At 44.3% G+C, this 71389-nt stretch overlaps 4 protein-coding genes and 1 long non-coding RNA gene across 8 annotated transcripts; 1 reads left to right on the forward strand and 4 right to left on the reverse strand.

Moving 5' to 3' along the window:
- Positions 1–2697: 2697 nt before the first annotated feature.
- On the reverse strand, positions 2698–13657 carry LOC124696716. 4 transcript variants are annotated; one of them, XM_047229409.1, is made up of 16 exons: positions 13504–13657; positions 13258–13409; positions 13085–13175; positions 10869–11326; positions 10701–10778; positions 9865–10019; positions 8827–8890; positions 7941–8008; positions 7359–7614; positions 6777–6920; positions 6564–6670; positions 6420–6473; positions 6269–6352; positions 3854–4017; positions 3301–3447; positions 2698–3157 (listed from the first exon to the last, which is right to left on the reverse strand). In XM_047229409.1, the coding sequence occupies exons 4-15, from the start codon at positions 11203–11205 to the stop codon at positions 3303–3305; spliced, it is 1656 nt and encodes a 551-aa protein (XP_047085365.1). In that variant the 5' UTR covers positions 11206–11326; positions 13085–13175; positions 13258–13409; positions 13504–13657; the 3' UTR covers positions 2698–3157; positions 3301–3302. The 4 variants fall into 4 exon arrangements, with proteins under 4 accessions (XP_047085365.1, XP_047085360.1, XP_047085376.1 ...); XM_047229404.1 differs by having other exon boundaries at positions 13085–13179; XM_047229420.1 differs by lacking the exon at positions 13504–13657 and having other exon boundaries at positions 13085–13178; positions 13258–13334.
- Positions 13658–21921: 8264 nt separating this feature from the next.
- Positions 21922–23942, reverse strand: LOC124683991. The gene is made up of 2 exons (XR_006996873.1): positions 23900–23942; positions 21922–22225 (listed from the first exon to the last, which is right to left on the reverse strand). It is a non-coding gene; the product is annotated as an uncharacterized LOC124683991 (long non-coding RNA).
- Positions 23943–23946: 4 nt separating this feature from the next.
- On the reverse strand, positions 23947–24269 carry LOC124660629. The gene is made up of 2 exons (XM_047198464.1): positions 24159–24269; positions 23947–24060 (listed from the first exon to the last, which is right to left on the reverse strand). The coding sequence occupies exons 1-2, from the start codon at positions 24267–24269 to the stop codon at positions 23947–23949; spliced, it is 225 nt and encodes a 74-aa protein (XP_047054420.1).
- Positions 24270–28813: 4544 nt separating this feature from the next.
- Positions 28814–30226, forward strand: LOC124683992 (aspartic proteinase nepenthesin-1-like). Its single transcript, XM_047218404.1, has one exon. It carries the CDS (start codon positions 28814–28816, stop codon positions 30224–30226), a length of 1413 nt encoding a protein of 470 aa, XP_047074360.1.
- A 3866-nt stretch (positions 30227–34092) lies between these two features.
- On the reverse strand, positions 34093–37150 carry LOC124696747 (protein N-terminal asparagine amidohydrolase-like). The gene is made up of 8 exons (XM_047229430.1): positions 36989–37150; positions 36478–36542; positions 36243–36336; positions 36116–36154; positions 35832–36017; positions 35341–35519; positions 34513–34632; positions 34093–34310 (listed from the first exon to the last, which is right to left on the reverse strand). Exons 1-8 carry the CDS (start codon positions 37127–37129, stop codon positions 34202–34204), a joined length of 933 nt encoding a protein of 310 aa, XP_047085386.1. The 5' UTR covers positions 37130–37150; the 3' UTR covers positions 34093–34201.
- Positions 37151–71389: the final 34239 nt, after the last annotated feature.

The raw sequence follows: 71389 nt of genomic DNA on the forward strand, positions 1-71389 counted from the left end.
ATGCTGGAGGATACATGCACACTGGGACTCTTACGGGGGAAGTACTTTGTATCTAGGCAAAATTGACTACAAAGCGCGGCACAATTTTGGCGTTCACTTTCCAATCATGCTTTGATTCAAGGACAAAACACGCTGGACCCATATCTACTGCATTATCCACGTCTCTCCAAGTTGCTGGATATCCATCTCCATTTCTAGTCGTCTCTTCAAAAGTCCAAGTGTCCAATGAAAGCATCTAGCGTCAGCCATAGTGTCCAAAAAAGAACTTTTGGGTGGTGGTGTTTTGTTGTTGGCTTAATACAGTTGTCTCCACCCAATTGCCAAGCAGAAAGTTAGGCTAGACAAAATTGTACAAGCGATTCCCTTTTTTGGCAGTTTCAGAAGTCAGATACAGAGGTTGCTGAAAATTAGTTGTCTATATTGATAAAGTATACTTTTCCTGATGGTTGCTGAGCATTTCAGGAGCAATTGTTTACTTACAACAGTATATTTTATTATGACAGCTACATGCATTTCCACCGTATTTAAAAAATTGCACATGAAATACCTTGTTATGTGTTCATATCCACATCTCTTGTTTTGATGGTTCTTCTGTTGGCTTCTGAGTAAAAAATATATGTGAAACTACGAAAGAGCCGGTGTGAACATGTTATCAACAATCGAATAAGTCTCAGCAATAGATTTATAAAAGAAGCAAGCAGGAAACTTTGCTTCTGAATATGGAATTATGAGATAAATAGGTGTAGAAACTAGTTGGAACACTTTAATCCCTCATTTGCGCAAGATGTATGTAAACTAAAAAGGAAGTAGAAAAATCATTGGTCAGTAGCACGATGACATTCGAAAGCTATCTGATTAATTAGTTGGAAACTACTAAGTGGACTATTGAGGACCACAAGTTGCTGCCCTCTCAGGCTGTACCAACGGCCAACAACAGCATGGTGTCACTAATCAACTCTGTTATCGAAAGAGATACGCTGATAAACAATAACTACAGCTGATGGGTACTCTACATCTTATTACTAACGTTCTCTGTATCGGTTGGATCCAGGTCCATCAATGAGAAATTTCTCCAGAGAACAACGTTTCTTTAACCCTAGTGGCTACGGCTCTCGAGCTGTGATGTCATTGATGGGACATCAGCAAGGCACATGTGGTGTGTGCTATGTAACAATGATAGAAGCTACTCGCAAAAAAAAATGGTAGAAGCTAGGATAAATTGCAAATTTGGATGAATATACACACTTCAGATTCATTTGCAGTGGATTTCATATTTTCTTTTTCCTATGGATTCCTTGGTACTACATTTCATATGAAATTTTTCGTTGGTACCAACCTCTCGGAAATATTCCTATGGTTTGCCTATAAGCAATCAACCATGACTTCGATCATATAGGATTCAAGAATCCATGACATGATGATCATTTCATTTTATACTCATGGGTTCTGAAAATCTTATTGAGTGAAAAAGTCATCCTAAACAATTGTTGCAGATGACCCAATACTTTGTTAAATTCATCAAAGCAAGGGATACTAACAGAACCAGAAATAAGCAGCAACGGAAAAGGGGACAAGGAAGCTAATAAACTACTAGTAGTATTAGCATTTAGCAAAGCAGAATATAGAACCATGAGTTGGTACTAAACATGCCTACTTTTCCAAGGGAAGGGGAAAACATCGCAATGGTGAGTTGGGCTGATGATGCCAATCAACTTATTAGACGCAAGTGTCAACTCCTAATTAAAGATGCAGGTACGAGAAGTACCGATCCAGGTCCAGGATAGCAAGTTGCCGGCACCCGGACGGCGACAGGCTGATGCAACACTTGTCAAGTTGTTCGATGATTGATCGATCCTTCCTCTTGCGTTCCTCCCCAGGAGCAGGCAGCTGCGGACGTAGGTAGGTGCAGGCCACCATTTTCCAAACCGCTCTCCGACTTGACTTCCCGGTCGTGCGATACTTCTGGTTTGGTTTTGGGAGTAGCGGCAGCAACGGCGGCGATTGTTTTGCACCTTCCGGTCTCTCTCTCTCTGTCAGGGGGCCACTTGCCCCAGGAAAACGAAACAAATCACCAATTGCCCAGTTGGTGACTGCAAGGATCAGCGTGGCAAGGTGACAGGATACCTAACGGGACAAGGCGTGCACAGGCTCATCGGCGACGTGAATGCCTGTGAATGGTGCCTTGTGCACACGTCTCTCGATCATACCAGGCACGATATTATTAATGTGCGATAGCAGAAGACAACGTGTTGTCTAGTAGAAGGTGCGGACCTCTCAGTTTTTCGGTCATGCTTTGGAGCAGCACGAAGTCTAGAAACCTCAGGATCAACATCACTCAACACCGAAATGAAAAGGGAAACACCACATTCATTGCAACTCCAGCACACCACTCCAAAGAAGAAATCAGCGCTCCTTGTTATCGAAGAAACACTACTTGTCGTCGGAAGGGAACTTTCCCTTTTATGTGACTGAACAAGATAGATTGGACCACGGCTAAAAGTTCAACTCTGAGAGAACACGAGCGTCTAGGTCGCAATAGCTGAATATGACATCGCGTGCATACACCAGTTCTGCAGATAGCCTAGCTAGCTTATGGAACAGAACTTTGATTCGAAAAGTATCTTTTCACAATCAAGTAAATGGAGTGTTCTCTCTGATAGCAGCCTCAACAAAAAGATCTTGTAGCCCGTACAACAGTGCACAATCAAGTACTGTATATGGTTTCCGCAAAACAATGTAATTACAGGGAAGATATCCCAGGTACATGTAACCAACCGCAAGGGTGTAAATACCTAATTGGGCACCCCCAAAAAATCAGTCCATCCGTAGAGCAGGTACAAATTCGATGTCGCGGTGACACTGGATGCGCTAATGGTTCGTATGGTATAGTATCTTGCACTACCGGTGCCGCCTCACTTAAATCAAGTGCAAATGCAGCAGTTGCTGGTCTGTTCTCTGTTGATGAGCTATATACATCACAGACTATTTGTGTAACCCAAGTTTCCCCTCACTCAATGTGTTCTTTATCCTTTTATAGGTATTTTACACGTACGGGCCTGGGTCCAGGTGTGCATGCTGAACTACATATAATACTCACCAGAGGTCCACAGATACAAACCTGCTACTGATTTTCAAATAACAGCAGCCACTTGTGAATCTGAAATGAAGACAGGAGGAGGGTTAGATATTCAGATTAGTGGCTTGAATACAGTTGGGAAAATAACGGACATTATTGCATTAGTAAAAAAAAACCTAGTGACTTCAAAAATACTCTGGTAGCAGTGGTTAAACATTGCGTACCTTCAAGAGTTGAACAGATTTCCAACTAACACAGATCTATCGTTTCTTCCATGAGTAGCTCGTCTACGTTGTGGAGGTGCATAAACTGTTATTGGGAGGACCCAGTCCCCCTTCTCCCTTTTCTCAACAAGAAGTGGATGCTCATACCTGCCAAAGAGAGACAAGAATTGCCAACTCAAAGCTAGCGACCGGAATATTCACACTTAACCAATACCATACAACGCTTCTAACATACTTGCTAAACATTACGAAAGTAACAATATCTCTGAAGGAACTGGTTAACGGTTATAAACATAAGTTGTGCATAGCTTGTGTGTAGTCAATGTTTTAAAACTTTGACCCCTAATACGTCTAAAAATACATGGATTGAGCATCCATGAATAATATTTTGTATTTCTCTTGCAAGTCTTATATGTTATATATCTTCTTACTACTTGTAGGCATATTATCAAAATAATGTATCGGAGACTGAAACATCTTGTGGTGAACACATCTACATCGAAAGAGTAATAGTAAACACAAATCGACTCCAATAAATCATCATGTTACATACCTAGATGGGTCCATTCCTGCAGGGGTTGTGAAGAACTCAAATCTAAGGGACCACTGTACAGAGACCTTTGAAGTAGCAAATGACATTGGTCCGTCAATAGGAACGGAAAAGAGAAAGCTCGTCTGATGAAGATCTGCAACAACTTCATGATGTTCACTGTGTACCTGTTCACAGAGTCAACGTTGGATCACAAAATAAAACAGGTATTGGTGTTCTACAGATAGAAGTCAATATTCAAATAGACCAAGCTACTTGAATAATAAGCTAGTAAGACTCATGACATCTGATATTGTTGGGATATGTTTATTATTGCCATCACCATAAAGTAAAATAAAAAGAGTTCTTATTAAATTATGTCTTGATCATTAGGGCATGAATTATCATGTGAATGTTTGACGTCATTAGCCCATTTTCCTTTTATATTTTCTCAATATTAAAAAACAAAGTGATGGCTGTGAAAAGTGCCACTACAAAGTCGATAAATTAGGAAAGGTATCATCAGGCTACATGTTCCACTAATCGTGGACAATAATACCATTCCTTCTTCCTTTTACTAACTCTCTTTCATCCATGGCAGGTTATGCTTTCACACCTACCAATGGGCACATCCAACCTCAGGCAGCTCCTGGTGGCATTTGGTTCAGAGAGCACCAAACATCAGCACCCACACCGAGGAGGTTGAGCCTTGAATGCTGGCTGGCGGGCCTGCGAGCACAACAGCCTGCTCCAAAAAGCCACCTGAGCAGACGAGTGATAATTACCAGGAAGCCTAGGTCCCCTTCGCTAACCCGTAGTTGGGCTGAGGTGGTCGGCCGCTCGTCGTTGAGTGTGGTGGTGCCGCATAGGTCCCCTTCTCGGTGTTGCAAAGATTTTAACACCAACATCAGTTTGGACTCTGCTTTGCATTCCCAGTTTGCCTTGCTGCACACAGAGCTTGTTCAGCTTGTCAATGCCCGCGTCGAAGATGTGGCTCGTCCTTTGCGTGATGAGATGACTAAATTGAAGCTTTTACTGGCGCGTGTTACCGAGTCTGTGGGGCATGCAGACTTGTTTGCTTCATGTGAGTCCTCTAGGCATGAGTCCTCTGAGCAGGAGTCGCCTGTGGTTGTTGATGATGATGTAGTCGCTGCGGTGGCGTCAAAGGCTGGTGATGAAGCCATTGATGACACGGCCCATGTGGAGACAGATATGGTTGGGGAGGAATGCTTCTTTGGTTGTTTCTCCCCTCGGGCCTCCACGTCGCCCCAACCTGATGTGCTAGTTGGCTCTAAGTGCGAGGACATCGATGTGATCATGCCTGTGATCCAGATCATGCCCGACCTGCAGGAGCTGTGTGAGGGCCTCTCCCCTCCTCTATCGATGGTTCACTTGCAGGTGGACTCGCTTGTGACTTCGGAGGTGGCTTCCACACCACCACCGGTGGAGGCAAGCCGTTGTGGCGATAAGGTCATCGAGTCAAGCGCTTTGGCACCTAACTCTGATGCGCTCTTTGCTAGGGAGCTTGGTGACCTTCTTGCCAGGTTGGAGGCGGCTAGCCCCGGATCTAGCAAGGAGATTGCTCGCCTCCTAGAGGATAAGTCTTCGAGTGGCAAAATCCAGAAGGTGATAGAGTACCTCAGAAGCAGAAGCAGGAAAAGTGGCGCCACAAGAAAGGAGGCCGCAGTTGGTTGATGGATGTATTTTCTCTGTAATTTTTATGGTTGTAGGAGTTGCTTGGGTTGGGAGTAGTCTGTTGTGTTGTAGGTGTTGCTGGTGTTTGTGGTTGTTGGTGGTGTCGTTGTAACGGTCTTTCCGTCCAGTTTCCCGGTAATTAACTGGGCAATTCTCTTCTTAATTAATGGATTGGGGCAAAGCTTTTGCCCCCCTTTCAAAAAAAAAATTACCAGGAAGATAGCGGATGTTCATGTCTAGTGGTGGGGATGTAAAAGGATGACCACATCTGCAAGCTCCTGCCCAGTAAATAATCAATTCATGGAGGTGGCAGCTCAATTACATCGCAGATATGGTGCGATTCATGCTGCGTCCAACTTTGGATTCAAGGTGAAGATGGCAACTTCACCCTGTCCATGCGTTTAACAACTTTGTGTCTGAAGAGGATGATGGTAGCAGACCAGCTCCAGCTACAATGAACCGCATGAGGGTAACCCCTTTTGCCCACATCGGCCAACACCACAATAAAAGATGAGGGTGTTTGCATCCAAAACATGTGAAATAAGAAGGATGGCAGCATTTTTGAATACAGTGATTTTGCAGTGCAATCTATTGAAGGCGGAACTTCATAGTACCATTTATCAAGATAAGGTACTTCGGAATGGCACACATCAAAATTAATTCCAGCAAATAACACCAGGTACAATGTACTAATCAGACTCCATGCACAAATGGCAGATACCCCTGTAGTTGCAGAAAGGATACCTTGGTTATTGTGGGTGAGACCCTTCTTGAAGGATGTATTACACGAGGATTAATTGTCTCTGATGTTTCCAAGGTTACAGATACCTGTGAAGCACCATAACTAGTTAATCCCAATTCAATACATAATAATTCATGAAGCTTGGTATTTTACCTCTAGGCATCTACGTATTCCAGTTCCATGGAAAAAAGTAAGTGCTCCACCAATCTGCAACCAGTAAACTCAGAAAATTAACTTCATCAACAATAAAACAGTAAACCAGTAACAAGCATAATATAATAAGGCTAATTAGAATACCATATCACCAAAGTAATAAGTTGAGTCAGAATTCTTCGGTGAGAAACGAAGCAAGACTTGATCATCTATTCGTATATTGTATGATCTTCCTCTCATAAAGCCTTCTGCTGCAAAACATTGGAATGGCAACTAAGCATTGGAAACCGACTTTGGTCACACAGCATATAAATTTACAACAGGAGAAGTGATAAACTAAAAGGCATGGTGGCTTACATCCAGACGGTTCAACATGTTTTGGTGTGAGAGGGAGTCCAACATCATCTTTTGGTCTATCGGAATCTAAAGAAAACCTTTGACCGTTTGGTGGAGGGTGATCTAAATGCAGATGATCTAGCTTCCTTAGAGGTGACACCATTCCTGTTTGTACCAATTACTTCATTAAACACCCACAGTGAAAGTATAAGGCCATCTGATATAATAATATATTTAACATAAGACATTTACACATGCTCATAAAATTTGTTCATACAGAACCCTGACTCTTTTATGGAAAAGACAAATAGGTAGCATTCTCATGGAAACTGGACTAATATAACACTTGTTATTTCATTGTGAAATGGAAGGAGAATAAATCTGGTTAAAAAACATGAGATACCTCAAAAAAAAAGTTTTATTTGAAAAGGTGAGGATCACTAGAAAAGTCCTTGTTAAACGAAAAGTAAAAAAAAAAAGTAGACACAAGGAAGAAGATAAATCCTATAGAACGAAAGATGACAGCATTTTGAAGGTGGTATTTCCTTGTGAGTATTGCAGCTCTCGCACAACCCCACAATAACTATAAGGTTCACTCTTTACCTCCACCATGATCGTCTGAAATCTCGGACACTGACAATCGAGGAATGGCACTATATGATGGGAAAGTGGAGCCCTCTCCCTGAGAATACAATGCTTCATTGGTGGAGAGACGTGATGACAGCGAGTGTGTGGATGTTGAGTTCCTGAGGGGGAATTCCGTATTTGATTTGGAAGGGTTGTATGAGGAAACCGATGAAACTTCATCTTTTGAACTATCATATCCTTCTTCTAGATCAGTATTATCATTTGCTCTGATCTGCAATAAGAGGATATAGGTCCGCATGGGTTCAATCAGCAATCATGGATATCACTGATTAACATGATTTAGTCAATAAATTGCTGGCTACACATAGATGAAAAATATCAAATGTTGGAGAACAGTTCAGTTCCTACTAACATTTTCATCAGTTGATAAAACTACCAAATACAGATCTGCTGAGTACTGATACAGATGACTATGGACAAATCATACAAGACATCCCCATAGAAACAAACTCATACAAGAAACGTGTAAGAAACAGATAAAACATAATTAAGTGTCATGAATCTGAGAAATGGGTTAGAAGCTAAATAAGGACTAACCCATTCCGAATCTTCATCTTTTTCCCTCCAAAATATGCTCAGTTGCTCAACTGAGAGTGGGAAACTCCCTGAGATATGCAAACAGTTTAGCATTGCTGATGATAACATGGTAAATACTTTAGTATTACTAGATTTGTGTCTGCAGCAATCCTTTGTTGTTTTGAATCTCCATGTTAATTGAGGAGTGTGTTGTCAGTCTCCAGTAGTTATTTAAAAAGCCTGTCGTGTATGTAGATTTTCATGAAAAATAGAAAGCTACAAGTATTTTCGTAAAAGAGGCAACCACTCGAATTCATCCACCTAGAGGGACCCCGGTGGAACTGGAATTGACTTAAAGAGTGTCCGTGTTGCACAAAATCACTTGTGTGCCACTAAGGACAAGGTGTTATGACATCATTTTTCACACAAAGCACAAAAAAGTCGTACCAACAGAACAAAGATGTGATGCTGTATGAAAACTTTGAAAGGATCATTATGGCTAACAATCACAGCAAGAACTCTGAGGAGTGGATGTAGCAATACAGACTATATGATTCATTAATGCATAGAGAAGACGGTGTGTATGCAAAAAAGGGCTTCATCATTGAGAATATGATGGTAGTTACGTATACCCGTAATTATTTTCAACCTTGGCAAAAAAAAATAGATAGCACCCCTGCAGATTTAATGTATTGCTTTTAGTTTGATAGAAAAATATGCACCAGATATTACATCAAGGATCAAGCGAAGTCCGTAACTCTAGAGAATAAGCACGCATGCTTCAGTGAATGAGTCATAATACTTAATAGAAAAATAGTTTAATCAACAACATACTTTTGAAAATCAGCAGAGAAGTAACACAGAGTGGTTTAAGTGCAGCGCAAATTATTGCATTCACATTACTGACCTTCTTCATCAAGTAAGTTGCTGCTTTTCTGGGAAACACATATCTGTAAAGGGACTCGAGCTTCCTACAGAAACAAAACCAATTTTAAGCCATCCTTCTGAGATGTGACTTAATTATTATGCTTGAGACTTGGATAATTGCATGACAGACTGGGTATGAAGTAGAACATGATGCTAGCAAATAAGAAAAATGTATCAAGTTGCATTTTTCAGTACAGTAAGAACTTTTAACAAACTCTGCTCAAGGCTAGCTTAAGAAGCATGGAAAAACATTAACGATCAGGCTCTCTTTAAGAAGATGCAAAAACTAACATTAGCCATAGCGTTTCTTGTGAGATAGAGAAACAGATGGAACATATAATGCTCAAACATACAGAAGCCTGATGCTGCCTCCCATTACAATATAACGGAGGCGCACATACATGATGAACCAAAATAAAAGAAATTATCATCGCATTCTTCTGGTCCTACAGGCCAGGTTGAGCTAGAAGCCTAGAACTAAGATCAGTCAATGTCTTTCTGTCGTACGTTGGGTCTACAGGTTCTCATGCGCTAAATCCCCAGGCATAAAACGTTATTGTGAAGAATGTTTTTGAAACTTAAGCAAGATCATTTAGTTAGACCTGTATGTCTTAACACTTCAGTAAACTTGACTTAAAGAGTATCCATTGGATAGAAGGTTGTATGGATAATTGGTCAAGGATTGAGCAGCCACGCCCCGTTTTGCACGGTATTTACTTGGTTTTCATATCTTCTGCTAAAATCAAATATCTATATCTAAACAATGCCTTTTGTTCTAAGTACATTTCCTTTCTCGGATAGTTAGAACATTAGATCCAAAATGATCCCACTAGACTTGTACTAAACATGCACTAGAAGTACTTCACAAATCACTGGCTAGAGCACTAAGTTTGGAGAATAATAAAAATTACCAATGAAAGTATGGATCGTTACCATATCAAAAAGTTAAAATATTTCGGTACAGAATATCTGAACTTCAGGAGTTCAATTTTATGTCAACTGAAAGAAGAAAACTCACCAACTGAATGGCACTATTTACATGGCCTTTAGTTTGATCTCCATTACTCTCAATCAATCTCCCAGACAATGTACTCCTAACATAATAAATATACCGAATACTGATTCCCCTATATGATGGTGGTAAAATCTTCGGGAGCTCAAGACGTACAATATCTGCAGAAGGTTTATTTTTCAGCTGAGTTACAATTTCTAAAAAAAGATTGTAAATCCTACGCGAGGGAGTTTAGTTAAGCTAGCAGGTTAACAGGAGACAATTTTCCGCTATCCGCTGAAGATCCTAGGCCAAACAGGAACCAACGATCATAAAGTGTCGGAGAAACATGCATGTGTGATGTGCCGTATCCCTAAATCCTCATAGTCATTACCCAGCTATAGCCAATACTGTATTCTTGTTTGACTTCACATGCAGAATCATGGATGCTTAAAGTTTGACTTTAAGGTAATGCGAAAAACAAAGACATGTATAGATCGATAACTATTACTCCCTCCGATCCATAATAAGTGTCGGGGTTTTAGTTCAAATTAGCTCAAATTTGAACTAGGCACCAGACACTTATTATGGATCGGAGGGACTGAGGGAGTAGTTAAAATCAAATACAAGGAAAGCATAGAATGCAGGTAAAGCATAGAATACTAGGCACCAGACACTTATTATGGATCGGAGGGACTAAAGGAAATTCCATTTACTGTATTACACCAGCATTTGTACACTACTAGGCAATAATGCAGGTAAAGCATATGAACAATATTTATGTTTCAAGCAATCTAGGAATGGACATCACATAAGTGCGGTATTAGACCTCCATTAATCCTCCAAAACAAGAGACAACTTACATGTTTTTGTTTGCCCCGAAGCAATTATTACTTTAGAGACTAATGATGGCGCCGAACAATCCAAAAACAAATATTCACCTATGTTACCAAACACAACACCATTGGATTATCAGACATAAAATAAAAGATGCATGGATCAATTATTCACATATTATAGCTAGACTGTACCTCTCCTTTGCTTAGACCCTGGTAAGGGCTTTGGAACAGAGAACCATTGACTATCCAACTTCTCAATTCCTTTAAGTTCAAATGATAGCCCATCTACCAAGAGAGATGGGATATCTTCGCCCGACACCGTTCCCGCATCATCGTTTAAACTGGTGGGGCTACAGATTTCTATAGTCGCGGTAACTGAATCACCAGGTCTGTACACCTCCTTATCTGTCTGGAGTTTAAACTTCGGAGACAGCTGCTGTTTGGCAGCAGCGTCAACCTTACTATCCTCGAACCACCCAACACTTTTGAAAAAGGAGAGCCCTTGCGGAAGTGGAAGTCTGAGTGACATATCACCAGACCAGGTAACCTTGTTCAATTCAACAAATTTCAACCGGCCGATCGAGAATGAATAGGCCCACGAGATACATCGTCTTCTAAAGCTGTGGCTGATAACCAATGATACAGTCCACCTGCAGGTTCATCATGATTAAAATTATGGTTAATATCATCAAACTGCAACGGTAACTCAGCCGGGAGGATTTTCTCCAAGTCAAATAATTTCTAAACAAATCTAAATTCTCTCCATAAACAGGAGAACTGTGATTTTCCCCAGAATTAACAAAGCCTTTGCAAAAATTTCCAGGTAGAGAAACTTCTGTTTGTTTAACCTGCGAGCCGATTATCAATTGTAAATTTGCCCTACAGGTATTTCTGGCACTAACTAATACACTTGATGTTCAAACGGAAACCAGGACAAACCATAATACCCTTTAGTTGCCTAGGAGCTGCCTTGGGTTCAAATTATGCTGCATATATCATGTTTGTGATGATCCTGAATGACAATGCCTTTGAACATAAAGGTGATCAGCTCAATCAACTCAAAGCACCATGCCAATCTGAAATCTACCACACATCAGGGCAGCTCGGATCTGGGAGCAGCCCCGATGGTCAGGTCGACAGAGATGCTGGATCCAGTGGCAGCTCGCGGACTCCTCCGTGGCAAGGGCTGCGGGAGACGGTTGAAGGAGGAGAACGTCGGGCGCTCGGGTGAGGGCAAAATTACCAGCAATGGACGCATTTACACTAAGAAGTCGTTTGGAAGCCACGCTTTCCTTTCATTTGTAGCATTTTGAAATGAATACATGTATTCATTTCATTTACATTGTAATTCCAGAAATGGACACTTGTTTGGTTGCCACAGGAATTGCAAATGACAGTAGAATACAATATTGAATTTGTAAATGGCTTCCATGGACTAAAATAAAAACGCATGCATCACATGATTGCAACAAGTATTTGTCATAATTTTTGACCTTAAAACAGTCTACAAAATACTGAAACATAGATCATAATCCACATATCATCCAAGTTCCAAAGTTCTAGTCCATAAAACATAAATGCATCAACTTAATAAATACAAGTTCCAGAGTTTAAATAAGTTAGTAAATAAGTTGCAAATGGTAGACTGCTACATCACAAAGGAGAATCTCAATCATGTGCTTAAGTTAAATAAGTTAAATATATTTTCTAAGAAACAATCAATCAGCCTACCACCACTAGGCAAGCAAACAAGAATTCATGAAGGATCGAGCAAGAAAAAAGAAAGAAGCAATATATTATCATACATTTATAGCCCAGGATTAGCATTCATAGTTAGATGTATAGGTAAGATGAGTCGGGACTGTGCCTAATTTAAATGCATGAATAACATCCGATAGGCAGGCACCACATAAAACAACCAATATTCAGAAAAATGTCCTCCCATTGGTGCTATGAATAATGTCTGTCTTGTACGGTTGTCTGACTTTTTGGCACTATATTAATTGACCATCTAGTGTTGCAACACTGTATTATTCAACTACAGGGTGCATAGTCGAGGGCTAAGTGAGTCATTATTTTAGAACCATGGAGCAGACACACAATTCACCAACCATCAGATAAACAACATTACAATCAAGTTTCATCAGACACACAATTCAGTAACCTGTATTTATTTTCCAGGAACCAAGTATAGGAGTCTGAAACGAGCATTACAATCAAGTTTGATCGGCTGCTATTAACTAATGGAATCTAGTCAGTCTACGTCTGCATTCACCAATGGACGGGAAGAAACTAGCAAAAGAAAATCTGAACTCACTTGGATATCAAGGTCGTCACATTCAGAAATGCACCAAACCTGATGGACAATTTACCTGCCCACACAAGGGCTGTTTCAAAAATAAACCTACCTAATGCACCGGGTGCCTATGCACCACAACTGAGGGAGACAAGGAGCTAGAGTTGGGCAGCTGCCTCGGTTGAAGCTGAAGGTTGTTGTGGCTGCCTGTTTAAAAGAAAAGATTAAATAGGAGAAGAAACGAAGAGATTGGGAGAGAAGAGATCAGGCAGAAGGGGAGGTTACCTGGAGGTCGACGGGGAGCCGGAGGGATCGCGGCAGCACGAGCTTCCAAGGCGAGTTGGCGTCCGTCTAGATCTTGATCTGGAGACGCAGGGACACTAGATGGCGGCGGATGGGATCAGGGAGGGAGGTGGCGATGTAGAGGGAGGAGGATCCTGCGAGGTGGATGGAGGGAGAATTGGGTTGGATTGGTCGCAGCGAAGACGAGAAGAGAGCAGATCAAATCTGAGGAGGAAAGGGAGGGCTTACCAATGGAGAAGATGAGTCCGGCTGGACCTCGGATCCCCACTCCGCGCCAACCCAGCAGAGGGGACGACGGAGGTGGCGGCGTGCCTCGGTGGAGTGAGGCAAGGTGCGACGGTGGCGCCGGCGAAAATCTGGGCCTCGCCGCGCCGGTTTGGGATTTGGGAGAAAGATGGACGACGGCAGCGGTCACAAGCCTGGATCTCAGCCGGATAGTTTTTACTACTTTGGGGACCCTCGACCTCGAGTGTGAAAGTCCAAAAACGCAGGTGGTGGTGGTGGGATCTCAATCCGACGGCTCCTTCTTTTCTTCAACCTCCATCCACCCTCCTCCAACAACTATAAGAGCATCTCGAGTCGTCTCTCTCAAAGCTGCCCACAAAGCTTTTTGGGACGCGCCGGACATATAACCAGCCCCAGCCCCAGCCGCACGCCCTAAAGTTCGCTCAGAGTGGCCCAATATGGTGTCCGACTCCCTGAGGTCATCCTGTTCCACAGGGGACGCTGCGGGCGTCCCGGACAGAGCGAAAAGCGAGGCGGGGAGTGGCGAGCCCGACGCGTGACACATGAAACGAAGCGCAACTGTCGCCTACCTCTCTACGAAAGTAAATGGCGCGCAGCGGTGGTGCAGTTTCCACATAGGCGCAACGACACGTCTCGTCGCGCTTAGCTCTCCGTGTCGGCGTTAATGCGCGCCACCGCTCTGCTGCCTCCCTCCGGCGTATAAAAAGGGGTGCTCGTGTATCGCCCCTCACATAAACCCTAGCACCGCAATCCCCTACCCTAACCTCCACCATCTCAAGGATTCGAGGTCGTGGGCCGCTCCATGGCTGGTCGAGGTCGAGGTCAAGGTCGCAGGCTTGGCCGCCACGACTGCGACCGCGCTAGAGCAGCAATGTCTACAAGGTTCGTCGTCGCCTGCGCCTTCGTTGTCTTCCGAGGAGTGGAAGTTCGAGCTCATCATCGTCCTCAATGGCTACCCACTTGGCATCCAGAGGCTACCGGACAAGTTTGGTGATTTCGTCGCCAGCAACGAGCCGGTTGACATGGGCATACCCTTCGGGTACCCATTATTGGTATACCTGGATCGGCTCGGCCCAATATGGAGAAGGCCCAACAAGGCAACCCGAAGAAGTAGTCGACTAGGACTCTTGTAAAACCCTAGGCTGGTTGCATATATAAAGCTAGCCAGGACACCCGAAATAAGGAGGACAACGGATAGACAATATAGAGACAACATAGCTCCGCCTACGGCGGCACCCTGTAAACACATCTATGATCATATACTGGATTGCTAGCGAGCACGTAGGGATCCTCCACCGAGGGGACCCGAAGCTGGGTACGTCGTGTGCCTAACCTCGCTCCCGGAATCTCCATCGTCGCTCTCTCCCGAAACCCTAGTCTACAATACGTAGGCATTGCCGAGGTGTTCCCTCGTCAATTGGCGCCGTCTGTGGGAATTGCGACGACTGGATTTTGTCATCCGGGCGGGATCCATCAAGTTCATCATCACATCCGAACAGAAAATCATCAAGTTCGTCATCAACTACTACATCTGCTCGCCGGTCGAAATTTTTCGCGTACGAGGGCACAACGATCGGGTCAAGCGTGACTCGCGGGTCGTGGCCAGATCCAGGGATCTCTCATCGTCTTCGATTGCAAAAACGCATCTGGCTATTCATCGGCGGCACGTCCAGAAATTCCCGCGATCGTGGATAGATCAGTTGCGAGCTCGACCACATGAAGAACAAAGGAAGTTATCACATGTATCTGGAGGCGTGCAGCTCAACCACGTGCAACACCCGGCCACATGCAGCTCGCCCGATCAAATCAATCTAGTACGCTTAATGTGGAGCAAAGAAAAGAAACATCAGCAGGCTGTGCGTGGACGTGAATTTTCAAGCCAAGGACAAAAGTTATCTTGTACAGACAACGGTTTGGCAGGATCCCAATTTCAGACATACTGATCAACCTTTGCTCCTTACATGGGATAAAATTAGACGGGCAACCATCTCAGTTTCAGAGTGAAAATTACAAGTTCATTGACAATGACTACCCGACACAAAAATCAAGAGGTGCTATATTTCCAGTTAACTATTTTTTGCAAATATATTTCAACCAAATATTTTGTCGGCTCGTGCTGTTATTTGTCCGCAGATTTTGCGCTCCAGTACAACTTCAGATCGGAACAAGCTTCGATTATTTCGCCGCGTGCAGTCGCATGCTCCGGGGCTCGCCTGCCGTTAAATCCGACAAACGCGCATTCACCTCACCGGGGGGCTCGCCCGCCGCGAACTCGAACAATTTCTCCTCCACGTTGGTTAAATCCATCGTGTCAAATATTTTCGGCTAAACGCCGCATGGCTCTGCTACACCGGCTACATCCGCTTCGTCGACTTTGTCTGCCGGAAGACTTACTTCCACATTGATTCCGCCACATCTAATAACAAAGCTAAGTGTTCTTCTTCCAAGAGTTGGTTATTTATTTACTTCTACCACACCCGACACTCGGGGAGGCGTCATTACATCGTTACCGCAAATACACCAATGGATTTATTTTCTCCGGCTCTGGATATATCTTCTTCGGCTCCGTGGATTTATTTTCTTCGGCTTAATGGATTTATCTTCTTCGGGTTATCATTGGTTTCCTCTAAATATAATACTACCCGCCGGATTTCTGGGTCAGTGGATTTATAATCGATGATTATTACTGGATTTATTTCTTCGGGTCAGTGTATTAATTCGGATTCATCTATATGGTTATTACTGGTTTACTCTTATACAATATTACCCGATGCGTTTCCGGGTCAATGGATTCATTTTTCTATGGTTATTACTGGAACTATTTTCTTCGGCTCAATGGATTCATCCTCTATGATATCAACGGATTCATCTTCTATGGTTATTAATGGATTTTTCGGGTCAATGGATTCATCCTCTATGCTATCGACGGATTCATCTTCAATATATGATTCATATTTGATGGTGTATGAATTCATCTCAAGTACTTCATCTCGGACTTCATCTTCATTATTTCATCCTTAATGGCCTTCTTTCGGCGACACGGATAATACTCGGGGGGATCGACAACGACTTTGCCCCGAGTAACAATTGTGACACCGCGTCTAAGCAACAATCATGACATCACCCTAGCAGTGCTCGGGGGCTCAGCTATCTCTTCATCAACAATTTGGTGGTATCTATTTTTGCTATTTGGTGGTTTCTACTTTGGCTAGATTTCTTATCTACACTCGAAGACTTCATCATGCATCGACTTCGTCGTGTCCAAAAAGCTAAGTGCTCTTTTATTTTGCACAAAGTTGATTATCGTTTATTTTCGTCGCACCCGACAGTTGGGGGCTGCGTGGCATATATTCACTTTACATATCATCGAATCTGAGCATCTGACATCGTATGCGAAAAAGAGATTCAAGGGAAAGATAGAAAAAGTTTGTTTATTTGTGCAGGAGAAAGCAAAATTCAAAGTATATAAGAGAGAACCCGACGAAATTGTTTACAGGGAGAACTCGACGAAATATCTTCAAGGAGGTCCCGAAGAATTATCTTCAAGGAGGTCCCGAAGAATTATCTTCAAGGAGGTCCCGAAGAATTATCTTTAAAGAGGACCCGAAGAATTGTCCTCAGGGAGGACCAGAAGAATTGTCCTCAGGGAGAACCCGAAAAATTATCCTCAGGGAGAACCCGAAAAATTGTCCTCAGGGAGGACCCGAAGAATTGTCCTCAAAGAGGACCCGAAGAAATTTTCCTGAAGGAGGAACTCGACGATATTTTCATCAACGAGGAACAAAAAAAAGGTGGACAAATCTTCGGGTCCATTGACTCGTCATATTGTTCCGAGCAAGAGCATCGGTGATGTACCCGACAATATAGAAGAACCAATATATTCGGCTGTCTCATCAAGCCCCGAGAGAAAAATAGAAGAACCCGCAAAATGGGTCATTGCATCAGCCGAACAAGGCACTTGACAAAATATTCTCAGAGCGCCAAAGTCGCGAATAATCTCTGAATGCCGCAAAACTCTGCGAAGGTAAGACCCCGGGATCCGTCCTGTGTGGCGTGGCATCGCCAAAGACTGCGCTCTGCTATTTTTTTCCACATCAACAGATGTGAAGAAATATCCCAGCGGACGCGCTGTGGACCCGATAAAACATGACTGGGACTCGACAGAATGGTAAGACCTTAAGCGGCACTCGTCGAGTTAACACCAGTATCCCGGGATCATGTCCAGGGACGTGATCTTGAAGTAGGTTTTTGCGGATTGCCACTAGAGCAGTTAACTAGTACCTGATCCGTCAGATGAACTAGCCCAAATTACCATTATCCCTGCACAATATAGATATGGATGTCAAATAAAAATAGCAACAGCCTGGAGTCGATAAAAAGAGGGGCTGCGCCCAGAAATATAGTCAAGTTCTTTATCGAGTAGTACAACTTGAGCCTATGCCTAGGTGCAAGCACCTGCCCATAGGCTCGGGGGCTACTCTTATCGAGAGTATTGTTCACCCTCCCGATAAGATACAAGAAAGAGGAAAAATTCTGGTGTCGATTAAAAGCAAGTTGAGCCTACACCCAAGTGCAAACACTTGGCTGTAGCCTCGGGGGCTACTCCCATCGGGAGCGCTGGTCGCGCACCCGATAGAAAGATAACTTCGACAGCATCTACGACAATTAAGGTTTGTAGACTCAACTCGATTCTACGACTCGAGTGGAGCCTACTCCCATCGGGAGCACATGGATTTCATCAACTCTTCCAGAAATATAGTTAAGTTCTTCATCGAGTAGTACAACTTGAGTCTATGCCTAAGTGCAAGCACTTACCCATAGACTCGGGGGCTACTCCCATCGGGAGCGCTGCCGCGCACCCGATAATTTCAAGAATCGTCGACATCATCTACGCTACACATGATCTACGACATGGACCTCGCCTTGTATTTCTTCAACTTTGGAGATGGTTATGCTTGGAGTTTCTACGCAAGTCTTCGACTTCCCTATAAACTCGGGGGCTACTGACATGGGCATACCCTTCGGGTACCCATTATTAGTATACCTGGATCGGCTCGGTCCAATATGGAGAAGGCCCAACAAGGCAACCCGAAGAAGTAGTCGACTAGGACTCTTGTAAAACCCTAGGCTGGTTGCATATATAAAGCTAGCCAGGACACCCGAAATAAGGAGGACAACGGATAGACAATATAGAGACAACATAGCTCCGCCTACGGCGGCACCCTGTAAACACATCTATGATCATATACTGGATTGCTAGCAGCACGTAGGGATCCTCCACCGAGGGGACCCGAAGCTGGGTACGTCGTGTGCCTAACCTCGCTCCCGGAATCTCCATCGTCGCTCTCTCCCGAAACCCTAGTCTACAATACGTAGGCATTGCCGAGGTGTTCCCTCGTCACCGGTCACGCTACAGCTGCGGGAGGCTCGCTCCGGCTTTTGGCGGTGGCCGGTGGATGTGCTCTTCGACGGGAGCGGCAAGATGTAGCTCCATACCGGCTGGGAGAATTTTGTGCGCTCCCACGACCTCCAAGCCGGTTGCGTTCTCACCTTCTGCTACGAAGGCGATGACGAGATGAGCGTGAAGGTGTTCGATGACACGTCCTGCCGCCGGCACTACCACATCTACGATGAAAAGGCCGATGATTATTGAACATGGCGAGTGTTCTTTCTTTATAGCGAAGATGGTCGCCGGCTAATTGAAGCCAGTAGTGTAGGTTTCTGTGTGTTCTTCCAGAGCATCGAAGAACAACAGAGCACTCTCTAGCTGGATTTTCTGAGAGGGTTCTTTCTTCGCAGCGAAGAAGGTGAAACCGACCTACCTACACTATTTTGGTATCCTAATTTTACAATATTTTAATCATGTTCTAAACTATGTATTAGTTTGTATAATGTTCCTCCCGTCTATTTAAATGAAAATGCAACAAAAACAAAAAAAAATATTTTAATGTAAAAAAAGTTTGGGGGCGCGAGGAGAGACGCGCCCCAAACGTGGCACGAAGTGAAGGCAAACGTTCAATGCGACGTCGTTTGGGGGAGCTTGGAAGGACGCGACCTCTAATATCTTGTTTCTCCAGCCTCTATAATGTGTTTGCATGCTCTCTTGCATTTTTTATGGTCTCTGCGCATGCAAAGTCAGACCCGCCCCTATATGTTTTAGTTATCTCCATATTTCATTTATTTCATCATACAAGCTCTATTTTACATATGAAGATTGAATTTAAAAAATTGTATCATCCGTCAAGAAACCAAACGAAATATCATCACAAATGTTATTGACCATATAGCATAAGCAATAAGGATAATTCGAAAAGAATCACAAACGATTCATGACCATATCATAGCGTCCAAAAGCATATAAATAAATAAGAACCAACCTAAAGTTGGATGGTTAGGAGGGTGGTTGTACCCCGAGCCCACCACAGTTCAAAACTCAGGTTTAACATATGTGTGTCTCACAAAGGCGGAGTATTCATTCAGTGGGAGGCGACGTTCCCGTCGACAGCGAGACGTCTGTGGTGACTTCGTCAATTTCAAGATCCAATCCGCTAACTCAGTTTTCCAAGGTGCTCATAGGGATAGGGTGTGCGTGTGTGCGTTCATAGGGGTGAGAGTATGCGCGTGTATGTGAGCATCTACGTGTGTTTCTAAAAAAAATAACAAACAAAAAAGATAAAGATAAAGATAGTCCATCAAAATGCTCCCACAAGCGTCACACACAATCACCGGAGTCTCTTGCACCTTATATCCTTGTTAGCCTCCGACTTCATCTAGTCGGCCTTTTGCCTCAACCTCGTCTCCTCGAGCACAAGTTTAAGCTCCTCCAAGGCGGTATTGTGGGACTCCATTGCGTCAATATGGGGCCCATACTCCTTTGCTTATTCAACCTCTTCATTGCCTTGTATTTGTTACAGCCTCCATGATGGTCTAGATCACCATCTTGGGTGTAGTCATGAACTTCGAACCCATCAAGGGAGAGGTTTATGCCCTCGACCAGAGGTGTTTATAAAATTTGCATGTGAACTCGTCGAATCTACACTATCCAATGCACAAACAAATACGATATAATCGGATCCAAAACATTGATAATATATTTTCCCAGTGTGACCATCAAAACAAAACAAACAAATCTCCTGAAAATTGTTGATAATATATTATTTGCCCAATGGGACAATCAAAACAAAACAAAATAATCTCCTGAAAATTGTTGATAATATATTATTTGCCCAGTGCGACAATCAAATCAAAACAAAAAAATCTCCTGAAAATTACCTTGCACATGTAGTACGCGCCAGCGACGACGGACTCATCCGGAGGAGGCGCCAGCGAAGGCACATGGAAGGGAGGAGGACATGGCCATCCAGTGTCTTCTTCTTCTTCGGGCCGACATCTTTGCTCCTCCGTGAGCAGCCAAGGATGCAGGTTGTGGCGGCCTTGACAACAAAGATAGGAGAAAACTGGGGGAAGACTTACGTAGGATCACCCTTTAGATAGGATCTATGAGAATAATTTTTTTGAAGCATAAAACCTGTTCAAAATATTATGAAAAAAAATGACAAGGCACATGTATGTTACATATGCAAGACCAAAAAATTGCAGCTTCAAATTCGACATATACTTAGAGAACCAAAAAAGACAAATTTAGGTGTGAATAGTGTGAACTAGATTTCAATCAGATATGTCACTATTCATAGTCAGATTTGTCTTTTTTGTTTCTTCAAGTGTAGATCAAATTTTGAGCTGAATTTTTTTGGAGTTGTAGATACAATCCATAGGTATGTTGTATATTATTTTCAGATTTATTCACATGATAAAAACATGTTTTATGTGAGTTGATCCTATGATCTCACCTAATAGATAGATCCTATACAAGTCTCCCCCGAGAAAACTGCAGGAGGAAATTGCAAATGGCTTCAGCGTGGGTCGCCATCAAACGCCTACATATTTTCAAGGTTGAGCACTTATTTTGAAGGCCCAACCCGGCTGTTTTGAACACGCTTCTGCACAAAAAACTTAGAGAGGCCAGAGTAGGGCTTCTGCTAACGCCATTTGTTTTTGGCCCCATCGGCATCTAAAATCGGCAAAATTATGGAGGATGGGGCACCATAGGGTATTTGCTAGAGTTGCTGTAACGAGCTATCTCCCTTGCCCACGCCACTACTAGGCCGCCTCACTGCTCCCACAAACACCACCACCAGTCCTATGGCCACCACAGGAATCCCCCTAACCATGCCACACTCCGACCATCTTCTAATGCGACGAGAAATCAGACCTCCAACTCTTAACTCCCGCATTGGAAACTGATTCTTTTGTGGAACTATGGGCAGGCAATGGCATGAAAAATAAAGGATGCATTCTCTTCGTAACACCAGTATTACAATTTATAGCGACAAATGAACCATTGGTAACCTTACTAGAGGCAAATGTGGATTTCTTCCTGTTCAGAGCGTCCGGAGCAGAGGTGAAATTTGTCACGGAAGACTACTTATACAATTAAACGTTCTACTTTCATACAGCTGGTCTGAATCTTACAGTAAAGACTTGCAGTTTACCATAAGTCTCAGCTGATGCTACCCTCATTCTTTACAAAAAGGAAGATGTACTTTTTCATGTTCATCTTTATAACCAAAGCATAGATGCGGGAAGTACATGGCAGATACTTCTAGGGAAACAGTGTGGATGATGTGTGCCGCTGGATCATGTTCTGCAAACAGACAACTGAATACGAGTCAGTTAAAATCCAGCTGAATGTACTTGGGCGATGTGAGAGCAAATATACAGGATCAATAGTCAGTTCAACATGGAAAATACTTCCAGAACTCTTGTTCAAAAAGAGGAATAAACTCCCACAAAGTTCAGGATGGCACATCTCCAACATGCGAGATTATATTCTGAACATAAGCAGCATGAATAGTAGGAGTATACTATACTGGTGTAAATGTTCAGGATGCATGAAAAGGCTATCAGGTGGAGTTTGGGAATATTGCTGAAATAGAAAGAGTCATGTAAAATCTTGTGGTATTCCTCTTGAGTTCTTTTAGTGTCAGTCGTTAAGAGTTCTTTTCAGAGAACTATTTTTTAGTGAAACCATTTCTGAGAACTTCAACAATGAGGAATCGTAGTCATCACTCTTCAGGGTGCTTTCATGAGCAATTGGATTTTAGACGTGTACTGCCGCTCTTGTAGGTGCCTGGTTAGAGTTCTTCTATCATTACACGCCTTTAAATTTTACTACTCCCTCTTACTGTCGTGCATCTATAATAGTTAATCATTTGATATTTCAATTATCTGGTACTTTACAATATTGTCAATCCTCATATGTTGGAGAAATACACTTTGCAACAAAAAAAATTGCATTATTTATCAAAAAATCAGTAGTTTGACTATCGTAAGCTGAGGTTGTGTATCGTCTTCAACAGCTCAAACCCGCATATAGGTTAATAAATCCCCCTTTTTCATGGAGATACAACACATGACTGAAAAGCTAGAAACAGGCATTACTTGCTGTTCACCATGGAAAGGCTCTGTAGTTTGACTATGTGTATTTGTTACAGTAACATTAAGCATATTTACTACTCCCTTCTTAATTGTATGTGTTCACAGCTTGCAACAAATCATACATTTTTATATGATGTTCATCTTTTATGTGATGCTCCAGATATGTTTTCATATGTTGGTTTCCCCATCATGTTACAAGAATAAGTGGGCGGCCAACAGATTGGCCACTTAAGATAACCTTCGATGGGCAACCACAATATGATTTGCCATTACCATAGTGCCTATGGTCACATTAAAAAAAATCAATTCCTATGGTCAACCTGGGGGAGTTTTAAAAAATTACATTTTCCAATACAATCTATTGTGCCATATACAAGCTAAAATTCTTAACCTCCATAATTCATTTATTTTTGTTATTTTGGTATGAAAAAGATCCTAAAACTTCAGCTTACCAATGGTCCTTGGTGACATATCTCTACATTCTGATGTTTCAGTTATGCCAATTACCAAAGCTATCAGCACAACAAGATTTGTTGGTTTGCTATATACCTAATCCTCCATGGTGGTAATGACAAAGGCAACAATAATAGATAAAGCCGAAGGTACTAACAAGCCTCGCCAACTCGCTCGACAGTACGTGTAGACGTGTAGTTGAACCCGGAAAGAACTGAAGCAGTAAGCTGGTTGCCGCAACCAGAGGAAACCACTGGGGTAGCTGGATGCTAGCAAGGCATAAATTGGTTTTCGGCTGGATCAGATAACCACAGCCCAATTAAAATGCTGAAGCCTAAATCTGAACAGTCGGGTAATAACAAGGAACAGAAACAGCTGAATCTCGGCATCGAGTTCCAAGATTTATCATACAGCTACTAGTACTCACCTAACAGCTCGAGAAGGCGGGGCAGCCCTCAAGAGAAGAGGAGTGGATCACAAGTCCGGCAAGCGCTGCGCCTGGTCCTCGCGGGGCCCCTCGTCCTGCGCCTCCTTGGCCTTGGCGAGCATGTGCGCCTCGTACCTCTGCAGCCTCTCCTCCATCTTGGCCTGCGCGCGCGCAAGAAGAGCGGAATTAAGTGAGCGCCGCGGGCCTGGCTGGACGAAATGCGTTAAGAAGCTCGGTAGGGGGGCGGGATCCGGCGTGCCTTGTAGGAGGTCTCGATGCGGTGCATGACGTAGAAGCCGAGGCCGCCGCCGAGGATGGTGCCGGCCATGATCCGCACGTACGCCCACCGGCGCGAACCGGGCGGCGCCATTGCCCGCTGACCTCGCGCCGCCGGTAGAGGTGGGTGGGGTGGCCGGCTGGAGGAGGACGTTGCCGTCGGGAGATGGTGGGTGGGGGACGGCGACTCGGGAATATTGGGGGCGGCGGAACGGAACGGAACGGTGGAAATGTGGAATGGTGGGAGTGGAGTGACGGTCGATGGCCGGGCCGAAATGACGGCTGCTGCCGGCCCATGGACCTGTTCTTTGCTCGTGGTAGGCCCTGGGCCGCTTTGGTGCACGGGGGCAGCTGGAGACGACATTACCATCAATAAGATTTTATCAATCTCAGTCTCGAGTCTCTTTTACTTATGAGGGACACTATTATGCCAGGGTTTAATTCTATTGGTCTCAAAGAGGTGATAGGGGTTTGTTCTTGGTACCTGTGGTGGATGAGAAGGAGAAGAACACATGATGAAGAAGTGCCACCTATCAATCAGGCTATGATGTCTATTCTTTCTATAGTATCGAATCATGCAAAGGCCCCAAAACCCCAAAGTAGCGGGCTGGTGAAGTGATCTAAACCGCCACCCAGGTATATGAAACTAAATGTTGACGCATCATTTCATGTGGACTCTGGCTCGGGATCTATGGGGGCTATTGTCCGGGATTACCAATGAAGATTTGTTGTTGGAGCTTGTTCAATGATTTCACATGTCCCGTCGGCCTCGATGGCCGAGGCTTTAGCAATAAGAGAATGCCTAAACCTGATCAAAAGGCTGGGTTGTAGCAGAGTCCAAGCTGAATCTGACTCACTCGAGACGATTGAAGCATGCAATGGAGAAGAACGATGGTGGAATGAAGCCTCAACCATGTTCGCCAACTGTGTCGATCTGGTCACACACATTGGAATTATTGAGTTTAAACACTACCGAGGGATGCTAATAGAGTAGCTCACGAATTAGCTAGATTTAGTTTTGTCAATAATGTCTCTTGTAATTGGGGCGTTGATTCCCCTATATTTATTCGTCAGGAACTCATTAGTGATGTAACGATCACTTGATGGTGCAGCAGCAAGTTTTTTAGGCACTATTTTCCTTACCAGGGTACCTAAGGGGACTGGAATGTTTTTAATGAGGCGGCTTGCTTGCTTAATATATAATATTTTAAAAAAACTAAGCCTCTCAAAGGTGCTCGTAGAGATAAGGTATGTGTGGGTTCATGGGGGTAAGGGCAACTCCAACGGAGCGACCCAAACCACGCCCGCGCGTCCGGATGGGTCGAGCCGGAAAAAAACGCGGCCCAACGTGGGGACGCACCGCAAAAGCGGACGGCCGCGGCGTCCGGAACGACGCAAACCCGGCCCAAATCTGGGCTAGGTTTGCGTTGCCACGGATGGCACGCGCCGTCCGCTCGCGTCCGGGGCGCTGGTCGCCTCGTCTCCCTGGGGCCCACCTGTCGGTGACCAGGGAGTCTATTAAATGGGGACTGGAGGGGATCTGGCGCGACGGGAGGAGGAGGAGGAGGCGCGGCGGGAGGAGGCCAGGCGCCGCGCCGACGAGGAGCGCCGCGGCAGGAGGACAGGCGCCGCGCGGAGCAGCGGTGGCGCCAGGAGGCCAGGCGCCGCGCCTGGCAGGAGAGGCAGCAGCGCCTCAGGGAGGAGGCGCTGCTCCGTGCGCCGCCGCAGCCTCGGGTGGCTTAGGACCCCGACTCGGCTTGGGAGGAGGCCCTGTGGTCTCCGTGGCCGGAGTCCCCGGCGCGGTCGAGCCACAACAGCGCGTCGTCGCCCGGGGACGTCGTCCACGACGACGACGTCGCCGACGACGCCCACAGGGGCTAGGCGGCGCACCGGCGGCCACCGCGCCGCCGACCAAACCCTAATAGAGGGTTTTTTATTAGTTTAAATTTAAAAGCCCATATAGGGGCTTCTTTTGTTAGTTTTATTTGCCCAAAATAGGAAATTTGGCCAAAATAGGGCATATGTTCAATGAAATTTCGTTTAAATTCGCATTTTTACAAATCTTTTTCTATTTCCTTGATTATGCGCTGCGTCCGCGCGTTGGGCGCAGCGCGCGACCCAAACGGGTCGCGTGGTTGGAGATGCCCTAAGCCTATGTACATATTTGTAAACGTCTATGTTTATTATTAGTTTAATAACAAATGGATCATCTACAAGAAACGTTGTGCCTAGAGTAACATTGAAGTTTAAGTCCGCGGTATTGCTCAAGACATAGACGCTTAGTTCTTCTAAAGGCTGAAAAAGTAAGTTGTAATAGCCTTCTTTTAACAGGGGAAGGCCCACAAGGGTATAGTGCTGCAATATATTTGTCGTCGGTGGAATACAAAATATAAACAGGACCCCAAAGTAAACTAACATTACATCGCAGTCCTAGAATTTAGCACAAAGGACCCTGAAACATAAAACAGAAAGGCAATCAAGTCATCTTCTCCACCGCAACAATAAGGACTCCACCGCCGGTCGGCCTTCTTCTCGCCGGGGACGAAGCCACTTGGGAGACAAAGGGTGATTTGCACCGGCGGGAATACCTTAGACTAGGAGGTTGAGCTGACGCCATCTTTGGCGTCTGGAGAGGCTTCCTTCTCAGCCAGAAGTTATGGCGGCAATCGAGGGCCTCAATGTGATGATCTCCAGCCTGCAGCAAGAAAACCCGATGGAGCTCCGATCCAGCCACCTCTCTCCACCAACCGCCACCACGACGACGAGATCGAGAGGAAACACTGAAATCCCAAACTCTACCACAGCTACCCCCTGATCTGGGGGGTCTTCAAGCTTATTTGATAGAGCACCTTCTCCAAATCCGCTGCAACCTTACCCCATCCACCATGGATAAAAGCATAGCAACAGAAGGACTGAAGGAGGCTTCTCCAGCCGCTACTCGGAGAGGACTGAGAAAAGATCAACATCGGCATATAGCCAGACTCCATGGAGGAAAAATGATAAAGGAACCCTAGATGCTAAAAACTGCTAGGTTAATGTTGTACAAGGAGGGACCCTCTCATGTCTCAACGCCGGCCACAACCAGAGAGGAGAAAGGGAGGGGTCTGCAGGCCCTAGATATAGGACAGCAGGAGAGTCGGGTTGGGGAGAGGAACAAGAGTGACCGTCTGCCTCCAACCGGTGTGTAACAACTTAAAAAAACAAGTTGCTTCCTCTTTTCTTCCATAACCTACTTAGCTTATCAGGAGGGGCTTTCAAACGAGTTATCTCATAACTAATCTAGAAGCCTCAAATGATAAGCCCGACCACTTATAGGAAAAGCTCAAGATGGATCGCTTAATTTTTACAGTTTTGCTAGTTCTCTTAGTTCTCAGTCGAGTTTCGTACACCTAATTTGCAAGTTGTAAATGAGGTTGCAACTAAAAAAATATCTTTGCACAACTAGATTTATTTTATGGTTCGTGTTGAGTTGCGACATAGAGTGCAAATGAAATTCAAAAATATTATTTGAGTGAGAACTAAGTTGACTGATTAGTCACATGTTATTTCGTTAAGGAAAATGATTCGTTGCCCCCGGGGGATAAGGCTCTCCCAACCCCAGGTCCCCAGCCGTCGGATCAACCATTTTGATGGTTAGATTTGCATGTAGCAAAAAAACACCTTCGGCAGCAAAAAATCACCCCCGGCAGCAAATGACTGAAGCAAAAAACGGTTCGTTCAGAAAAAAAATAAAAAGGCTGGGCTCGTTGGAGACCTCCCCGGAGACCACGTAGCAAAAAAATGTGATAATGTAGCAAAGATGAAAATCGTCAGAGACATCGCCGGAGACAACATAGCAAACATATTATCACGATGTGATGCTATTTTTTTGCTATAATTGTTTTGTTGTTTTGTTACTTTAATTTAAAAAAATTGCTACGAGCTCTCCGGCGAGATCTCCGGCGAGCTCAGCCTTTTTATTTGATTTCGTAACTGAACGTTTTTTGCTACAATGTAGCAAAAACGGGGTATGTTTTTGCTGTCGGGAGGTATTTTTTTGCTACATTCAGTAGAAGCAGATCTGACCGTCCAAGATAGCCGATCCGACGGCTGGGAAATCAGATCCCCCAGGGACGCCCATTTGCCGCGTGTTATATTTTCACGCCGCGAGCCGGTTGAGTCTAGGCTAACGATCGGATTTTCAGGAAGCAGCCATCTGACTGGATTTCCTTAACTAACAACGATATATATAATCTATATATCTGAATCACTTAAACCCCGTTTGAATATATTGGTAGCTCTAAACTGAAACTGAGTTGTTCATATTCGTTTGAATATATTGGTAGCTCTAAACTGAAACTGAGTTGTTTATATTTAATTAAGCGATTCAGATAGATAGATTATATTCGTTGTTTGTTAGGCTGATTAACCCGGCCTTGTTGTACAAGATTGTAACCAAACCCTAATTATCACTATAATATAAAGAGACACGGCGCGTCCAGCCTGAGCGCTGCGCTCTTGCCTCTCCAAACACATCTCGATCATCTAAGCCTGTTTTGCTTACAAAGCCACGTACGGTTGCTACAACTGCCAATACAAGAGAGCCTGCACGGGAATCCAAGTCAAGTACAGTAGTTTTTAAGCTTGCGCTTGTGTACGATGAAAGATCTGGCAGCGTTGAAGCTTTTACCCTGCCTTCTTTTCCTAGCTATCGTGTTCGCCTGTCAGCCCTGCACCTGGGCGACCAGCGCCGCCTTGCGCGCCGACCTCACGCACGTCGACAGCGGGCGTGGCTTCACCAACGGCGAGCTGCTCCGCCGGATGGCTGCTCGTTCGACGGCACGAGCGGCCAGCCTGCGGTATTCTTCATCCGCCCGCCCCGGCGACGCCAGCAAGGCTGAGGCGGTGACCGTGCCGATGGCTCGCGGCAACACCGACACGGAGTACTACGGTTCCGAGTACCTCATCCACTTCGGTATCGGCACGCCGAGGCCGCAGCCGGTGGCGCTGGCGTTGGACACCGGCAGCGACCTAATCTGGACGCAGTGCGGGTGCATCGTCTGCTTCGACCAGCCGCTCCCTCTGGTGGACACCTCTGCCTCCGCCACCGTCCGTGGCCTCTCTTGCACCGACCCTCTCTGCCGGAGCGGAGGAGGCCTCCCGCTCTCCGGGTGCGCCGCCGACGACAACGTTTGCTTCTACGTCTACGCCTACGCCGACCAAACGGTCACGACGGGCAAGATCATGGAGGACACCTTCACGTTCCAGGCGCCAAACGGCACGGGCGTCGCCGCCGTGCCGAGCCTCCGCTTCGGATGTGGCGTGTACAACACCGGCAGCTTCATATCCAACGAGTCGGGCGTCGCCGGCTTCGCCCGTGGGCCGCTGTCGCTGCCTTCGCAGCTCAAAGTCACCAGCTTCTCGTATTGCCTCACGGCCATAGCAGATGGCACGACCAGCCCGGTGTTCCTGGGCACGATGGACAGCCTCCAAGCGCAGGCCACGGGGCCCATCCAGTCCACCCCGTTCGCCCCAGGCCCCGCGGGCAGCTTGTTCTACTACCTTTCGCTCCAAGGGATCACCGTCGGCAAGACGCGACTGCCCTTCAACGCCTCCGTCTTCGCGATCAAGGACGACGGCTCGGGCGGGACCATCATCGACTCCGGCACATCCATCACCAACTTCCCGCAGGCCGTGTTCGAAAGCCTCCAGGAGGCGTTCGTGTCGCAGATGCCGCTGCCCGTCGCAAACAACTCCGACGGCAGGCTGTGCTTCGCCGCCATCTCCTCTTCGTCCTCCACTGCGGCGGACACGACCAAAGTGCGTGTGCCCAAGCTCATCCTCCACCTGGACGGCGCCGACTGGGACATCCCGCGGGAGAATTACATGCTGCACGTCCAAGACGTTGACGGCACCGGCGCCGGCGACGGGCTGTGCCTGGTCATCGATTCGTCAGGCGTCGACGACGGCTTCACCATCATAGGCAACTTCCAGCAGCAGAACACCCACATCGTCTACGACCTCGAAGCCAATAAGATGAGCTTCGCGCCCGCACGCTGCAACAAGCTCTGATCGAGTCCGAGTCCGAGTCCGAGTCTTACACTGTCTTTCACATTATACGTACAGTAGTATTTCATCGAAATTGAATACAAATTCACAGTTATTCAAATTTGAAAGCTTGTTGGGTTTTCCCATGGATTTGTTCGATCTTCTACATGCATGAACGGATCTTAATTAATTGCATTTTCTTGCTCCAGAAAACTCCTAAAATTTAGTAATCCAATCAAATACTCATCAACCAAAGCTTCTCTATATTTCAAACTCTCTGTAAAACAATACTACTACTTAGAATAACGAAATTCTCAATCTATTAGAAACTGTAAATTCTTTCACCTCCTCGGAGATTCTTCATCTTCTACAAAGAGTAGTGAAAAACTAATCAACATAAGTCACCAATAAGATAATATACATGTGACTATGAGAGTATCCTTGGCCAATTCATAAGCAGGAAGAAATTTGTAATATATCCATCACATGTGACTTTTTATATCCTAAAATGTCTAAATTTAGTAGTATAATCCAGTCTACTACTCAGGCGTTGATCTTAATGATTTATCTTGTTTCGTTCCTGCCACCAACGCTAGAGAAGCGCCACACCTTTCATGCCCTTGTCATTTGAAATTGATTGGAGGCACTCCATGACCTACACCGGATTTGCACAACCCCTTAAAAGAAGTCTGACATCTTCTAGCTTGAGTGCACGCCACAATTTCTTCACTTCTTTACATTCGATAAACAAATGACTCACATCTAGAAACTGATAGAGCAAACCGTGCATCTAGTATTCAGTTCAAACACATGTATAGGGTATGGCTGTTATGGCAAAATCTCCATTGAAAGTGTAGAACCTTTGGAGGGCAGTTCATTTTCCAGTCTTTTCCAAATCAGCTGCTCTGGTTGTGGATCAAAGTTTGGACGACTCTCACGCTGCAGCACATCATCATGTAATTTATAAGCAGACTTTACCCAAAAGAAAACAGCTTTTTTGTCCACATGCCAGGCCAAGTAAATAAGTAATCCTCGGATTGTTCAGCAATTGGGATGGAAAGAATGATCTGAGCATCTCTGGGGCAAAAGTTTGTTGCACAAGAGGCATGTCCAAAGATTCAGAGACTGGATCACTCAACTCAGAGACACGCGTACAAGAGAGGGAGTAAATTTCAAACACACCATTGAAAACCACAACGAAAAAAATTACTTGCCACAACCTTAGACAACACCTAACTGCCGCTCCTCTGACCACAATACGTAGTCGATGCAAAGGATTTAATATGCATGAATCGACAACGTGGCGTACCAACCGGGCATGTAACACACCAACTCCAAGTCGGATTCTCGCCATACATTTATGGTGAGTCCAAATAATACATGAATCACCTATGGCAAATACATGAGATAACTGAAGCTGAAAAGCCAATGGAAATGGTGAATTTGACTGGGATCGCAGAGTCTTGTTTCGCTTGTAGAGCTCCAACTGATGACAAGATCAGGATGATGCTAAGAGTGCCTTGACCACCTTCCATCATCAGTCCAACGGAAGACCCGGGGCTTGTTTCATTCATGAAGGTGATCTTACCCAGATGAACAGTTATATTATTAGGCTCACATTTGACAGTAATACTTAAGATATGGTAAAACAAGGGTTATGCAAGACAGTTTCTAGTTGATAGAACCACACACCTTCTCTCAGTTTCCACAAAATGAGGTGGTTCTGCCGCTGGAGAGGTGGAGCACTGAAGCAGGATTTCAGAGTCTGAAAGCTCGTTAAGAGAGGATGCTAGTTCTGCCCAGTCTGGCATCCTATAAAAGCAGAAGAGAATCACACGGAATAGTTACTTAACCAACAAAGTAGGGAGGCACAAGTACTTAAATTTGTAATATGTATACTCTTAAAATTTCCCAGAGTATTATTCAAGATGCAGTTTATATGCATGACAAGTTGACAACAAAAACCCACTATTAAAATAGCCAGAAGGAACACATTTCCTTTATCTTCCTGTTATAAGGTGTTCATGATGGAAACTAGGCAAGGATCAAAGCCTGAAAATGTTATTTTATTGTCCATTTCCCACAAACAGTTGTAAATTTTATTGGGTGTTGGAATACGGCAGTGGGTCAAATCTTGAGCCTAAACAGGGCCTACCCATGAATAGGAATGGTTCCTATCCACCGTTCAATTCACCGATGAATTACAGAAAGTGAAATAAATACTGTAGAGTATTTCATGCATAGGGGTAAGGGTCATTACACATATATGGAGTATGATAACAGATTAACAGCAATTCAGGCAAGATGCTAAAACTGTCCTTTTGCAATAATGAAAACGTCCAACATTTCTTTCGAAGTTGTACTACACCTACGAAAATTTTGAAGATCAGACTGAAGAAAAGAAGCAACCTGTTTGATTTAACCTAATGCCTATGTCCACAGATTAATATTCAGCGACAGAAGGTCGATACTTAGAGACGAAGAGGCTGAATAACGAAATTGATGGGAAGATATAAGAAACGGACCAGCAGGCAGGGGCAATTTGGAAAATATCAGCGTGTGTGTCGTAGGATGAGAAGAAGAAAAAAGACTGAGCTACATGATTCTCTGGTTGGTCAGCATAGCTTACTCGGTTGTGTTTACGATGGCGCCGACTCACCGGAGGCTGGAAGCGAGTCAAGTTCCCATGTTTGGGACACACATGTTATCACAGAGTCGCTAGCCCCGTCATGGCATGGGGTTAGGTAGGCGAGTGTAGGCCAAGCGTCGGTTATTGCAAGGAAAAAACAATGGAATAAACAAGAAAAAAAGCCTTCGGCAAGATTGAGAGAGAGAGAGAGATAGAGAGAGAGAGCTAACCAGAAAGATTGATCTCAGTTTTCCCCTATGCCTGTGATGGATGGCCCAGATTTTGAACTCCACGGATCTGTGACGTGGAGTGTAGGTCTCCCCAAATTAGCGAAGGTTAACTAAAGAGATGGCACAACTTTCGTGGGACTACTTATGGCATGTGAGTTAAGAAGGCTGTTGGGGTTCCCAGGATTTTTTTTCTCCTCTGGCTCGGTGGACTTTAATCCGTCAGGGTGTTGGTAGACTAGAGGGGTGTGGCAAGAAAAAAAGGGACTAAAAAGCCTTGTAGGCTTGCCAAATCCATGGAAGAAATTACTTAGGTTGAATTAGTTCTTAGGCGAGATTGGGTAAGAGAGAGAGAGATAGAGGATGCTTGACAAGTCAACTGGGATTGATGAACAAGGCGCTCCGGCAGACAATGAGATAGATGGATCAGGGAAGAAGCTCGCAGCTGGCTGGCTGGCCACTCGTCATGGTTAGGGAACAGCCACCCGCTCAAACCAGGCAACTTCGCTCAAGCTGCTGGCTGGCTGGCTTGACTCGCCTCTGCCACCAAACGACCCAGACGGAGTTGCCAAGGCCTCTCCTCGCCTCGCCTCACAACGCTTGAGCGAAGTTCCCAGGTTTGACGTGAACCTGGCCTCACAGGGTCGTCGGCCCCGCCGTGTTGGAAGACTAGAGGGCTGTGGCAAGGAAAAAAAAAGGACTAAAAAAGCCTCGTAGGCTGCCAACTCTATGGAGGAAATTACTTACGTCGTATTAGTTCTTCGTCGAGATTGGGGTAAGAGAGAGGAGATGCTTGATGGATCAATGGGATTGATGAACAAGGCACTCGGACAGTCAATGGGATGGATGGATCAGGGAGAAGCTTGCAGCTAGCCGGCTGGCCACTCGTCGTGGTCACGCCCTCGTCGACCATCCTTGCATTGCCTACGCCGCCCAAGAGACCCAGCGCGCCAAGGCCTTTAGCCGCACCTTGCTCGAAAGGCTATAGCCGGGCTATAGCGGGGCTATAGCCAGCTATTTAAAACTATGAAAATACATGAGATAACTGAAGCTGAAAAGCGAATGTAAATGGTGAATTTGACTGGGATCACAATGTCTTGTTTCACTTGTAGAGCACCAATTGATGACAAGATCAGGACGATGCTAAGAGTGCCTTGACCACCTTCCATCATCGGTCCAACGGAAGACCCGGGGCTTGTACTTTGGAAATGTGTCTTCCCAGTCTGGATTCTCCATCATGTATTTCCATATCCTACAACAGGAAATTACAAAGCAAGAATAAACCATATATTTCACTCAAATCTGAATGCACACCATTGTTTCATTCATGAAGGTGATTTTACCCAAATGAACAATAATATTATTAGGCTCACATTTGACAGTAATCATTAAGATATGGTAAAATAAAAGGGTTATGCAAGACAGTTTCTAGTATGTAGGATAAAACCACACACCTTCTCTCAGTTTCAACAAAATGAGGTGGTTCTGCCGCTGGAGAGGTGGAGCACTGAAGCAGGATTTCAGAGTCTGAAAGCTCGTTAAGAGAGGATGCTAGTTCTGCCCAGTCTGGCATCCTATACAAGCAGGAGAAGAGAATCACACGGAATAGTACTTAACCAACAAAGTAGGGAGGCACAAGTACTTAAATTTGTAATAAGTATACTCTTAAAATTTCCCAGAGTATTATTCAAGATGCAGTTTATATGAATGACAAGTTGACAACAAAAACCCACTATTAAAATAGCCAGAAGGAACACATTTCCTTTATCTTCCTGTTATAAGGTGTTCATGATGGAAACTGGGCAAGGATCAAAGCCTGAAAATGTTATTTTATTGTCCATTTCCCACAAACAGTTGTAAATTTTATTGGGTGTTGGAAATATGGCAGTGGGTCGAATCTTGAGCCTAAACAGGGCCTACCCATGAATAGAAATGATTCCTATCCACTGTTCAATTCACCGATGAATTACAGAAAGTGAAATAAATACTGTAGAGTACTTCATGCATAGGGGTAAGGGTCATTACACATATATGGAGTATGATAACAGCAATTCAGGCAAGATGCTAAAACTGTCCTTTTGCAATAATGAAAACGTCCAACATTTCTTTCGAAGTTGTACTACACCTACGGAAATTTTGAAGATCAGACTGAAGCAAAGAAGCAACCTGTTTGATCTAACCTAATGCCTATGTCCATAGATTAATATTCAGCGACAGAAGGTCGATACTTAGAGACGAAGAGGCTGAATAACGAAATTGATGGGAAGATATAAGAAACGGACCAGCAGGCAGGGGCAATTTGGAAAATATCAGCGTGTGTGTCGTAGGTCTCCAGTAACTTCCCTTTCCAACTTGGATCATATGAACAAACACTCACACGAATTCTTCTGACTATTTCATCAGGACACCTTGAAGTCATGTCAAAGCTTGCAGGAGAAACAACACCAGATGATGTTTCCATCTGAAGACAGCAGAAGTGTCTGTTTGTGAGAAAACTTCTTCTAAAGTGGGGTATGTTTAAAGATGGCTTTAAAATAACAGTTACATGCGGGAATAATTGCAGATTACACAAACTACATAAATGAAATGGTAGTCCGAGATGCGGGCAAAATAGAATTTCCCCTCCCTCTTTTTCCTTCTCTTTTTGAATTAAAATTCAAATGTTCCTTGTGCTACAGGTAACAAGGTTTGTGGTGCTCACTGACAATAAAAATAGAAATAAAAACTACCAATCAATGCTCTAGTAGATTCAGATCGGGAGGAACTCACTAACCACAAATCCACCAACTATTGGTCGTGCATTGCCATAAGAATCAGTCATAGTGTTGTTCCCAAGAACACAAAAAGACCGAAGGTGGAATTGTTGCTCGAATTTATGCAGCACTTCAACTATCTTGCAACAAAGTGGATGGGAGTGTCCTTCCTGTTTGTTGTGTTTCCCTCCAGAAGAATGGACAACCTGTAGGGCTAAATGGTAAATAAATGGTTCCCCATATATATTTTGACAAACAAGAGATCTAAAAGAAATTTAACCAGACAACAACTTATTAATTCAACCTTTGTAGAAGCATCATCGAAACCACCAATCAGGTGAACCTGTAAGTAAATGCTTGTAAGAACGTTCCCACTGGTGCTTAACAGCTAATTATATATTTTGAGGGGAGATACTGGTGAAGAGACAAACATCAAATGGTGCATTGTCATCACCAAGTAATTCTAGCATCTGTCTGAACCCTCCTTCTACAATCTTTGGAAAGTCCATATGGCTAACAGAAGTCCTGAAATCAATTAATGCAGAATCAGAAGCATTAGTGACTGTCTTTCTTTTTGTAAGTTGGGAAACCACATGAAATTTTGACTTTCACAAGAAAACAAAGTCTTACAGGGTCAGATAAAACGTTTGCTTCTTTTTCACTTACATTCCAGTCTTGTTGTTGCGAACTGCAACACCCACACATGTAGTCATCTCATCTGTGCCCACTAACTACAGATGCAAAAGAAGAGATGAATTCAGAACTCAAAGCAATTTGAGTGGTCTACGCCAAAAAATGCTTTAGTTACTCTAAGAATGATAAAGTGGCTGAAATGTGGCAGAACTTGATAGTTGATAATGTGCTCTAATAGGATGTCAGCTTATCAGAACCACAAACTCAAAACTAATCTACCAATTTGGGTAAGTAGATCAAAACACACATCTAACTTCCAAAGTGAACTCCAGGAGTGCCTGCATATATAGTGGCCGTTTACCAGGAAACAACAGTCACAGCTGCCTTTATCCCGTCCGCAACAAGTATGATTTCCTCCATGGGAAATGAAAAATATGGAACAATGCAACAATAACTCGATTCCCCCGGCTGATTCGAACGACGCTGATCGGACCAAGGATCCGCAGGCTCTACTCGACCAAACCGCGAGGTCCTGAGCACGCACCTCGACGCGCGCCGGATCCACCGTGGCGTACTCCCGCTGGAAGACGTAGACGTGCCTGGGCCCCTCAGGCCCCGACGAGATCTGCCTCTCCGGCGCGGCCCTTAGCCGTTCGGACGCGGCGCAGAGCCCGGGGTTCCCCATGAGCGCCGCCACGAGCTCCCTCCCGCTGCTCCCCTGCAAAAACCGGGAGTCGATAAGATCAGGAAGAGAAAAGAGACTTGAACGCGCAGGAGCCCACCGCACGCACCGTGGCCGTGGGGGAGGAGACGGGTTCGCCGTCGACGAGGAGCATATCGCCGTCGGAGCTGGCGTGGTTGGGTTTGGGGGAATCACGAAGGGAAGTCGTCGGAAGTTTCCTTCCGTCCGACCGTTTAATTTAGATTTTAGAGTAGTTTGCCACTGAAAATTTCACCTTCTAATTCTTTAATTTTCGTGAATAACATCACATTAACAGGTTCTCCATGTGTGTCAACAACATGTGCCCTTCACCATGCGAAATAACTTTTTATTTTACGGCTCTAATAATATAGACATATATAAATGGGAAACTATACATTTAATTTCAGTTTGACATATAAATAAATAACTCCATTGGCTACAAATTTGCAATTAACATGATCATATGAAGAATAAAGAATTTAGAGTGAACCAAAGTTCCATATTCACGAATCACGAAATAAATCTAGTTGTGCAAAGATATTTTTCTAGTTGCAACGTCATTTGCAACTTACAAATTAGGTGTACGAAACACATGCAAATTTAATAATATAAGACTCGACTGAGAACTAAGAGAACTAGCAAAACTGTAAAAATTAAGCGACCCCTCTTGAGCTTTTCCTATAAGTCGTCGGGCTTACCGTTTTAGACTTCTAGATTAGTTATGAGATAACTCGTTTGAAAACCCCTCATGATAAGCTAAGTAGGTTATGGAAGAAACTAGAGAGGAAGCAACTTATTTTTTTAAAGTTGTTACGGACCGGTTGGACGCAGCCGGTCACTCTTGTTCCTCCTATATCCAGGGCTGGCAAGCCCCTCCCCTTATCCTCTCTGGTTGTGGCCGGCGTGACAGGAGAGGGTCCCTCCTTGTACAACAGTAACCTAGTAGTTTTTAGCATCTAGGGTTCCTTTATCGTTTTTCCTCCATGGAGTCTGGCTATATGCCGATGTTGAACTTTTCTTCGTCCTCTCTGAGTAGCGGCTGGAGAAGTCTCCTTCTGCTGCTCTGCTTCTATCCATGGCAGATGAGGGCAGGTTGCAGCGGATTTGGAGAAGGTACTCTGTCAAATAAGCTCGAGGACCCCCCAAATCAGGGGGGGTGTGGTGGAGTTTGTGATTTCAGTGCTTCCTCCCGATCTCATCGTCGTGGTGGCGTTTGGTGGAGAGAGATGGCTGGATCGTAGCTCCACGGGGTGTTCTTGCTGCAGGCTCGAGATCATCACATGACGGCCCTCGATTGCCGCCATGACTTCTAGCTGAGAGGGCAGCCTCTCCAGACGCCAAAGATGGCGTCAGATCAACCTCCAAGTTGGAGGCCCTCTGAGGTATTCCCGATGGCGCACATCGCCCTTCGTCTCCCAAGTGGCTTCGTCCCCGGCGAGAAGTGTTGGAGATATGCCCAAGAGGCAATAATAAAGTGGTTATTATAATATATCTTTATGTTTATGGTAAATGTTTGCATACCATGCTATAATTGTATTAACCGAAACATTGATACATGTGTGTTATGTAAACAACAAGGAGTCCCTAGTAAGCCTCTTGTTTAACTAGCTTATTGATTAATAGATGATCATGGTTTCGTGATCATGAACATTGGATGTTATTGTTGGAGATATGCCCAAGAGGCAATAATAAAGTTGTTATTATATATCTTTGTGTTTATGATAAATGTTTATATACCATGCTATAATTGTATTAACCGAAACATTGATACATGTGTGTTATGTAAACAACAATGAGTCCCTAGTAAGCCTCTTGTATAACTAGCTTGTTGATTAATAGATGATCATAGTTTCATGATCATGAACATTGGATGTTATTAATAACAAGGTTATGTCATTATGTGAATGATGTAATGGACACACCCAATTAAGCGTAGCATAAGATCACGTCATTAAGTTATTTGCTATAAGCTTTCGATACATAGTTACCTAGTCCTTTCGACCATGAGATCATGTAAATCACTTATACCGGAAAGGTACTTTGATTACATCAAACGCCACTCGCGTAAATGGGTGGTTATAAAGGTGGGATTAAGTATCCGGAAAGTATGAGTTGAGGCATATGGATCAACAGTGGGATTTGTCCATCCCGATGACGGATAGATATACTCTGGGCCCTCTCGGTGGAATATCGTCTAAATAGCTTGCAAGCATATGAATGGTTCATAAGAGACCACATACCACGGTACGAGTAAAGAGTACTTGTCAGGAGATGAGGTTGAACAAGGTATAGAGATACCGATGATCAAACCTCGGACAAGTAAAATATCGCGTGACAAAGGGAATCGGTATCGTATGTGAATGGTTCATTCGATCACTAAGTCATCGTTGAATATGTGGGAGCCATTATGGATCTCCAGATCCCGCTATTGGTTATTGGTCGGAGAGAGGTCTCAACCATGTATACATAGTTCGCGAACCGTAGGGTGACACACTTAAGGTTTGATGTCGTATTAGTAGATATTGAATATGGAATGGAGTTCGAAGTTTTGTTCGGAGTTTCGGATGGGATCCGAGGACATCACGAGGAGTTCGGAATGGTCCGGAGAATAAGATTCATATATAGGAAGTCATTTTATAAGTTTGAAAATGATCCGGTGCATTTATGGAAGGTTCTAGAAAAGTCCGGAAAAAATCACTATGGAAGGCGGAGTCCCGGAGGGACTCCACCAAGCTTGGCCGGCCAACCCTAAGGGGGTGGAGTCCCAGGTGGACTCCAGCAAGGTGGCCGGCCACCCCCCCTCATGGAAAGGTGGGAATCCCACCTCAAGTGGGAATCCCACCTTGGGTAGGTTTCCCTACACATGGAAGATTTTGGGTTTGGGTCTTATTCGAAGACTTGTAGTCCAACACTTGGGGGTTCCACCTATATAATGAGGAGCAAGGGGAGGGGGCCGGCCACACCAAAGCCATAGCTTGGCCGCACCCCATAGTGGCCGGCCACCCCCTCTCCCCAAACCCTAGCCGCCCCTCATCCTCCACCTCTCCCGCATACGCTTAGCGAAGCTCCGCCGGAGATCTCCATCGACACCGCCACCACGCCGTCGTGCTGCCGGGATTCAAGGAGGATCTACTACTTCCGCTGCCCGCTGGAACGGGGAGAAGGACGTCGTCTTCATCAACACCGAATGTGTGACCGATTACGGAGGTGCTGCCCGATTGTGGCACCGTCAAGATCTTCTACGTGCTTTTGAAAGCGGCAAGTGATCATCTTCTGCAACAACGAGATCTAATCTCGTAGGCTTTGGAAATCTTCAAGGGTTAGTCTCGTTCATCCCCTCGTTGCTACCGTCTTCTAGATTGCATCTTGGCTTGGATTGCGTTCTCGCGGTAGGAAATTTTTTGTTTTCTATGCTATGAATCCCTACAGTTATTAGTAACAAGGTTATGTCATTTGATAAATGATATAATGGACACACACCCAAATGAGCATAGCATAAGATCAAGTCATTAAGTTCAACTTGCTATAAGCTTTCGATACATAGTTACCTAGTCCTTCGAACATGAGATCATGTAAATCACTTACACCGGAAGGATACTTTGATTACATCAAATTCCATTGCATAAATGGGTGGTTATAAAGATGGGATTAAGTATTCGGAAAGTGAGAGTTGAGGCATATGGATCAAGAGTGGGATTTGTCCATCCCGATAACGGATAGATATACTCTGGGCCCTCTCGATGGAATGTCGTCTAATTAGCTTGCAAGCATGTGACTAGGTCACAAGAGATGACATACCACGGTACGTGTAAAGAGTACTTGTCGGTAATGAGGTTGAACTGGGTATGGAGATACCGATGATCGAACTTCGGACAAGTAAAGTATCGCGTGACAAAGCGAATCGGTATCGTATGTAAATGGTTCATTCGACCACTAAGTTATCGTTGAATGTGTGGGATCCATTATGGATCTCCAGATCCCGCTATTGGTTATTGGTCAGAGAGGAGTCTCGACCATGTCTGCATAGTTCATGAACCGTAGGGTGACAGACTTAAGGTTTGATGTCGTTTTAAGTAGATATGAAATATGGAATGGAGTTCGAATGTTTGTTCGGAGTCTCAGATGGGATCCAGGACATCACGAGGAGGTCCGGAATGGTCCGGAGAATAAGATTCATATATAGGAAGTCACTTTCCAAGTTTGGAAATGATCCGGTGCATTTATGGAAGGCGCTAGAATGTTCTAGAACTTTCCGGAAGAAATCACCATGGAAGGTGGAGTCCAGGTTGGACTCCACCAACCCTAACCATGAAGGAGATATGCCCTAGAGGCAATAATAAAGTGGTTATTATATATCTTTATGTTTATGATAAATGTTTATATACCATGCTATAATTGTATTAACCGAAACACTGATACATGTGTGATATGTAAACAACAAAGAGTCCCTAGTATGCCTCTTAACTAGCTTGTTGATTAATGGATGATTAGTTTCATAATCATGAACATTGGATGTTATTAATAACAAGGTTATATCATTGTATGAATGATGTAATGGACACACCCAATTAAGCGTAGCATAAGATCACGTCATTAAGTTATTTGCTATAAGCTTTCAATACATAGTTACCTAGTCCTTATGACCATGAGATCATGTAAATCACTTATACCGGAAAAGGTACTTTGATTACATCAAACGCCACTGCGTAAATGGGTGGTTATAAAGGTGGGATTAAGTATCCGGAAAGTATGAGTTGAGGCATATGGATCAACGATGGGATTTGTCCATCCCGATGACGGATAGATATACTCTGGGCCCTCTCGGTGGAATGTCGTCTAATGTCTTGCAAGCATATGAATAAGTTCATAAGAGACCACATACCACGGTACGATTAAAGAGTACTTGTCAGGAGACGAGGTTGAACAAGGTATAGAGTGATACCGATGATCAAACCTCGGACAAGTAAAATATCGCGTGACAAAGGGAATTGGTATCATATGTGAATGGTTCATTCGATCACTAAAGTCATCGTTGAATATGTGGGAGCCATTATGGATCTCTAGATCCCGCTATTGGTTATTGGTCGGAGAGAGTACTCAACCATGTTCGCATAGTTCGCGAACCGTAGGGTGACACACTTAAGGTTTGATGTTGAAATGGTAGATCTTGAATATGGAATGGAGTTCGAAGATTTGTTCGAAGTCCCGGATGGGATCCCGGACATCACGAGGAGTTCCGGAATGGTCCGGAGAATAAGATTCATATATAGGAAGTCATTTTATAAGATTTAAAATGATCCGGAAGGTTCTATGGGAGATTCTAGAAGGTTCTAGAAAAGTCCGGAAGAAATCACTAAGGAAGGAGGAGTCCCGGAGGGAATCCACCTCCCATGGCCGGCCAACCCTAGGAGGGGGGAGTCCACCTTGGTCTCCACCAAGGGGGCCGGCCAACCCCCCACATGGAAGGGGGAATCCCACCCCAAGTGGGATTCCCACCTTGGGTAGGTTTCCCTATCACATGGAAGGTTTTGGGTTCGGGTCTTATTCGAAGACTTGTAGTCCAACACTTGAGGCTTCCACCTATATAATGAGGGGCCAAGGGGAGGGGGCCGGCCACCCCAAGACCACAGCCTGGCCGCACCCCTTAGTGGCCGGCCACCCCCTCCCAAACCCTAGCCGCCCCTCTCTCCTCCAACGCTCCCGCACGCTTAGCGAAGCTCCGCCGGAGTTCTCCACCACCACCGCCACCACGCCGTCGTGCTGCCGGATTCAAGGAGAAGCTACTACTTCCGCTGCCCGCTGGAACGGGGATAAGGACGTCGACTTCATCAACACCGAACGTGTGACCGAGTACTGAGGTGCTGCCCGTTCGTGGCGCCGTGATCAAGATCTTCTACGCGCTTTTGCAAGCGGCAAGTGAACGTCTACCACAGCAACAAGAGCCTCATCTTGTAGGCTTTGAAATCTCTTCAAGGGTGAGTCTCGATAATCCCCTCGTTGCTACCGTCTTCTAGATTGCATCTTGGCTTGGATTGCGTGTTCGCGGTAGGAAAATTTTTGTTTTCTATGCAACGAATCCCTACAAACCAGCCAACCAAGTGGGAGGGTGGAGTCTGGTACGTCTCCAACGTATCGATAATTTCTTATGTTCCATGCTTGTTTTATGACAATACCTACATGTTTTATACATACTTTATGTCATATTTATGCATTTTCCGGCACTAACCTATTAACAAGATGCCGAAGAGCCAAGTTGTTGTTTTCTGTTGTTTTTGGTTTCAGAAATCCTAGTAAGGAAATATTCTCGGAATTGGACGAAATCAACGCCCAGGGTCTTATTTTTCCACGAAGCTTCCAGAAGTCCGAAAGGGAAACGAAGTGGGGCGACGAGGCGACGACACGCCAGGGCCGTGCGGCCAGGCCTGGGGCCACGTCGCCCTATTGTGTGGGCCCCTCGTGGCGCCCCCTGACCTACCCTTCCGCCTACATATAGTCTTCGTCGAGAATATCCCAGTATCGAGAGCCACGATACGGAAAACCTTCCAGAGACGCCGCCGCCACCAATCCCATCTCGGGGGATTCAGGAGATCGCCTCCGGCACCCTGCCGGAGAGGGGAATCATCTCCCGGAGGACTCTTCACCACCATGGTCGCCTCCGGAGTGATGTGTGAGTAGTTCACCCCTGGACTATGGGTCCATAGCAGTAGCTAGATGGTTGTCTTCTCCTCATTGTGCTATCATTGTCGGATCTTGTGAGCTACCTATCATGATCAAGATCATCTATTTGTAATGCTACATGTTGCGTTTGTTGGGATCCGATGAATATGGAATACTATGTTATGTTGATTATCAATTATCATATATGTGTTGTTTATGATCTTGCATGCTCTCCGTTGCTAGTAGAGGCTCTGGCCAAGTCGTTACTTGTAACTCCAAGAGGGAGTATTTATGCTCGATAGTGGGTTCATGCCTCCATTAAATGCGGGACGATGACGAGAAAGTTCTAAGGTTGTGGATGTGCTTGTTGCCATCTGGGGATAAAACATCAATGCTATGTCTAAGGATATTTGTGTTGATTACATTACGCACCATACTTAATGCAATTGTCTGTTGTTTGCAACTTAATACTGGAAGGGGTGCGGATGCTAACCCGAAGGTGGACTTTGTAGGCATAGATGCATGCTGGATAGTGGTCTATGTACTTTGTCGTAATGCCCAATTGAATTTCACACTACTCGTCATAATATGTATGTGCATTGTCATGCCATCTTTATTTGTCAATTGCCAACTATAATTTGTTCACCCAACATGCTATTTCTTATGGGAGAGACACCACTAGTGAACTATGGACCCCGGTCCATTCTTTACATCAAATACAATCTACTGCAATACTTGTTCTACTGTTCTCTGCAAACATCATCATCCACACTATACATCTAATCCTTTATTACAGCAAGCCGGTGAGATTGACAAACTCACTGTCACGTTGGGGCAAAGTATTTTGGTTGTGTTGTGCAGGTTCCACGTTGGCGCCGGAATCCCTGGTGTTGCGCCGCACTACACTCCACCACCATCAACCTTCAACGTGCTTCTTGGCTCCTACTGGTTCGATAAACCTTGGTTTCTTACTGAGGGAAAAGTTGCTGTTGTACGCATCACACCTTCCTCTTGGGGTTCCCAACGGACACGTGATGTACCCGTATCAAGCTCTTTTTCTGGCGCCGTTGCCGGGGAACTGAAGAAAAGTTACACCACAAAGATTTCTAACTCCCACGTCAACTACACGCCAGCAGCTCTTTTTCTGGCGCCGTTGCCGGGGAGATCAAGACACGCTGCAAGGGGAGTCTCCACTTCCGATCTCTTTACTTTGTTTTTGTCTTGCTTTATTTTATTTACTTCTTTGTTTGCTGCATTATATCAAAATACAAAAAAATTAGTTACTTGTTTCACTTTATTTACTATCTTGTTTGCGTTCTCCAAATTAAAAACACACAAAAATTAGTTACTTGCATCTACTTTACTTATTTCATCATGTTTCCTCCTAAGTTTACTCTAAAAGATATACATGTAGGAGAAGGGTCTATCATTGGAAGAGATAATATAGAAGCATTTTTCACCCATGTTAGCATGGATGAAGATTTTGAAGATATACCATTATTAAAAGCTGCTCCTACTTATGAAAGTGCTTCTGCCTGTTTAGTACACATGTTGGAAACTAGATTTGTTAATCTCAATACCATAATACAACATATGTTTCTTACACTTTCTGATATGGAGATGGGAGAAAAGAGAGATTTTGTTTTAAAAGTGCTTGTTAGAGAATTTGAAGATATAGCTAAAGAAGCTAGAAAAGTTTTTATTAAGCACAAGAGACTTGGTTTGTTCACCGATTTTAAGAGAACACTTGAAAATATGGACATGGATAGAATAAGTTACACTAATAATGTTAATGATGGTGGGGAGATTAAAGCACCGATACCTAGTAAGCTCCTAGGAATGCATGAAGCTCTAGAAAATAACTATGCTTGGCTTGTTCCTGAAAATTTGTTTGATGAGAATAGCAAGCCTAAGAGTAATGAAAAAGGAGCCTCTGAAACTTACATAGATAAGATACAATGCATAGTTGAGAAAACTCCAAACCCCGATGTTGATGCTTCATCTCTTGATAATACTTGATTCACACTTTCTGCGCCTAGCTGAAAGGCGTTAAAGAAAAGCGCTTATGGGAGACAACCCATGATTTTACTTCTGCACTTTTGTTTTATATTTGAGTCTTGGAAGTTGTTACTACTGTAGCAACCTCTCCTTATCTTTATTTTGTTGCATTGTTGTGCCAAGTAAAGTCTTTGATAGTAAGGTTCATACTAAGTTTGGATTACTGCGCAGAAACAGATTTCTTGCTGTCACGAATTTGAGTAGTATTCTCTGTAGGTAACTCAGAAAAATATGCCAATTTACGTGAGTAATCCTCAGATATGTACGCAACTTTCATTCAATTTGAGCATTTTCATTTGAGCAAGTCTGGTTCCTCTAAAAAATTCGTCTTTATGTACTGTTCTGTTTTGACAGATTCTGCCTTTTATTTCGCATTGGCTGTTTTGCTATGTTTGATGGATTTCTTTATTCCATTAACTTTCAGTAGCTTTGTGCAATGTCCAGAAGTGTTAAGAATGATTGTGTCACCTCTGAACATGTGAATTTTTGATTATGCACTAACCCTCTAATGAGTTTGTTTTGAGTTTGGTGTGGAGGAAGTTTTCAAGGATCAAGAGAGGAGGATGATACAATATGATCAAGGAGAGTGAAAGCTCTAAGCTTGGGGATGCCCCGGTGGTTCATCCCTGCATATTTCAAGAATACTCAAGCATCTAAGCTTGGGGATGCCCAAGGCATCCCTTTCTTCATCGACAAATTATCAGGTTCCTCTAGTGAAACTATATTTTTATTCCGTCACATCTTATGTGCTTTACTTGGAGCGTCTGTTTGTTTTTTATTTTTGTTTTGTTTGAATAAAATTGGATCCTTGCATTCATTGTGTGGGAGAGAGACACGCTCCGCTGTTGCATATGAACACATATGTTCTTAGCTTTATTCTTAATGTTCATGGCGAAGGTTAAAACTGCTTCGTTAATTGTTATATGGTTGGAAACGGGAAATGCTACATGTGGTAATTGGTACAATGTCTTGAATAATTTGATACTTGGCAATTGTTGTGCTCATATGGATCATGTTTAAGCTCTTGCATCATATACTTTGCACCTATTAGTGAAGAAATACATAGAGCTTGCTAAAATTTGGTTTGCATGATTGGTCTCTCTAAGGTCTAGATATTTTCTGGTAAGGGTTTGAACAACAAGGAAGACAGTGTAGAGTCTTATAATGCTTGCAATATGTTCTTATGTAAGTTTTGCTGTACCGGTTCATACTTGAGTTTGCTTTAAACAACCTTGCTAGCCTAAGCCTTGTATTGAGAGGGAATACTTCTCGTGCATCCAAATCCTTGAGCCAAAAACTATGTCATTTGTGTCCACCATACCTACCTACTACATGGTATTTTCTGCCATTCCAAGTAAATTGCTTGAGTGCTACCTTTAAAATTCCATTCTTTGTCTTTGCAATATATAGCTCATGGGAAAAATAGCTTAAAAAATATTGTGGTATTGAATATGTACTTATGTATCTTATTTTCTAATAAGTTGCTTGTTGAGCGATAACCATGTTCCTGGGGATGCCATCAACTATCTTTGTTGAATATCATGTGAGTTGTTATGCATGTTCGTCTTGTCTGAAGTAAGGGTGATTTATCATGAGTTGAATGGTTTGAGTATGCATATTGTTAGAGAAGAACATTGGGCCGCTAACTAAAGCCATGATCCATGGTGGAAGTTTCAGTTTTGGACAACAATCCTCAATCTCTTATGAGAATATTATCTGTTGTTGAATGCTTATGCATTAAAGAGGAGTCCATTATCTGTTGTATATGTTGTCCCGGTATGGATGTCTAAGTTGAGAATAATCAAAAGCGAGAAATCCAATGCGAGCTTTCTCCTTAGACCTTTGTACAGGTGGCATGGAGGTACCCCTTTGTGACACTTGGTTAAAACATATGTTATGCGATGATAATCCATGTAAATCCGAGCTAATTAGGACAAGGTGCGGGCACTATTGGTAATCTATGCATGAGGCTTGCAACTTATAGGATATCTTATACATAACACATATGCTTTATTACTACCGTTGACAAAATTGTTTCTTGTTTTCAAAATAAAAGCTCTAGCACAAATATAGCAATCCATGCTTCCCTCTTCGAAGGGCCTTTCTTCTACTTTTATGTTGAGTCAGTTTACCTACTTCCTTCCATCTTAGAAGCAAACACTTGTGTTAACTGTGCATTGATTCTTACATACTTGCATATTTGCATTCATCATATTACTTTGCATTGACAACTATCCATGAGATATACATGTTACAAGTTGAAAGCGACCGCTGAAACTTAATCTTCCTTTGTGTTGCTTCAATGCATTTACTTTGAATTTATTGCTTTATGAGTTAACTCTTATGCAAGACTTATTGATGCATGTCTTGAAAGTACTATTCATGAAAAGTCTTTGCTATATGGTTCAATTGTTTAACCATTGTCTTTACCATTGCTTCGAATCACTGCATTCATTACATGTGCTTACAATAGTATTTATCAAGATTATGATAGCATGTCACTTCAGAAATTATCTTTGTTATCGTTTACCTACTCGGGGACGAGTAGGAACTAAGCTTGGGGATGCTGATACGTCTCCAACGTATCGATAATTTCTTATGTTCCATGCTTGTTTTATGACAATACCTACATGTTTTATACATAGTTTATGTCATATTTATGCATTTTCCAAGCACTAACCTATTAACAAGATGCCGAAGAGCCGATTGCTTGTTTTCTGCTGTTTTTGGTTTCGAAATCCTAGTAAGGAAATATTCTCGGAATTGGACGAAATCAACGCCCAGGGTCTTATTTTTCCACGAAGCTTCCAGAAGTCCGAAAGGGAAACGAAGTGGGGCGACGAGGCGGCGACACGCCAGGGCCGCGCGGCCAGGCCTGGGGCCGCGCCACCCTGTTGTGTGGGCCCCTCGTGGCACCCCCTGACCTACCCTTCCGCCTACATATAGTCTTCGTCGAGAAAATCCCAGTACCGAGAGCCACGATACGGAAAACCTTCCAGAGACGCCGCCGCCAATCCCATCTCGGGGATTCAGGAGATCGCCTCCGGCACCCTGCCGGAGAGGGGAATCATCTCCCGGAGGACTCTTCACCGCCATGGTCGCCTCCGGAGTGATGTGTGAGTAGTTCACCCCTGGACTATGGGTCCATAGCAGTAGCTAGATGGTTGTCTTCTCCTCATTGTGCTATCATTGTCGGATCTTGTGAGCTGCCCATCATGATCAAGATCATCTATTTGTAATGCTACATGTTGCATTTGTTGGGATCCGATGAATATGGAATACTATGTTATGTTGATTATCAATTATCATATATGTGTTGTTTATGATCTTGCATGCTCTCCGTTGCTAGTAGAGGCTCTAGCCAAGTAGTTACTTGTAACTCCAAGAGGGAGTATTTATGCTCGATAGTGGGTTCATGCCTCCATTAAATCCGGGACAGTGACAAAAAGTTCTAAGGTTGTGGATGTGCTGTTGCCACTAGGGATAAAACATCAATGCTATGTCTAAGGATATTTGTGTTGATAACATTGCGCACCATACTTAATGCAATTGTATGTTGTTTGCAACTTAATACTGGAAGGGGTGCGGATGCTAACCCGAAGGTGGAATTTTTAGGCATAGATGCATGCTGGATAGCGGTCTATGTACTTTGTCGTAATGCCCAATTGAATTTCACACTACTCATCATAATATGTATGTGCATTGTCATGCCATCTTTATTTGTCAATTGCCCAACTGTAATTTGTTCACCCAACATGCTATTTCTTATGGGAGAGACACCACTAGTGAACTGTGGACCCCGGTGACAAGGTATCAACTTGTCAATGCCTATGGATTGTAGGCTAGGGTTTAGTTGGAAGTAGAGGGTAAGTAGATCTCGAAGGTTTCAGCCGGAAAGTACTCGACGAATATGAAAACTAGGGTTTGCAGACAATGATTCGACTAGCCAATCCTCTGGATCTTGAAGGCCGTCGAACTTCTTGAAATTATCGGGTAACTTGAATCCTGAGGGGACTCGAGTTTTCCGGACTCTCCTCGTAAAGCACGGCAAGCCACACATATCTTCGTCGGTCAATTCCGGAGATTGCCGATGATCCCTTCGCTTTGCCGCGCTCCGTCGACTCTTGCTTGTGCTGCTTGTGTCTCTTGCTCCACTTGGCCCTTCGAGTGCTGCCGCCGTTGCTGCTGCAGCGAGGTCGTGGACTATTTTGCCTTGCCGCTCCTTCGGGAGGCGTTGATACAAACGCTGTCCCCATAGCTCCAACTCCTGCTACTCGCCATATTGTACAATGTTTCCCTTGGATCACCCGGAGGTGGTTTAGACGCAAGGATAAAAGCATGTGTCGCCATATACCCAGCCTCTGGTGTCTTAGGGATGATGTTTCCTCTTGTATCTATCGACATGAAGGACATGTCGAGGTTCTGGACCAAGTGCTCTCTTTCTGCTTTGGGTATGTGTTGCAGCCTTGATCTTGCTCTGTTCCGCGCCTCCCGATGGCTATCACCCGTAGTTCTAGATTGTCGACTTAAATCTGCCCTTCTCCTCGCTCGGATGCGAAGCCGCCTCCTTTCTCCCGTTCAACTCAGCCTGTCTATTTTTCCAATTCTCGGCAGCTCGTGCGAGCCTATATTGATATGCTTGCAGTTCTTCTGGTGTGGCCGTGGTAGCCATTGGTTCTGTGCCGTTCATAGCTCTCGCGGCTCTGTCCCACGCTGCTTGTGAAAGTTGAACTCTATCTCGCGGTTCTGGCCCGACGTATTTATTGCCCAGGCCTTGCCGCAGATTGGAGGGATCGACGTATGGATTTCCCAGACTGTTGAAAGCCTCGGATGTCTCCTCTTGATCTTCAATGGCGTAAATCTGATGATACTTTGTACTCAGATCTACGTTGGGTTTGGTGACATCATCGTTGAGATTGATGAAGACCTTGCCCACTGTGATAGATTTGTCGATAAAGTCGTAACTGTCGACATCGCTTGAGCCATCGCTTATATATGAGTCCGCAGGTGACTCAAACGACATGTCGTTGAAGATCTTGGCGAGTTTCTCTCTTATTCTGGTGCTGACGTATCGTGTCGCCGAGGTTTCTTCTTCTCCTGACTCGGTTGACGATGCATAGCTTGAAAAATCTGAATCGACCACCGACGATCCCGACGAAATCGGAATCTCGACACGATACGATCCTTCCTTCTCGACGCGAAAGTGAAACCTTCCGAACGTCATCTCCATGGGCTCCGCCGATACGCATATGCATCCAAACGGGAGGGTGGGTGAGGAACAAAATCGACAAGACCAGCGGCGATCCGTTTACCTCGATCCATTGTGTTGCTTGCGGTTGACGATGTCGAAGATCTTGAGCGTGCCATCGAGATCAGCTCCTTACGCCTCTAGTTCCCACGGACGGCGCCAATTGACAAGGTATCAACTTGTCAATGCCTATGGATTGTAGGCTAGGGTTTAGTTGGAAGTAGAGGGTAAGTAGATCTCGAAGGTTTCAGCCGGAAAGTACTCGACGAATATGAAAACTAGGGTTTGCAGACAATGATTCGATTGATTCTTCGTCCCTCGACTCCCCCTTTATATAGGAGGTGGAGCCGAGGGATTCGTGCTATACAAGTTTACAGAGTCCGGGACGGTTTCTAACTCATCCCGCCAGATTATAAACAACACTTCCTATTACAACTCTATCTTTCTTTAGTAAATCTTGGGCTCCCGAACCTTCTTATTCTTCGGGTATTGGGCCTCCAGTAAACCCCGGGTACCATCTTCGGCAAGCCCATTTGGGATGCCTATGTCACCCGGTCCATTCTTTACATCAAATACAATCTACTGCAATACTTGTTCTACTGTTCTCTGCAAACATCATCATCCACACTATACATCTAATCATTTGTTAGAGCAAGCCGGTGAGATTGACAACCTCACTGTCACGTTGGGGCAAAGTATTTTGGTTGTGTTGTGCAGGTTCCACGTTGGCGCCGGAATCCCTGGTGTTGCGCCGCACTACACTCCGCCACCATAAACCTTCAACGTGCTTCTTGGCTCCTACTGGTTCGATAAACCTTGGTTTCTTACTGAGGGAAAACTTGCTGTTGTACGCATCACACCTTCCTCTTGGGGTTCCCAACGGACTCGTGGTGTACGCGTATCAGAGTCCATGGTGGACTCCACCACCTTGGTCGGCCAAGAGGGAAGGAAAGGGAGGAGTCCCTTTCCCCCTAGGTTTCGTCCATATGGAAGGTTTTGAATTGGGGTCTTATTCGAACCTTTGGGCAAACCATGGGGATTCCACCTATATAATGAGGAGGAGAGGGAGGGGGACGGACACACCAAACCAGCCGCACCACCTAAGGGCTCCCAGGCCGGCGCCCTCTCTCCCCAAACCCTAGCCACCCCCTCCTCCCACTTCTCCCGTAGAGCTTAGGCGAAGCCCTGCCGGAGATCTCCACCACCACCGACACCACGCCGTCATGCTGTCAGGATTCCGAGGAGGATCTACTACTTCTGCTGCCCGCTAGAACAGGGAGAAGGACGTCGTCATCAACACCGAACGTGTGACCGAGTACGGAGGTGCTGCCCGATTGTGGCACCGTCAAGATCTTCTATGCGCTTTTAAAAGCGGCAAGTGATCGACTACATCAACACCGAGATCTAATCTCGTAGGCTTTGGAATCTTCGAGGGTTAGTCTCATGATCTTCATCTCGTTGCTACCATCTACTAGATTAGATCTTGGCTTGTTATTCGTTCTTGCGGTAGGAATTTTTGTTTTCCATGCTACGAATCCCATCAGTGGTATCAGAGCCGTGTCTATGCATAGATTGGTTGCACGAGTAGAACACAATGGTTTTGTGGGCGTTGATGCTTTTGTTGTCTTTAGTTAGTTTACTATGCATCTTGCGGGATGGTGGGATGAAGCGGCCCGGGCTAACTTTATATGACCGCGTCTCATGAGACTTGCTCCACGCTTGACATGCAACTTGTATTGCATAAGTGGCTTTGCGGGTGTCTGTCTCTCCCACCATAGTGAAGATTCAATCTACTCTTTCTATTGACAACACTAGTATCACCGTTGTGGTTCATGTTCGTAGGTAGATTGGATCTCACTCGAAAACCCTAAACCACGTAAAATATGCAAACCAAATTAGAGGCATCTAACTTGTTTTTGCAGGGTTTGGTGATGTGATATGGCCATAATGTGATGATGAATATGTATGAGATGATCACTATTGTATTGTGGCAACCGGCAGAGCCTTATGGTTGTCTTTATATTTCATGTTGAGGTATTATTTCAAAGTAGTTGTAATAGTTGCTACATGGGAGAACAACCATGAAGACGGCGCCATTGACCTTGACGCTACGCCGATGATGATGGAGATCATGCCCGTTGATGATGGAGATCATGCCCGTGCATTGGAGATGAAGATCAAAGGCACAAAGACTAAAGGGCCATATCATATCACATATGAATTGCATGTGATGTTAATCCTTTTATGCATCTCGTATTGCTTAGATCGCGACGGTAGCATTATAAGATGATCCCTCTCACTAAATATCAAGATAATAAAGTGTTCATCCTTAGTATGCGCCGTTGCTAAGAATTGTTGTTTCGAAGCATCACGTGATGATCGGGTGTGATAGATTCTACATGTGCATACAACGGGTGCAAGCCAGATTTGCACACGCGGATACTAAGGTTGCCTTGACGAGCCTAGCATGTACAGACATGGTCTCGGAACACGGGATACCGAAAGGTAGCATGATTCATATGAATGATATGATGAACACTTTGAGTGTTCGCCTTTGAAGCTACATCTTTTCTCGTGATGATCGGACTTGGTGTAGTGGATTTGGTTCGTGTGATCACTAAGACAATGCGAGGGATGTTGTTTTGAGTGGGAGTTCACCTAGTTAATTTAAGAATTAAAATTGAACTCATTTTATCATAAACTTAGTCAAAACTCTTTGCAAATATGTTGTAGATCATGGCGTCCCCCACCATCAATTTTAACCAGTTCCTAGAGAAAGAAAAGCTTAAAAGCAATGGTAGCAACTTCACCGACTGGTTCCGTCATGTGAGGATTTTCCTCACTGGTGGAAATCTGCAGTATGTGCTTGAAGCACCGCTAGGTCTCCCACCACCATGTGGTGACCCTGCATACCACTGCATGTTGTAGTATGCCAGTCGTTGACATAACATTCACGAAGTACCATTCCGCAAATATTACATCCCTCAGAGTAGTACAACAGAACATAGCAGGTCCATAACTCATTCATTTAATATTACAAACATAATACACATATCGTCTCGGAGCTCCTCTTGGGTCATAAGAGGAATACTCCCGGGTTCGAGGCGAACCCAACTTAGCTTACAATATGGAAGTCTCATTAAGTTAAACATTTATTCTCTCGAGCAGCTAAGTATTAAGAGTTCGGGCTGCTCGGCTACTACTACTACTCGATGCTTCTAGGCTTGATCTCCTCCGGAAGCCTCCCCGGTTCCGTAGACTATGAGGTAGTCTACGCCTTCAATACCTCCAGAGAGGTCTGGTTCTTCATAGCCGATGATCTCGGCTCCTTCAGGGTTGTCGTAGTCCTCCTCCGGACGATTCGGACAATCTAAGCAATGGATTTAAGAGTGGGATGAGTACGAGCGTACTCAACAAGTTCATTATAGATAAGAGGTGTTTAATGCACTAGCTACGATATTAGACCAGAAAGTCTAATACCAATGCAGGTTTTGATAAACATTTCTTCAAGAGGTTGTTTTTATTTCAAAGAGCTATGTCCGTCAGCCTTCACCGGTTTACTAGAACTTCATGGAGCTCCTTTCCGGCCGCGTTCGCAGTTCCATATCCCGGAACAGGGAGTGACAGATCACGGTTCTTTACACTCTGCAGAGGTGTGTTGCTTTACCCATAAGAGATCTTAACCTTGGTGCCAACCGGGCAGCTTTCCCGTCCACACTTCCTTCGATGTGAGGCCCGGTATAAGGTCTAGCCAATCATGTTCCTCCGCTACCTCGAACACCCACCCTTTGTTGCATGCCCCGACCCTGGGTCCTCGCCGGTCCCAAGATTCCCATATATTTCAGGGTGGACCCCGACCACGACGACGATGCCGGGATCGAACCAAACTCCTTCGCCGGTAGCTGCAACCCATCATAGACCGCAATACCGTGGGGACTTAGGACTCCCCAGCCTCACCATCTTGCTCCTTCGGGCGACAAGTGTACTACGGACAATGCCGTGGGGACTTAGGACTCCCCGACCTCACCCGACTTGCCCCCTTGGATTACAAGTGTACTACGGTAAAGCGCGTCCGTTGATGAACGAGAGGTGGAAACACTTTTGACTACTCCGTCCCACTCCGGATCTTATGGTTAACACGGGTATTACGGCACAAGAAACACTGGCGACATTTGTTGTTTAATCCTAGATGGATATAACCTTTGCAATGGAACCTCCACCATATCAACACAATCCATGGTTCCATTGCCAACCACATAGTCATATTCATAGTTATGAAAATAGTGGTTTTGGTTTTCATGCAATAGTGATAACCATAGTACTTTGCAAGTAATTTGATAGAAATACTCAAATGACATGAGCAAGTGATGAACTTGCCTGAACACTGCAAAGTTTTGCAGTTGGATGGTGTGGACTGACCCTTGTCCTCTGTCTCTGAAAAATAGCATCATTGTCCGATAAGGGCAATGGTTAAAGAAGCAATTATGCATGATTCCAGTTTTAGGGTTTGTTCCCCCCCTTCCGATGTCGTTATTATTTTATATGAGAGGTTAATACTAAGAATAATTTGGGGATACTTTATTTGAAGTAAAAATACAACCTTGAAATGTTGTCAAGGTGTTTTTAAAAATCCAAATGCATTAATGGACTTATTTTCATTATTGAAAATAATATGTGTGATTTAAATGATTATTTAAATCATCAAATTAAGACTTATTCTTAGTTGTCTTCAAAAATTCTCTTTGATATTTTATTTAGATAGAGAATTTTATGCTGATCAATTTTCATATTTTTAATTAATTTTTTAGAGCTTTTAAACATTTCTTATGTAATTTCAAAGTTTCTATTTTTAATTCATTTTGTGAAATGACTATAATGCCCTTGGGCCCCACCTGTCAGGGTGGCCCAACGGGTTAGGTCGCACCCGAGCCACTTTGTTGGCTCGGTCGGCCCACTCGCTCTCTCCTCTCTCCTCGCACCGAAACCCTAATCCCCTTGCGTCTCTCTGGCGATTCCGTGGTCGCCGCCGCCTTCGCCGAGATTCTCCGGCCATCTCCGGCCAACTCCGGCGACGGGATGCGGCGGATCTGAACCGCCTCACGACGGCGCTTCAGGTCCACCGGCTCGATCTGGACCTAGTCCCCTCCTTCGTCTGCTCCCATCGTGTTCGCCCGCACGGTGAGGGGTTGCTCACCGGCGCTTCTGGTGCCGTGACGCCGCCGTGGGTGCTGCCGTGGGGCGCTCGCGCTCGGCGACGCCAGGCCAGGCTGTGGCTTGGCGCTGCCGTGGGTGGCCCGTGCCGCCGTGCCGCCATGGCACGCCGTGTGCTTCGCTCCAGGTACGCGCCTCCATCTTTCCCCTTCTTCTCCTTCTCTGTGCTCTGCTATATTTTGCGTATCTTCGTCGATGTGCCTATGCCGCTATGCTGTGTGTTGCTGTTGTGCTCTTCTGTGTTTTTTAGCTACTTCTGTTCATGGTGATCTCTTGTTGTGGCCCTCCTGTACTCGCTCATGAGCATCCAGTGATGCCCATGGTCTACTGGCTTGCTAGTGGCCCTACTGGCCTTGGCCAGTGTTGCCTAGGCCGTGCTAGTGCTTGCTGTTCTTACTGAATTCATGTTCTGTGCCTCATTCTAGTTGCTACACTTGCCATAGTTCAAATGTATTCATGTGTGATACCCTGGCTAGTTTACAGTGTGCCATTTCTTGCAATTATGCAAGTGCCAGAGCCATGGTGGCTTATTCTGGTGCTCAGATGTATGATTGTGCTCAATTGAGCATCACTGTGGCTTAATAGTGTGATTAAATAAGGATTAGATATGTGCCTTGCTTGTGCATCTTGATCCAGTGGCTCATCATGCCTTTGATGTGCTCTGGATGCAATCATGGATTAATATTTACTTATCTGTGAAGCATCTATTGATTATCTGTGACTTTGTATTCATATAATTCCAGTGTGGTGCCTGTGAGTAATTCTAGCATGCCTTGGCATGCTCTAACAGGCTCTGGTGATCAATTGATCACCACTTGCTTGTTGCTTGCATGCTTGTTCATTGCCCGTGTCTAACTGCAATGATCCATTGGATCATCCGCAAGACTTGGTGCATGGTTTCCCTCTCGTTTCATTTATCTATATAGTTTTGATTCATTAAATAGATAAATGATGTGAAGCTGCCTTGCGTTGATGATCATATGAGTTGATTTAGTAGAGCTAGAGGGATGCCAATAAGATATTGGGAACCCTAGCTTCATTTGAACCCTTACGGGTAATGATATATGTGCTTAGCTTATCCGTGGGATTTGGTAAAGTGGTTGAGGTGGCCCCGACAGTAAATCTTCTGTCGTTAGGGTAGCTCCCACCTATATTGGCTTTCTTGTGGTGAATAGATGCTCACTGGCTAATCCCTTGATGGATTCCCAGTGGACTTTGGTGTTGACAAACATGGATAGACACAGAGTGTCTATCAGTCTGATGGCATCAGTAGCTATAGGTGCTAAGTATGTGGCTAGGCTAGCTGTGTCTTCATCTCTTGCTGGATTTCTTCAGTTATGCATTAATTTTTATAGCTGCTGTTCCCATAAGATGATTTCCTAATGGCCTTTACTACCTTTGCTTGCACCATATGGCTTAGTAGCCAGATGATGACACAAATAGGGTATCACACCCTTTTGCTTGTGTGTGATTGGTGCATATGCTTATTTATGAGCAAGACAGATGCTTGCTCATGATGCCTTGTGTATACCTCACTCCGGCTCCTAGAAATGGGGTTGGTGTAGAGGATTGCTTCGATGATGAGCTGGTGCTTGTCCTGCTCCTCCTTGTGAGCTTGTGATCTTGGTTTGATTCTGTGGTGATTTTGGACAGGTTGAACAGCTCTGGCTGTTCTTCCTGTTCTTGCTGTTCTTGGTGTTCTTGGTGGCTTACCCTGCTGGTTGGTCGATGACTGAACTAGGGTTTACTGTGGCAAGGTTTTATATGGTTGGCTCTTGTTTCTCTGGTCGACAGCTCCACCTTTCCCCTTTGGTGACTCACTGTGTGTGTGTGCTGCATGCACACAGCCATGTGAGCAGGCTGTGTGTGTGTGTAGCCTGGTGCTGTGTATTTGGACTTGGTCCTTAGCTGTGAGATGATAAGCTCGGCAGAGCTGATCCATATCTGCTCAATTTCAATTTTATTTTAACCTGCCAAGTGGCAATGCCACTTGGCATAATCCTTTGCTTTGTTGTGTTTGTGTGCGTGGAGCAAAGTGATGATCCAATGATCATGAAGATCATCAAGTACAAGACTAAATGAAGTTTAGCTTGTAGTGTTAGGATATATCATTGAATTGTAATTTCCTTTTCTTTTCTTTTTCTATTTTTGTCCAATTCTTGTAATATGTTGTAATATTCCTTTATTTCATTTGTGAATAATGTAAAGACATTGTATAATGTGTGTTAATCAATAAAGCTCAAGTTTTTCTCTAATGAGCTTGTCTTCTTATTTGTATTGTTCATAATGTATATTATTTATATTTGACTAGATGAATTTCCTCATAATTGAATTATGGTTATTTATTTAATGTTTGAATTTGAAATTCAAATTCAAATTTGGTTTGAATTTAATCATACAACTTAATTTAGAATTCAATCATGCAACTTAAGATTGTGATGCATCTTCTCTTCTCTCTTCTCAAAACCCTAATCTAGTTAAGTAAGAACAAGTTCATCGCACTCTCGAAACCCTAACCCTGTAGAATGTCGAGAGAGAAACCTGTTCCCCTTCGATGCAGTTTTGTTTTAAAAACGCGAAATTTTCCCATAATTTACAATGCAATGCACATCCCTTTCTAAAATCTACCCCTCGATCGTCTCTAAACCTGGGACATTATAGCCTTTCCCCCTTAAAGAAAACTTCGTCCCGAAGTTGTGGTTGTAATACCTGAAGAGTTCGGGGTATGTTTTCCTCAGATCTTCCTCCTTTTCCCAGGTGGCTTCCCTCCCGGGATGATGCTTCCATTGTATCTTGCAGTATTTTATGGCTCGATTCCTGAGTTGTTTCCAGTTCTCCTCGAGAATCTTCGTTGGCTTCTCGATGTAGGTCAAATCTGGTTGTAACTCGAGCTCTTCATGTGATACTGGTTCATCTGGGGTCTTTAAACATTTTCTGAGTTGCGACACATGGAATACGTTGTGAACTTGAGATAACCTTCCCGGTAGTTCCAATTCAAAGGCTAACCCTCGGTTTTGACTCAGAATCTTGAAAGGTCCGATGTACCTAGGGCTTAACTTTCCCTTTACTCCAAATCTATGAAGTCCTTTCATCGGGCTCACCTTGAGATATACCATGTCTCCAACTTGTGGCTCCCATGTTCTTCTTTTCTGATCGGCGTAACTCTTTTGTCGGCTTTGGGCTATCTTGAGCCTATCTCTTATAATGTCAATAATTTGTTGCTTTTCCTTGACATAATCAGGATTAAACTCCTTGCTTGCTCCAGCTTCATACCAGCAGATGGGTGATCTACACTTCCTTCCATACAAAGCTTCGAACGGTGCCATCTTGATGCTACTTTGATAGCTGTTGTTGTATGAAAACTCTGCTAGTGGCAAATGCTCCTCCCATGATCCTCCGAAGTCTAGGGCACAAGCCCTAAGCATATCCTCTAGAATCTGGTTAGTTCTTTCCGTTTGTCCACCTGTCTGAGGATGATAGGCGGTGCTATAGTCCAACTTGGATCCTAAAGCTTCATGTAGTTGCTTCCAAAATGCTGACGTGAACACGGATCCTCGATCCGACACGATCTTCTTGGGCACTCCATGTTTACTCACGATCTCTTTGACGTAAAGATCGATGAGTTTCTCTCCTTTATCCTGCTGGTTCACCGCTAAGAAGTGTGCACTTTTCGTCAACCGGTCCACGATTACCCATATCATGTCCTTCTTTTTATTGGTCATGGGTAGTCCGGTGATGAAATCCATTCCTATCTCCTCCCATTTCCATTCTGGAATGGGTAAAGGTTGTAACTTCCCTGCCGGACTCTGGTGTTCAGCTTTCACCCTTTGGCAGGTATGGCACTCTGCCACATACTGTGCTATTTCTCTCTTCATGTTGTTCCACCAGAATAGCTCCTTTAGATCCATGTACATCTTTGTACTTCCCGGATGAATGGAATATGGTGTTTGATGGGCTTCCCGGAGTATTACTTCCTTGATTTCAGCAATATCAGGAACACAAATCCTCTTCTGGAACCATAATGATCCCGATTCTCCGCGGTGAAATTCTGATGGTCTTCCTTCATCTATCCTTCTCATCTCCTCCACGATGAATGGGTCGTCCAACTGTCCCATCATTATCTCATTCTTCAGGTTGACATTTAGCTCATCGGCTACTTGTAAAGCCGATAGTCCTTCATGAGCTTCTTTCTCCCAAAGTTGTATTTGGGCTTGGCTTATTTCCTTCCTCAACTCTGGTGATAACTCTTGTTCCACTCCTCCCGTGCTCTTCCTACTCAAGGCATCTGCTACAACATTAGCCTTTCCTGGAGTATAATTGATGGTCAAATCATAATCCTTGATCAGTTCGAGCCATCTTTTCTGCCTCATATTGAGTTCCTTTTGAGTGAAGAAGTACTTGTGACTCTTGTGATCCGTATAGAGCTCACACTTGGCTCCATAGAGAAAATGTCTCCATGTTTTAAGTGCAAATACAACTGCTGCTAATTCTAATTCATGTGTTGTATAGTTCACTTCATGAGGTCTGAGTTGCCTCGATCCATAAGATATTACTTTCCGATCCTACATGAGTACGCAACCCAATCCATGCTTGGATGCGTCACAGTACACGGTGTAATCCTTGCCAACTTCAGGAACTGCTAACACCGGTGCCGTGGTGAGTTTCTCTTTCAGAGTTTGAAAACTCTTCTCACACTCCTCTGACCACACGAATGGTGTGTTCTTTCTTAACAACTTCATCATTGGTCCTGCTATCTTGGAGAATCCTTCAATGAATCTCCGATAATATCCTGCCATTCCTAGGAATCCTCGGATTTCCTTGACAGTCTTGGGTGCTTCCCATTCTAGAACTACTGCTACCTTGCTCGGGTTAACAGTTATTCCTTCTTTGCTAATGACGTGACCAAGAAATTCCACTTGATCTAGCCAAAATTCACACTTGCTGAATTTGGCATAGAGTTGATGTTCTCTTAGTGTTTGCAACACTAACCTCAGATGTTCAGCATGTTCGGCTTTGTCTTTGGAATAGATCAAGATATCATCAATGAATACGATGACAAACTTGTCTAGATATGGCATGAAAATCTTATTCATGAGATTCATGAAAATTGCTGGGGCATTGGTTAATCCAAAAGGCACTACAAGGTATTCATGATGTCCATACCTTGAAACAAAGGCAGTTTTCGGAACGTCTTCCTTCTTGATCTTTATCTGGTGATAACCGGATCTTAGATCAATTTTGGAAAAGACTCCCGCGCCTCTAACTTGATCGAATAGATCTTGTATTCTTGGAAGTGGGTACTTGTTCTTGATTGTGACATTGTTCAAATTCCTGTAGTCTCCGCACATCCTTCTACCACCATCTCTTTTATCCACGAAGATCACGAGTGATCCCCATGGTGAAACACTTTCTTGTATGAATCCTTTTTGTTCCAAGTCATCCAATTGCTCCTTAAGTTCTTTCAACTCCTTAGGCCCCATTTTATATGGTGCTTTAGCAATCGGAGCTGTTCCTGGAATTAGGTCGATAGTGAATTCTATCTCCCTATCTGGTGGCATTCCAGGTAATTCCTTAGGAAACACATCCTGGAATTCATTTACTACAGGTATATCTTCAAATTTCACCTCCTTCATGCTGTTCAGCTGTAGCTCGACTTCGATCTGTGTATGCTTGTCTCCTTGGTAGATAATTCTACTACCATCGGGGCTTTTCAAAGACACAGTCTTGCTCACACAGTCGATCAATGCTCCGTTAGCTTCTAACCAGTTCATACCAAGAATGACATCAATGTCCTTCATCGGTAAAATGAACAGGTCTGCGTCGAACGTGCACTTATTGATCATGATGACTTGTTTTTGTTTGGTATGGGTTACTACTATCGTTCCCCCCGCGGAAAGTATAGTTATGGGTGTATCTAACTTAGTGCAACTAATCCCATGTTTGATGATGAATTGCTGAGAAATGAATGATGTAGTTGCACCAGTATCAAAAAGTACTTTGCCAGGATGAGTGAGTATCTGGAGCATACCTATCACTGCCTGATCGGAGTTAACCACCTCCTCCAGGCTGGTGCAGTTCAATTTGCCGAAGGGTTTCTTGTTCTTCCAGTTCCCTCAGGTGTTTCCTCCTCGACTTGCTCCTCCTCCTGACTGACCTCCTCCATTCTTCTTATTGGGGCAATCCTTCATCATGTGTCCCTCCTGACGACACCCGAAGCAAATGATTCTGGGTTTACGACAATCCTTCGAAGTATGTCCTTTAATTCCACAAATACGGCAAACTATTTGATTTGCAGTCTGAAACGCTTGGTTCCTCCTGCTACTGTAGTAGTTGCTGTTGTTGTTGTTGTTGTACCTTGGCTTGAAACTCAAGCTGGTATTGGGCTTGTTACTGACAAACCTCTTAGGCTCAAACTTGGCCTTCTTCCTCTTCTCTTCCTGCAGCTGTTTGAAGTCATCTTCAAGAGTGATGGCTGCATCCACCAACTCTTGGAACTCTGTCGCTCTCATCATACGGAGCTGTACCTTGAACTCGGGGACTTAACCCCCGCAAGAACCTCTTCTTTTTCTTGTCCTCGGTGTTGACTTCTTCAACAGCATACCGGGACAACTTTGAGAATTCCCTGACATAAGTCAGGATGGCCTTATCCTTCTGCTCGAGACTTTCGAATTCTCGATGCTTCAGTTCCACAATGCTTTCAGGGACATTGGATTCCCTGAACTTTCTCGTAAACTCCTCCCAGGTAAACACTTTTCCAGCCGGATAAACGGCTACGATGTTGTCCCACCATGATGCGGCAGGTCCACACAACAAGTGTGTAGCATAACGAACCTTCTCCTGGTCGTTGCAACCAACAGTATTGAGCTTTCGCTCGGTGTCCATAAGCCAGTCTTCCGCGTCCATTGGTTCGGGCGCGTATGCAAAGGATATAGGCTTGGTGTTCTGGAAGTCTGCTAAGGTGACTCCCTGATTCTCGGGTCTCTCCACCCGGTTCTGTTGCAGCAGCTCCTGGAAGAATTTATTCTGCTGCTCCAACGTTACACGTTGTCTCTCTTCCACCATCTGCATGTACTGAACGAAATTCTGCTGCGTCATGGGTGGTGGTGGTGGTGGAAACTGATTCCTGGCTGCTTCGTCAGCCTCTTCCTTCTGTTTCGCCTCGCGCTCCATGCGTTGCGCTTCTGTCTCCTCTCCTACCGGTCCCGACATAACCCCCTAGTTCTGCAACACAAGATGATACTCATAATTACTCCATGCGCAAGTTTTCTGAGCTCAACTTTGTGCACGAGAACTAGTCACGCAATGGAAATCAAGAAGCAAATCCAAATCATACAAAACATATACCATGTATATACATACTTAAGTGGTCTTATTACAATACTCAAGTCGATGTGAGTATGCAAACTCACTTATTAAAGTATATGTACAAATTTCTACAAATATTACACACTACAATACACGTGGTACTTGTGTATTGTAGTCCCGCCTTCCTTGGTGGACTCTAGTCGATTTGCACTCCCGGTACATCCCAGGCTTCCATCCGGTCGAACGTGTCGTCCTCCTGACAGAACCTGGAACATAAGGTCTCCCCGTCGGCTGGTAGTCAGAATCAGATGATGATCCTAGGGAGAAATCAGTGTTCACGAACTGATCATTCAGTGCATCATAGTCCACCCATCGGGTGTACTCCCCTGTGGCTCCACCATAGAGGTTTCCAACATTCGTATCCGACTCAACCTGTATCGGATACCCTCCATCAACTCCCCCATTACAAGGATAACTCTGGTTCTGGGTCGTGGCATCCTCATTCATCTCCCCGTCATAATACCCTGAAGTACTATGAGTTCCAGTATCAGATCCCCAACGCCAACCCGTGGAGTTCTCTATAGGAGTCACGGAATGCTGATTGTTTCCGGATTCCTCTCCACCCTCATAACCTCTATAGGAACTACTAAAATAGTTCCCAGGTGTAACAGGTGTAGTTTCCCGCTCAAGAGGATCAATACTAATGTAGTCACCAGCTGAATAAACTGGTGTGTGAACCACATCCTCCATAGTTTCCTTCCCCTTGGTCTCCTCCTTGGGTTCAGTGAACTCCTCTAGCATTGTATCAATTGCTCCCGTCAAATGACGGTTCAACTGAAAAAACAATGATAGTAAGTTGCGGCTATTGTCCATGTATTTTGCAGCTTCTATTGGTTTGCGTTTTGCATATTTGAAGTGGTTAAGCATGGGATCATCTTCCTCCTCCATATGAGGAATGTGGGTGAATTCGGAACCCATAAGCTCTTTCGTCTTATGCTCCCGAATATCGGTGATGGCTCTCATAACGGCTATATGGTAGGCTGTGTTGATAGTTCTAGCTTCACCTGCTGGCATTACTACGCTCATTCCCAAAGATTCGGGAAGTCTCAGCCCTACCCTACACTTTGCCAATACAGTACCATCATAGTAATGTATTTCTTTACTTGGATCTGGGGATCACACCCAAATTCAAGTAACATGGCACGTAAAATATCTGCAAGTCCTCCTTCATATTCACTCAGTGTTGAATCCATCACTTTCACGTTTCGTCCCGGACGTGAACTTGCCATTGTTGGCTGTAGAAATAGAAAGATTATAAGATTAGTAATAATGCATCATAATAGAGACAATAAAGAATTATCGCACTAAAAGATATGATTGTTGTATTCTCAATTGAATATTCACCATATTTTTAGAGAATTCTTTACTAGTCCTATTAGACTCCTAACGTTCGGTCCCATTTACTAGGTTCCAACCTAAGGTCAAAGCTTTTGCTCTGATACCAACTGTGGTGACCCTGCATACCACTGCATGTTGTAGTATGCCAGTCGTTGACATAACATTCACGAAGTACCATTCCGCAAATATTACATCCCTCAGAGTAGTACAACAGAACATAGCAGGTCCATAACTCATTCATTTAATATTACAAACATAATACACATATCGTCTCGGAGCTCCTCTTGGGTCATAAGAGGAATACTCCTGGGTTCGAGGCGAACCCAACTTAGCTTACAATATGGAAGTCTCATTAAGTTAAACATTTATTCTCTCGAGCAGCTAAGTATTAAGAGTTCGGGCTGCTCGGCTACTACTACTACTCGATGCTTCTAGGCTTGATCTCCTCCGGAAGCCTCCCGGTTCCGTAGACTATGAGGTAGTCTACGCCTTCAATACCTCCAGAGAGGTCCGGTTCTTCATAGCCGATGATCTCGGCTCCTTCGAGGGTTGTCGTAGTCCTCCTCCGGACGATTCGGACAATCTAAGCAAGGGATTTAAGAGTGGGATGAGTACGAGCGTACTCAACAAGTTCATTATAGATAAGAGGTGTTTAATGCACTAGCTACGATATTAGACCAGAAAGTCTAATACCAATGCAGGTTTTGATAAACATTTCTTCAAGAGGTTGTTTTTATTTCAAAGAGCTATGTCCGTCAGCCTTCACCGGTTTACTAGAACTTCATGGAGCTCCTTTACGGCCGCGTTCGCAGTTCCATATCCCGGACGAGGAGTGACGAGTCACGGTTCTTTACACTCTGCAGAGGTGTGTTGCTTTACCCATAAGAGATCTTAACCTTGGTGCCAACCGGCAGCTTTCCCGTCCACACTTCCTTCGGTGTGAGGCCCGGTATAAGGTCTAGCCAATCATGTTCCTCCGCTACCTCGAACACCCACCCTTTGTTGCATGCCCCGACCACTGGGTCCTCGCCGGTCCCAAGATTCCCATATATTTCGGGGTGGACCCCGACCACGACGACGGTCCGGGATCGAACCAAACTCCTTCGCCGGTAGCTGCAACCCATCATAGACCGCAATACCGTGGGGACTTAGGACTCCCCAGCCTCACCATCTTGCTCCTTCGGGCGACAAGTGTACTACGGACAATGCCGTGGGGACTTAGGACTCCCCAGCCTCACCGGCTTGCCCCCTTGGATTACAAGTGTACTACGGTAAAGCGCGTCCGTTGATGAACGAGAGGTGGAAACACTTTTGACTACTCCGTCCCACTCCGGATCTTATGGTTAACACGGGTATTACGGCACAAGAATCACTGGCGACATTTGTTGTTTAATCCTAGATGGATATAACCCTTGCAATGGAACCACCACCATATCAACACAATCCATGGTTCCATTGCCAACCACATAGTCATATTCATAGTTATGAAAATAGTGGTTTTGGTTTTCATGCAATACTGATAACCATAGTACTTTGCAAGTAATTTGATAGAAATACTCAAATGACATGAGCAAGTGATGAATCGGCCTGAACACTGCAAAGTTTTGCAGTTGGATGGTGTGGACTGACCCTTGTCCTCTGTCTCTGAAAAATAGCATCATTGTTCGATAAGGGCAATGGTTAAAGAAGAAATTATGCATGATTCCAGTTTTAGGGTTTGTTCCCCCCTTCCGATGTCGTTATTATTTTATATGAGAGGTTAATACTAAGAATAATTTGGGGATACTTTATTTGAAGTAAAAAATACAACCTTGAAATGTTGTCAAGGTGTTTTTAAAAATCCAAATGCATTAATGGACTTATTTTCATTATTGAAAATAATATGTGTGATTTAAATGATTATTTAAATCATCAAATTAAGACTTATTCTTAGTTGTCTTCAAAAATTCTCTTTGATATTTTATTTAGATAGAGAATTTTATGCTTGATCAATTTTCATATTTTTAATTAATTTTTTAGAGCTTTTAAACATTTCTTATGTAATTTCAAAGTTTCTGTTTTTAATTCATTTTGTGAAATGACTATAATGCCCTTGGGCCCCACCTGTCAGGGTGGCCCAACGGGTTAGGTCGCACCCGAGCCACTCTGTTGGCTCGGTCGGCCCACTCGCTCTCTCCTCTCTCCTTGCACCGAAACCCTAATCCCCTTGCGTCTCTCTGGCGATTCTGTGGTCGCCGCCGCCTTCGCCGAGATTCTCCGGCCATCTCCGGCCAACTCCGGCGACGGGATGCGGCGGATCTGAACCGCCTCACGATGGCGCTTCAGGTCGACCGGCTCGATCTGGACCTAGTCCCCTCCTTCGTCTGCTCCCATCGTGTTCGCCCACACGGTGAGGGGTTGCTCACCGGCGCTTCTGGTGCCGTGACGCAGCCGTGGGTGCTGTCGTGGGTGCTGTCGTGGGTGCTGCCGTGGGGCGCTCGCGCTCGGCGACACCAGGCCAGGCTGCGGCTTGGCGCTGCCGTGGGTGGCCCGTGCCGCCGTGCCGCCATGGCACGCCGTGTGCTTCGCTCCAGGTACGCGTCTCCATCTTTCCCCTTCTTCTCCTTCTCTGTGCTCTGCTATATTTTGCGTATGCTGCTGATGTGCCTATGCCACTATGCTGTGTGTTGCTGCTGTGCTCTTCTGTGTTTTTTAGCTACTTCTGTTCATGGTGATCTCTTGCTGTGGCCCTCCTGTACTTGCTCATGAGCATCCAGTGATGCCCATGGTCTACTGGCTTGCTAGTGGCCCTACTGGCCTTGGCCAGTGTTGCCTAGGCCGTGCTAGTGCTTGCTATTCTTACTGAATTCCTGTTCTGTGCCTCATTCTAGTTGCTACACTTGCCATAGTTCAAATGTATTCATGTGTGATACCCTGGCTAGTTTACAGTGTGCCATTTCTTGCAATTATGCAAGTGCCAGAGCCATGGTGGCTTATTCTGGTGCTCAGATGTATGATTGTGCTCAATTGAGCATCATTGTGGCTTAATAGTGTGATTAAATAAGGATTAGATATGTGCCTTGCTTGTGCATCTTGATCCAGTGGCTCATCATGCCTTTGATGTGCTATGGATGCAATCATGGATTAATATTTACTTATCTGTGAAGCATCTGTTGATTATCTGTGACTTTGTATTCATATAATTCCAGTGTGGTGCCTGTGAGTAATTCTAGCATGCCCTGGCATGCTCTAACAGGCTCTGGTGATCAATTGATCACCACTTGCTTGTTGCTTGCATGCTTGTTTATTGCCTGTGTCTAACTGCAATGATCCATTGGATCATCTGCAAGACTTGGTGCATGGTTTCCCCCTCTGTTTCATTTATCTATATAGTTTTGATTCATTAAATAGATAAATGATGTGAACTGCCTTGCAGTGATGATCATATGAGTTGATTTAGTAGAGCTAGAGGGATGCCAATAAGATATTGGGAACCCTAGCTTCATTTGAACCCCTTCTGGGTAATGATATATGTGCTTAGCTTATCTGTGGGATTTGGTAAAGTGGTTGAGGTGGCCCTGACAGTAAATCTTTGCTGTTAGGGTAGCTCCCACCTATATTGGCTTTCTGTGGTGAATAGATGCTCACTGGTTAATCCCTTGATGCATTCCCAGTGGACTTTGGTGTTGACAAACATGGATAGACACAGAGTGTCTATTAGTCTGATGGCATCAGTAGCTATAGGTGCTAAGTATGTGGCTAGGCTAGCTGTGTCTTCATCTCTTGCTAGATTTCTTCAGTTATGCATTAATTTTCATAGCTGCTGTTCCCATAAGATGATTTCCTAATGGCCTTTACTACCTTTGCTTGCACCATATGGCTTAGTAGCCAGATGATGACACAAATAGGGTATCACACCCTTTTGCTTGTGTGTGATTGGTGCATATGCTTATTTATGAGCAAGACAGATGCTTGCTCATGATGCCTTGTGTATACCTCACTCCAGCTCCTAGAAATGGGGTTGGTGTAGAGGATTGCTTCAGTGATGAACTGGTGCTTGTCCTGCTCCTCCTTGTGAGCTTGTGATCTTGGTTTGATTCTGTGGTGATTTTGGACAGGTTGAACAGCTCTGGCTGTTCTTCATGTTCTTCCTGTTCTTGGTGTTCTTGGTGGCTTACCCTGCTGGTTGGTCGATGACTGAACTAGGGTTTACTGTGGCAAGGTTTTATATGGTTGGCTCTTGTTTCTCTGGTTGACAGCTCCACCTTTCCCTTTGGTGACTCACTGTGTGTGTGTGCTGCATGCACACAGCCATGTGAGCAGGCTGTGTGTGTGTGTGTGGCCTGGTGCTGTGTATTTGGACTTGGTCCATAGCTGTGAGATGATCAGCTCGGCAGAGCTGATCCATATCTGCTCAATTTCAATTTTCTTTTAACCTGCCAAGTGGCAATGCCACTTGGCATAATCCTTTGCTTTGTTGTGTTTGTGTGCAGGGAGCAAAGTGATGATCCAATGATCATGAAGATCATCAAGTACAAGACTAAATGAAGTTTAGCTTGTAGTGTTAGGATAGATCATTGAATTGTAATTTCCTTTTCTTTTCTTTTTCTATTTTTGTCCAATTCTTGTAATATGTTGTAATATTCCTTTATTTCATTTGTGAATAATGTAAAGACATTGTATAATGTGTGTTAATCAATAAAGCTCAAGTTTTTCTCTAATGAGCTTGTCTTCTTATTTGTATTGTTCATAATGTATATTATTTATATTTGACTAGATGAATTTCCTCATAATTGAATTATGGTTATTTATTTAATGTTTGAATTTGAAATACAAATTCAAATTTGGTTTGAATTTAATCATACAACTTAATTTAGAATTCAATCATGCAACTTAAGATTGTGATGCATCTTCTCTTCTCTCTTCTCAAAACCCTAATCTAGTTAAGTAAGAACAAGTTCATCGCACTCTCGAAACCCTAACCCTGTAGGATGTCGAGAGAGAAACCTGTTCCCCTTCGATGCAGTTTTGTTTTAAAAACGCGAAATTTCCCCGTAATTTACAATGCAATGCACATACCTTTCTAAAATCTACCCCTCGATCGTCTCTAAACCTGGGACATTACACACCACCTGCAGTATCCGAAGATGTAAAGAATGTTTACGAGACTCGGGTAACTCGATACTCTCAAGTTCAGTGTGCCATCCTGTGTAGCCTAGAAACGGAGCTCCAAAAGCGTTTTGAGCACCACGACCCTTATGAGCTGGTCCATGAGCTAAAAGCTATCTTTGAAACTCATGCGGCCATGGAAAGCTATGAGGCCTCGAAACACTTCTTTGGTTGTATGATGGAAGAGGGTAACTCCGTTAGTGAGCACGTGCTCGCTATGTCCGGGCATGCGAAGAAGCTCAGTGACTTGGGGATAGTGATTCCTAACTAGCTGGGTATTCATCGTGTACTCCAATCACTGCCACCTAGTTACAAGAACTTCGTGATGAACTACAACATGCAGAACATGAACAAAGAGTTACCTGAACTCTTCTCCATGCTGAAATCTGCTGAGGTAGAGATACGGAAAGAGAACCAAGTGTTGATGGTCAACAAGACCACCAGTTTCAAGAAGCAAGGCAAACCTAACAAGGGCAACTTCAAGAAGGGCGGCAAGAAAGTTGTTGCGCCTTCTAAGAAGCCCAAGGCTGGCCCTAAACCTGATACTGTGTGCTATTACTGCAAGGAGGAAGGGCACTGGAAGCGTAATTTCCCCAAGTACTTGGCTGATCGGAAGAGCGGCCTTGTCAAAAAGAAAGGTATATCTGATATACATGTTATTGATGTCTATCTTACTGGTTCTCGTAGTAGTTCTTGGGTATTTGATACTGGTTCGGTTGCTCACATTTGTAAATCGAAATAGGAACTACGGAATAAACGAAGCCTAGCGAGGGACGAGGTGACGATGCGCATTGGAAATGGATTCAAGGTCGATGTGATCGCCGTCGGCACGCTTCCTCTACATCTACCTTCAGGATTAGTTTCAAACCTTAATAATTGTTATTTGGTGCCTGCGTTGAGCATGAAAATTATATCTGGATCTTGTTTAATGCAAGACGGTTATTCATTTAAGTCAGAGAATAATGGTCGTTCTATTTATATGAATAATATCTCTTTTATGGTCATGCACCTGAGATGAATGGTTTATTCTTGTTAAATCTCGATAGTAGTGATACACATGTTCATAACATTGATGCTAAGCGAATTAAATTGAATGATAATTCTACTTATATGTGGCACTGTCGTCTTGGTCATATTGGAGTGAAGCGCATGAAGAAACTCCATTCCGATGGACTTCTTGAGTCACTTGACTTTGACTCACTTGATAGATGTGAAGC

The sequence above is a fragment of the Lolium rigidum genome, chromosome 1 (assembly GCF_022539505.1).
Source record: "Lolium rigidum isolate FL_2022 chromosome 1, APGP_CSIRO_Lrig_0.1, whole genome shotgun sequence".
In the NCBI taxonomy this organism is placed as follows: domain Eukaryota; kingdom Viridiplantae; phylum Streptophyta; class Magnoliopsida; order Poales; family Poaceae; genus Lolium; species Lolium rigidum.

Excerpts from the sequence above, each read along its gene's own strand:
- LOC124696716 (XM_047229416.1), bottom strand. The coding sequence starts at position 11,205 with ATGTCACTCAGACTTCCACTTCCGCAAGGGCTCTCCTTTTTCAAAAGT. Across the intron at positions 10,020-10,700 it reads TTCGGGGCAAACAAAAACAT|ATATTGTACGTCTTGAGCTC; the intron begins GTAAGTTGTCTC and ends AACCTTCTGCAG. Across the intron at positions 3,448-3,853 it reads GCAGGAATGGACCCATCTAG|GTATGAGCATCCACTTCTTG; the intron begins GTATGTAACATG and ends TCTCTTTGGCAG.
- LOC124660629 (XM_047198464.1), bottom strand. The coding sequence starts at position 24,269 with ATGGCGCCGCCCGGTTCGCGCCGGTGGGCGTACGTGCGGATCATGGCC. Across the intron at positions 24,061-24,158 it reads GCATCGAGACCTCCTACAAG|GCCAAGATGGAGGAGAGGCT; the intron begins GCACGCCGGATC and ends GCGCGCGCGCAG.
- LOC124683992 (XM_047218404.1), top strand. The coding sequence starts at position 28,814 with ATGAAAGATCTGGCAGCGTTGAAGCTTTTACCCTGCCTTCTTTTCCTA.
- LOC124696747 (XM_047229430.1), bottom strand. The coding sequence starts at position 37,129 with ATGGGGAACCCCGGGCTCTGCGCCGCGTCCGAACGGCTAAGGGCCGCG. Across the intron at positions 36,018-36,115 it reads TCGATGATGCTTCTACAAAG|GTTGTCCATTCTTCTGGAGG; the intron begins GTTGAATTAATA and ends TTAGCCCTACAG. Across the intron at positions 34,633-35,340 it reads CAAATTGCCCCTGCCTGCTG|GATGCCAGACTGGGCAGAAC; the intron begins GTCCGTTTCTTA and ends CTGCTTGTATAG.